General features: G+C 48.5%; 1 protein-coding gene across 2 annotated transcripts; it reads left to right on the top strand.

Annotated features, from left to right (window-relative positions):
- Positions 1 to 1,202: 1,202 nt before the first annotated feature.
- On the top strand, positions 1,203 to 55,545 carry slc6a7 (solute carrier family 6 member 7). Of its 2 annotated transcripts, none has more exons than XM_080197755.1 (15): positions 1,203 to 1,437; positions 22,782 to 23,016; positions 26,207 to 26,338; positions 28,555 to 28,703; positions 30,636 to 30,685; positions 31,401 to 31,539; positions 33,657 to 33,791; positions 34,570 to 34,673; positions 35,550 to 35,674; positions 41,552 to 41,664; positions 48,872 to 49,006; positions 49,321 to 49,420; positions 51,750 to 51,868; positions 53,308 to 53,481; positions 55,074 to 55,545. In XM_080197755.1, the coding sequence occupies exons 1-15, from the start codon at positions 1,354 to 1,356 to the stop codon at positions 55,206 to 55,208; spliced, it is 1,929 nt and encodes a 642-aa protein (XP_080053881.1). In that variant the 5' UTR covers positions 1,203 to 1,353; the 3' UTR covers positions 55,209 to 55,545. The 2 variants fall into 2 exon arrangements, with proteins under 2 accessions (XP_080053881.1, XP_080053882.1); XM_080197756.1 differs by lacking the exon at positions 1,203 to 1,437 and adding an exon at positions 18,353 to 18,478.
- The last annotated feature ends 5,403 nt before the right edge of the window (positions 55,546 to 60,948 follow it).

The raw sequence follows: 60,948 nt of genomic DNA, 5'->3' as shown, positions 1-60,948 counted from the left end.
ATGAGGAGAATTATTCTACGCAGTGAGTTGTGGTCTAGAATGTGCTGGCCAAAGGGACAATGCAAGCAGATACAATAATATAAAAGAGGAAATATTTGCAGGGCTATGGGGAAGGATCAGGGGAATGGAACTAATTAGATAGCTCTTTCAAAGAACCAGTACAGGCATGATGGGCCAAGAAGTCTCCCTCTATTCTGCCTTGCTTCCTGGACACTATTAAGAAATAAGGAAGAAAAAGGAATTCAATGAAATAATCTTGAAGTGGTGTCTGTTATGGAAGCATGACAGTAATTTGCACACCTCAAGATCCCATAAACACAACTCAGAGCAATGACCTGTTATAGGGATTTTGCTTAATTTCTCTGCCCCCTTCATCCTCACTTCATTCTATTCATTCCATGCCAATCACAGAAAAGTCTTTTCTTCCTTCTCCAGCATCATTACCTCCAGATACCCCAAGGATCTGTCCTTATGACCCATCATCCTCATCCACCTCATTCATGATTCATGTGTTTGCTGATAACTGTCAGCTGTGTCTCTGGAATATATCAATCCCTCTGCTATCTGCCATATCTCTCTCAGTCCCTCTGCTACCTCTTGTGCTGTCACACTGTTTGTCTTGGATGATCTGATTTCCTTCACTTGCCCCTCAGGAAGACTGAAGTCATTGTCTTTGCTCTCACCATTTCCTTGCCACTGATTCCATTCCACTCCCTGCCCACTCCATGGCAGCAGACAGTGTACAACCCGTCCCCACAGTAATATCAGCCACCCCCCCCGGGCCCTGCTCTCCCTCAAAACACTGGCCCAGGGTTAGGATGAGGAATCTTTCACATTGAGCTGAAAGTGCAGATAGAGTCTTGTTTTATCCAAAAAACTCCCACAATACAGCATTCTCTCAATATTGACCTACTGACAGTACGGCACTCCCTCAATACTGCGTACAAGCCTGGATGTTGTTCAAGATCTCTGGTGTATTCTCCAGCTTTCCTCTGGTGAATTCAGGGGACGTACTGTGTTGCTTGTGTTTTGTAACTTTGCCCTACCGCCACAGAATTAAAATGTTCCACTGACAACAAACACTTAGCTGATCTGGAAGAGTTGGCGTGCAAGTAGCTCCACCCTCTGTCGCTCTGGATTATTATACCTGTGATAAACACAGTGGCCTCCAGGTGTTTTGTTACTGTCTCCATGGAGATAGGTGAAGGATCGTCTTACAGGTGAGACACAGTTGTTACTCTTCAGTGTTTGTGGCTGTCCGCACCTTGCCTCTCACTGTGGACTTTGCCTTCACTCCAGCTCCGACTTATTTATCTCTTGATGTCAACCAGGAACAACTTAAACCAGTTCTAAATGAAACTTCTAGAAAAATGGGCCATTTACATGAAGAACACAGACAGCATCAGTCAGGAAATAAAGCCATCTGGAAACCAGCAGGTGAGGTGGGCTCGGGGAAGTGGAGGGAGAGAGAGGCCGGGGGCATTTGGTAAATCTACGTTGAACCCTTTCCACTCCCAACAACTTCCTATCATTTCATGGATCGCTTGAAAACATGTCAGGAAGATCGAGTGTAAACGTATCGACAGAAGGATATTGGAACAGAAATGCCTTTGGTGGGAAATGGGTTAGATTAGTCCAATGACGGAAAGGGTAAGTATTTCATTACCCTGCGGCTATGGGCAATGCAGAGAGCTCAGGAGAGGAGGAGGAGGTGGGGCTTTGACAGAACTTTACCCCAAGCATTAGCTATTGTGTTCTAGTTGGTAATTGTAAAACCAGAGAGAGCATTAACTAGCTGTCGGATGGGCAGAGAGGAACCATCTGATGTTCAACTGTGTGCAAAAATGACTAGTATTTTTGATGGATTTTGGGGTTGGGGGAGCAGTGTGTAGTGGTGATGTCACTAGTAATCCGAGGCCCCAGGCTAGCGCTCTGGAGGCATGGGTTCAAATCCCACCACGGCAGCTGGTGGAATTTAAATTCAGTCAAATAAACCTGGAATTGAAAACCAGTCTCAGTAATGATTACCTTGAAACTATCATCAACAAACCCATCTGATTCACTTGTTCTCTCTGTGTCTGCTTGGATTTCCTCTGGGTGATCAGGTTTGCTCCCACAACCAAAAGATGTGCTGGTTAGGTTCATTGGCCATGTTAAATTCTCCCTCAGTGTACCCGAACAGGCGCCGGAGTGTGGCGACTAGGGGATTTTCACAGTAACTTCATTGCAGTGTTAATGTAAGCCGACTTGTGACACTAATAAATAATCTTTTAGAAAAATTCCTTTAGGAAAGGAAATCTGTCATCCTTACCCGCTAGGCCGACATGTGACTCCAGAGCCACAGCAATGTGGTTTGCCCCTAACTGCGCTCTGAAATAGCTGAGCAAGACCAAGGTGACTCATTTTGGTAGGACAAGCTTGAATGCGGACTACAGGGTCAATGTTAGGGTTCTGAGGAATGTGGAGGAACAGAGAGATCTTGGGGTTCATATCCACAGATCTCTGAAGGCTGCCACTCAAGTGGATAGAGCCATGAAGAAGGCTTATAGTGTGTTAGCGTTTATTAACAGGGATTTGAGTTTAAGAGCCATGGAGTTATGTCACAACTATACAGGACCTTGGTGAGACCACATTTGGAATATTGTGTTCAGTTCTGGTCACCTCACTATAAGAAGGATGTGGAAGCATTGGAGAGAGTGCAGAGAAGATTTACCAGGATGCTGCCTGATTTGGAGGGTAGGTCTTATGAGGAAAGGTTGAGGGAACTGGGGCTTTTCTCTTTAAAGGGGAGGAGGATGAGAGGCATAAGATGATGAGGGAGATAGGTAGAGTGGTCGTTCAGAGACTATTTCCTTGGGTGGATGTAGCTGTTACTAGGGGGCATAACTATAAGGTTCATGGTGGGAGATGTAGGAGGGATGTCTGAGGTATGTTCTTTACTCAGAGAGTGGTTGGGGTGTGGAATGCACTGCCTGCTGTGATAGAGGAATAGGACACTTTAGGAACTTTCAAGCGGTTATTGGACAGGCACATGGAGCACACCAGAATGATAGGGAGTGGGATAGCTTGATGTGTGCAGTTTTGGGCGCCGTACTTACGCAAGGATATTTTGGCCCTGGAGGGAGTGCAAAGGAGGTTTACTAGGCTGATACCGGAGTTGAGGGGATTGAGCTATGAGGAGAGGCTGAATAAACTAGGCTTGTACTCGTTAGAGTTTAGAAGAATGAGGGGAGATCTCATTGAGACGTATAAGATGATGAATGGGATGGATAGGATAGAGGTGGAGAGACTCTTCCCGCTCAAAAAAGACAGTAGGACTAGGGGGCACAGCCTCAAGATAAAGGGGAGGCGGTTTAGAACGGAGTTGAGGAGGAACTTCTTCACTCAAAGGGTGGTGAATCTCTGGAATTCTCTGCCCGTTGAAGTGGTGGAGGCTGCCTCGCTAAATATTTTTAAGAAGCAGGTTGATGGGTTCTTGATAAGAGAGGGGATTAAGGGTTATGGGGAGAGGGCGGGAAAGTGGAACTGAGCCACGACAGATCAGCCATGATCTTATTGAATGGCGGGGCAGGCTCGAAGGGCTAGATGGCCTACTCCTGCTCCTATTTCTTATGTTCTTATGTTCTTATGATCTTGGGTTCGGACATAGATTGGTGCAGCATCGAGGGCTGAAGGGCCTGTGCTGTGCTGTACTGTTCTATGTTCTATAAGACACTTGGTTCAAGGGCAATTAGGGATGGGCAACAAATGTGACACCCACATCCCAAGAAAGAATATTTAAAAATCGCCTTGGGATGACCAGTGACTGTGAAAGGTGCTATATAAATGCAGTTCTTTCTGATGTCTTGCCTAACTGATTGCCAGAAGATTGAGGAACTCTTTGGAGAAGGCAACTTTTCTCTCTTTGGCAGCACATCACTGGAAATGACTCCCACATTCTCTCTGATGGTATGACTCTGAACAGGTCTGCTCACTGCCTCTAGTCGTGCCTGAGCTTGACCAAGCTGATTGAATAAAACAATTATCTAATTTTTGATTACAAGTAGGAGAAGGCAGGTGATCTCCCAGCCACATCAGCAGATGCCTATAACATTGCTCACAAAAGAAAGATAGCATGTGACAGCAGGAAAGGAGGCCATTCAGCCCATTGTGTCCATGCCAGCTCTTTGAAAGAGCTATCTAATTAATCTCACTCCCTTGCTCTTTCTCCATATCCCAGTAAATGTTTCTGTAAGTATTTATCCAATTATCTTGTGAACGTTATTATTGAATCTGCTTCCACCACCCTTCCAGGCAGTGCCTTCCAGGTCACAGCAATGTGCTGTTAAGAAAGACGAGCATTTCTGTAGCAACTTTCACAACCTCGGGACATTCCTGAACATGTTGCAGTCAATCAAGTACTTTTCTGAAATGTAGTCATTTGCTGAAACGTGGCAGCCAATTAGCACACTGCAAAGTTTCACAAAAAAGAACGCGTTAGTGACCAGATAATATTTCTTTTTCCTGATGAGTAATCGTAGAATCCCACCCAAGCCCTATCCCCGTAATCCCACCTGTTTGCCCTGCTAGTCCTCCGACACTAAGGGACAAACTCAGTGCAAACGCTACACAGACAATTACCCGAGGCTGGAATTGAACCCAGTTCACTGGCGCTGTGAAGCAGCCATGTTAACCACTGGGCTACTTTACTGCCCAGATGTTGGTTGGTGAATAAATGTCAGCTTGGCCAGAAAACCTAAAGAAAATCCTGTACTTACACAACCTCAGGATGTCGCAAAGCGTCTCATAACCAGTGAAATACTTTTGAAGCGAGTTCACTGCTGTAATGTAGGTTAGAGGGGAGCCAATTTACACATAGTACAGCAAGATCCCACAAACACCCATGTGATAATGACCAGACAGTGATGTGTTTGAGGGATCACCATTGGCCAGGATAGTCAGAGAAAGCTCCCTGTTATTCCTCAAAATAGTGGCCACGGAATCTTTGACACCCACCTGATGTGACCCTATACTGTTACACTGAGATGTCTTTCAGATGTGACCTGAAACCAAGGCTCCGGTTTCTTGAGTTTTCCTTTGAAAAATTTGCAACAATCAAATGGTCAAATCGTGGGGGAACATCCAGGGCTTGTGGATCTGTGAATAGTGCTTTCAGCAGGGAAATAAGAGAGTTTGTCATCACAAAGAATTTGGTCGGTCGCTAAAAGTGAGATACTGGTTGATTCTTCTAAAATTGAATTGCGTCCGGCTCACGTGTGTACTGAGGGCACGATGGCACAGGCAGTTAGCACTGCTGCCTCACAGCGCCAGGGACCCGGGTTCAATTCCCAACTTGGAACATTGCGGAGTCTGCATGTTCTCCCCCTATTTGCATGGGTTTCCTCCCTCAGTCCGAAAGACGTGCTAGATAGGTACATTGGCCACGCTAAATTCTTCCTCAGTGTACCTGAACAGGTGCCAGAGTGCGGCAACTAGGGGATTTTCACAGTAACTCATTGCAATGTTAATGTAAGCCTACTTGTGACACTAATAAATAAACTTAAGCTTTAAATATTTAGGGTGCTGGGGCTTTGTTTGTCTGTCAGTGTTAATGTGCTGTCAGACTGGCTCAGTTTGCTGCTCCTTATCCTGTGACCTAAGGAGTTACTGGTTGCTGTAGGAGCTGAGAATGTCACCTGTACAAAACAGATAGAATTCACTTGTGGGAAAGTGTGAAGTCACCCAAATAGCAAGTAGCTAGGAACTGTGGAGGAACAGAGAGATCCAGGGTTCAAAGTAGTGAAATTATTAAAAAAAACCGTGGGCGAGGATAGAAAATAACCAAAAAGTCCAGTGGGATTTTGGCCTTGACGTTGAGGTCTGGAATACAAAGGGCTGGAACTGATGTTTCAATGACATCAAGCCCTGTTTGGAGCCCTGCTATAACTGGGACCACAATTCTCCTGAACTGAGACTAAGTGCGCACACCAGCAGGAAACCGGGGGGCATAGCACATATTCACTAGAATTATACCGGAGGCAAAATTAATTCAGGTGGATAGAAACTATTTCCTCTGGTGGTAGGAGGTGATTTATTTTGATTTGCTTTATTATTGTCATATGTATTAACATACAGTGAAAAGTATTGTTTCTTGCACGCTATACAGACATAGCATACCGTACATAGGGAAGGAAAGGAGAGAGGGCAGAATCTTAAAATTCAAGCCAGACCATTCAGGAGGATGTCAGTACTTGCTCACACAATGGGGAGTGGAAATCTCCAAATCTCTCTGCACCACCCCCATCTCAACTATGGAAGATTGGAGGCCAATTGAACCTTCGAGACTCAAATTGCTCGATTTTTGTTAGGCAAAACAATTAAAGGTTACAGAACCAAGACGGGAATGTGGAGTTAGGTGGCAGATCATCCTAGTCCCATTGAATAGTGAAATGGGCCGGAAGGGCTAAATTCCAATTCCTGTGTACAACGGCAGCCAGGTAGAATTGTACAATACCACCGTGCTCAAAGTGGTCATTTGGCCCAGTTATCAAAAAAATGCAAATGTCAATCCTCCACTGCCACCCAACATCCCCACAAATCATTCTATATGAGTCACAGCACAGGTAAACATCCTCCAGCCCTTCCTGGTCAAGAGCTGCCATCATTTTCAACTTTTCCCAAGTCAGTTTTGAATGGACCGTCAATGTGGACTGGGACACAACAAACATTGCAGGAATAATGGGGAAGCAGGATACAGAGTGAATGAGGAATTTAATGAAATTGGTGTAAGTAAAGAAACAGTATTGGGGAAATTAATGGGAGAAAATCTGAAGACCTTCCCCGGCCCTGACCCCCTGGGTCCCAGGTTTGGAAAGAGGCAGTTGCAGAGATAGTGGATGCATTGGTTTTGATCTTCCAGAATTTCTTAGACGCTGGAGCAATTCCCAAGGATTGGAAGGTAGCGAACATAATCCCACTATTTAAGAAAGAAGGAAGAGGAATTACAGGACAGTTAGCTGAACATTAATTTTAGGCACAATGCGAGAATCTATTAGGGGCAAGGGAAACAGTGAGATAGAGGTGATGTTGCAGGACTAGCAATCCAGAGGCTCAGGTCTGAGATCATCAATTCTAATCCAATTAACACATTTGGAATATAAAGATAGTCTCAGTAATGGTGACCATGCCAACTATCATTGATTGTTGTAAAAACCCATCCGGTTCAATAATGTCCTTTTAGGGAAGGAAATCTGCCATTCTTACCCAGTGTGGCTTACATGTGACTCCAGACCCGCAGCAATGTGGTTGACTCTTAAATGCCCTTTGGACTGGCCTAGCAAGGTCAGTTAGGGATGGGCAACAAATGCTGCCCTTGGCAGCAATCCCATGAAAGAATAAAAAGAAACCCTGGCAATGCTTCAAAATCTATATGTTAAGCAGAGTTAACACAGATTTAAGAAAAGGAAATTGTGTTTGACAAGTTTTGTAATCAGTAGGAACAAATGAACGTGGACAGGATGTTACCCTCTGTGGAGGAATCCAGAACTGTTTAAAAATCAGGGGTTGCCCATTTAAAACGAAGGCGAGGTGACATTTTTTTGCTCAGAGGGTTGTAAGTCTCTGGAACACTCTTCCTGAAAAGGTGCTGGAAGCAGAGTCTTTCAATATTTCTAAGGTAATGGTGGGTAGATTCTTGGTAAGCGAGGAGGTGAAAGGTTATGGAGGTAGGGGGCACATGTGACATTATCATCAGATCAGCCATGATGTTATTAAATGGTGGAACAGGCTTGAGGGGTTGAATGGCCTCCTCCTGCTCCTTGTTCATGTGTTCATTACAAGAAGTTGAACTCACTGCAGCTTCAGTAAATGTCTGAGAAAGAAGGACTTGCCTTTGTAGACTCATAGCATTCTTCAACATAGGCCATTCAGCCCTTCAAACATGTGCCAACTCTTTGAAAAAGGTATCCAATTATTAAGCACATGTTACAGAGCACTTAGAAAACCTGAACATCATTAAGCAAAATCAACCTGGGATTATGAAAGAGAAAAGATGCAGGACAGATCTGTTTGAGTTTTTTGTAACCAGTACCTGGCATGAAACCATGGATGTTGTGTATTTGGATCTTCAAAAACCATTCAATTTGATGCCTCACAAGAGATTAGCATACGAAGTTAGGACTTATGTGATTGTGGTAATATATTAGCATGGATTGAGGATTGGTAACTGGACCGAAAACAGGTAGGAATAAACAGGACACTTTTGGGTTGACAGGTTGTAACTAGTTGGGTGCTGGAAGGACCAGCATTTGGGCCTCAGCTATTTATAATTTATATTAATGATATAGGTGAAGGGACTGCTTGTAAAACTTGCTGACAATACAAAATTAGGTGGGAAAGTAAGCAGTGAAAAGGAGTTAAAGAGGCTACAGAAGAATAGAGACAGCTTGGCTGATGGGCAACAACAGGACAGATGGAATACAATGCAATTTATTCAGAAAAGATTTACTGAATGCTACCGGGACTTGATGGTTTGAGTTATAAGGAGAGGCTGGATAGACTGGAACTTTTTTTCTCTGGAACATAGGAGGCTGAGGGGTGATCTTATAGACATCTATAAAATAATGAGGGGCACAGATTAGCTGGATAGTCAATATCTTTTCCCAAAGGTAGGAGAGTCTAAAACTAGAGGGCATAGGTTTAAGGTGAGAGGGGAGACTTACAAAAGGGCCCAGAGGGGCAATATTTTTACTCAGATGGTGGTGAGTGTCTGGAAATTAAGTTGTAATTCCAGCAATGGCAGGAAGATTAGAAACGTTCACTTCAAATAAAACACCATGGAGCTTAAAAGATTTAAGTACTCACTGTGCATTTTTGGGTTAATCCTCAGCAAGTGTGTGGAATGAGTTGCCAGACGCAGTAGTAGAGGCAGGTTCAATTTTGTCTTTTAAAAAGCATTTAGAGAGTTACATGAGGAAGATCGGTATAGAGGGATATGGGCCAAATGCGGGCAATTGGGATTAGCTTAGTGGTAAAAACTGGGCAGCATGGACAATTTGGTCTGAAGGCTGGGCCAGCGACAGTTTCCCATCCCTAATTGCCCTTGAACTGAGTGTCCCACTTGGCCATTTCAGAGGGCAGTTGAGAGTCAACCACATTGCTGTGGCTCTGCAGTCACGTGTAGGCCAGCCCAGAAAGGGCAGCAGATTTCCTTCCCTGAAGGGCATTAGTGAACCAGATGGGTTTTTGCAATCAATGATAGTTGCATGGTCACTATTCCTGAGACTAACTTTATATTCCAGTTTGTTTTCTTTATTTGAATTTAAGTTGCACTAGTTACCATGGTGGGATTTGAACCCTTGCTGCCCCAGAGCATTAGCCTGGGCCTTGGATCATTAGTTAAGTGATAATATCACTACACCACCATCTGCCCATAAAGTGTGAAGTTATCCACTTTGATCGGAAACATTTTTTAAAAAGCAGAATACTTTTTGAATGGTGAAGGACTGGAAAATGTTCATATTCAGAGGAATTTGAGTGTCCTTGTCCTCTTCCGTTGTTCATCTGTTGAGGTAAGGATGGCCCGAGTTCCCGTCTCATCTGGATAGAGTTCTGAAGGCTATGCTTGCTTTGGAAATTCTTGCATGTGTCTCGTCATCAATTTAGACAGTCAGTCTGTGCAGCTGGGGTAAGTGAACTTATCCACGGCTAGCAGGGCCTGACTATGGACTGAAACCTTGGGCTCGGGATAGGACTTTCCTGGGGCAGGATGTACATCACTGCAGCTTTCTTTATCCTGGCCAGGAGGCCAAAGTTGTCTTATGTATTGGAGGACAATTCCAAGCTATATTGCATGTTCAACTCTGAACTGGCTGCCAAAGCACCAAAATAGGCAAACAGGAATTTGCAAACCATGTCCTGGGTCTTTGCCTGGATTTGGTGCAGATTGAGCAGCTTTGTATCCAAACTTTGGCTGATTTTGATGCCAAGATCAGCATCATGGAAGGTATTGGAGAGCATGGCAGAAAAAAAAACACATTAGAATTTAACCATTTATTGTTTGGAGAAGCTTTGCCTCATTGCCTTCACTCCTATTTCCAATTATTTTTACATCCTTCAATCCTTCCACCAGCGGGAACAGTTTCTCTCTAGCTACACTGTCCAGACCCTTCATGAATATCTCTATCAAATCTCCTCTCAGCCTTCTCTTCTCCAAGGAGAACAGCCCTAACTTCTCCAATCTATCCACATAACTAAAGTTTCTCATCCCTGGAACCATTCTCGTGAACTTTTTCTGCACTGTCTCTCTAATGCCTTCATATCCTTCCTAAAGTGTGGCACCCAGAACTGAACACAATACTCCAGCTGAGGTTGAACTAGTGTCTTATACAAGATCAACATCATCTCTTTGCTCTTGTACGCTATGCCCCTATTAATAAAGTCTAGAATACTAGGATATTTTATTCACTACTCTTTCCAGCTGTCCTGTCACCTTCAATGATGTGTTCACCAGTTCCCTCTGCTGCACCCCCTTTAGAATTGCACCCATTATTATACTGTCTCCCCATGTTTTTACCAAATTGAATCACTTCACGTTTCTCCACATTTAATTTCATCTGCCACTAGTCTGCCCATTTCACCAACTTCTTCATGTTCTTTGAAGTTCCAAACTATCCTCTCACAGTGGTTAGCGCTGCTGCCTCACAGCACCAGGGACCTGGCCTCAATGCCAACCTTGGGTCACTGTCTATGCAGAGTTTGAGTTTTGATTTGATTTATTTTTGTCACATGTATCAGTATACAGTGAAAAGTATTGTTTCTTGCATGCTATGCAAAGCATACTGTACAGAGAGAACGAAACAAGAGAGTTAAGAATGTAGTGTTACCAGGGTGTGGAGAAAGATCAATTTAAGATTAACACAGTGTGAGGTAGGGCGATTCAAAAGTCTGATGGCAGCAGGGAAGAAGCTCGTTTGCATGTTGGTCTCCCAGCTTACAAGCAAAAACTGAAGCAGGAGAATCCATCAAAGAGAGTTGTGCAATGTTGGTCTGAGGATTTGGATGAACTCCTATGGGGCTTGGAGTCAGTGGACTGGTCAATATTTAAAAACTCTGTGACCAGCCTGAACGAGTACACCAGTACAGTAACTGACTTCATTAGTAAGTGTGTAGAAGACTGTGTGCCAAAGAAGCAAATCTGTGTGTTCCCCAGCCGGAAACCATGGATGAACAGGGAGAGATATCCATTACCTTCTGAAGTCCAGGTCTGAGGTGTTCACGTCAGGTGACACTATCCGTACAAGAAAGCCAGATATATTCTAAGGAGATCCATCAAAGATGCCAAAAGACAATCCTGGACCAAGTTAGAATCCCAGGCTAGCCACACAGACTCACGCTGACAATGGCAAGATCTGCAAGACATAACACATTCCAAGATGAAGGCATGTAAAATCACCGGCTCCAATGCACCCCTCCCCAATGAGCTCAAAGCATTTTATGCCCATTTTGAGAAGAGGTCAGCAAGAGCATGCCATCCACCCTGGAAGCCCTGGATGAACCTGTATCTGAGTTCACCATTGCAGGTGTCAGGGCAGCTTTCTCCAAGGTCAATCCACGGAAAGCAACTGGCCCGGATGGGATACCCGGACGTGCACTCAGATCCTGCATGGATCAGCTGGCGGGGGTATTCACAGCCATCTTCAACCTCTCTTTACAACAATCTGAGCTCCCTATCTGCTTCAAGAAGACAACCATCACCCCGGTACCTAAGAAAAACCAAGCAGTGTGCCTTAATGACTATCAGCCGGTGGCTCTGACATCCATCATTATGAAGTGCTTCGAAAGGCTAATCATAGCACGAATCAATTCCAGTCTCCTGGACTACCTGGATCCACTGCAGTTTGCCTACCACCACAACAGGTCCATAGCAGACGCATCTCCCTGGACCTGCGCTCAACCTTGGAACACCTAGATAACAAAGACACCTATGTCAGACTCCTATTTATTGACTACAGCTCAGCCTTCAACACCATTATTCCCACAAAATTCATCTCCAAACTCGGTGGCCTGGGCCTCAGCACCTCCCTCTGAGACTGGATCCTGAGCTTCCTAACTCACAGACCACAATCAGTAAGGATAGGCAACAACACCTCCTCCATCATCCTCAACACCGGTGCCCCACAAAGCTGTGTTCTCAGCCCCTTACTATACTCCTTATACACCTGTGACTGTGTGGTCAAATTCACCTCCAATTCGATTTTCAGGTTTTACTGACGACACTACCGTAGTGGGTCAGATCTCAAACAATGATGAGTCAGAGTACAGGAATGAGATAGAGAATCTGGTGAACTGGTGCGGCAACAATAATCTCTCTCTCAATGTCAACAAAACGAAGGAGATTGTCATCGACTTCAGGAAGCATAAAGAAGAACATATCCCTGTCTGCATCAATGGGGATGAAGTAGAAAGGGTTGAGAGCTTTTAGGTTCGAGTTTTTTAGGTTCCAGATCACCAGCTGGTCTGGTTCTGGTCCCCCAGTGCTGACACTATAGATAAGAAAGCCCACTAACCCTTCTACTTTCTCAGAAGACTAAGGAAATTTGGCATGTCAGCTGTGACTCTCACTAACTTTTACAGATGCACCATTGAAAGCATTTTTTCTAGTTGTGTCACAGCTTGGTATGGGCTCCTACTCTGCCCAAGGCCGCAAGGAACTACAAAACATCATGAATGTCGCCCAATCCATCATGCAAACCAGCCTCCCATCCATTGACTCTGTCTACACTTCCCACTGCCTCGGCAAAGCAGCCAGCATAATTAAGGATCCCATGCACCCCAGACATTCTCTCTCCCACCTTCTTCCATCGGGAAAAAGATTCAAAAGTCTGAGGTCACGACTTAAGAACAGCTTCTTCCCTGCTGCTGTCAGACATTTGAATGGATCTACCTTGCATTAAGTTGATCCTTCTCTACACCCTAGCTACGACTGTAACACTTCATACTGCTCTCATTTCCTTCTTATAAACGCTCTGTTTAGCATGCAGGAAACCATACTTTTCATGGTATGTGAATACATGTGACAATAATAAATCAAATCAAAAATGTTCTCCCTGTGTCTGTATGGATTTCCTCTGGGTGCTCCGGATTCTTCTCATAATGTGTAGGTTGGTGTGTTAACCATGGTGGACATGCAGAGTTGCAGGGAAAGGGTGAAGGAAAGGGCCTGGATAGGATGCTCTTTTGGAGAGTCAGTGCAGACTTGATGGGCCGAATGGCAGCCCTCACTGCACTGTAGGGATTCTGTGGTTCACAATGCTTCCAAATTTTGTATCATCCACAGATTCAGTAATTGTGCTCTGCCCCAGGATCCAGCTCATTAATATATATCCGAAAAGCAAGGGTCCCAACACTGAACCCTGGGTAACTACACTACACACTTTCCTCCATCAGTCACTATTCTCTCTTTGCTGTCACTCAGCCAATTCCACATCCACGTTGCTGCTGTCACTTTCATTCCATGAGTTAGAACTTTTCTCACAAGTCTGTTGTGTGACACTGTATCAAGTGCCTTTTGAAAGTCCACGTATACCACATCTAAAGCATTACCCTTATTGACCCTCTTTGTTACCTCCTCAAAAACTCCCAACAAATCAGTTAAATGTGATTTTCAGTTAATTAACTCAGATTTATCCATGCCACTATTAATTTTGCCCAGAATTATTCCTCTTCTTACCACCTTTTTATTATTTATATGCCTGTCAGAGACTTTGGAATTTAATTTTATGTTGGCTGCCATCTCTCTTCATATTTTCTTTGCTACTTGTATTTGTTTTTCACTTCCCCTTTGAACCCTTTATATTCAGCCTGGTTCTCCATTGTATGAACATACAAATTAGGAGCAGGGAATAGGCCACTCAGTCCCTCGAGCCTGTTCAGCCTTTCAATTGGATCATGGCTGATCTGATTGTAACCTCAACCCCACACACTGCCCGTACCCTGATGACCTTTCAGCCCTTTGGGCATCAAGACTCTATCTAATTCTGCCTTAAAAATATTCAAAGACTGCATTGCCTTTTCAGGAAGAGAGATACAGAGACTCGTGACCTTCAGAGAGAAAAGATTCTCCTCAACTTTATTATGAATGAGCGACTCCTTACTTTTACACAGTGACCCCTTGTTCTAGATTCTCCCACAAGAGGAACCATCCTCTCCACATCCACCCTGTCAATATCCCTCAGGATCTGAAAGATTTCAATCAAGTCTCCTCTTACTCTTCCAAACTCCAGTGGTTACAAGCCCAACCTCTTCAACCTTTCCTCATAAAACAATCGTCCATTCCTGGCTTTGACAAAGAGTCATTCAGGCTCCTTTCTCTCTCCAGGGATGCTGTCAGACTTGTTGAGTTTTTCCAGCATTTTAAGTCTCACTGGGGACTGTGATCTGGATGTCACACCTCACCCGCTCTCTATCAATGAGATCAGTTTCCTGTGTCTGTCGGGCGTGGTGTGCCCATGAGGGTGCAGACATTCCAATAGTGACCAGTGTCACCTCAGCACAAACTTGATGGGCCGTACTGTTCTTTGCACATAGATCACAGAATCCATACGGTGCAGAAGGAGGCCATTTGGCCCATAAAGTCTGCACCGGTCACAATCCCATCCAGACCCCACTCCCACATATTTATCCTGCTAATCCCCTGACTCTAGGATCAATGTAGCATGGCCAATCAATCTAACCTGCACATCTTTGGACTGTGGGAAGAAACCGGAGCACCCAGAGGAAATCCACGCAGACATGGGGAGAATGTGCAAACTCCACACAGACAGTAACCTGAGGTTGGAGTTGAACCTTGGTCCCTGGCACTGTGAGGCAGCAGTGCTAACCACTGTGCCACTGTGTTGCCGTTCATTGTTCTTTACTTACTTTTCTGAGACAAACCTGAGCCTGATGGCCTGGGAGGTGAAGCAGACAATGTTTAGGGCACCATTTCTAGCGCTTTCAATACTAAGAAGGTGAGCAGTATGGACCTGAAAGGGCTGCTTTGTCATCCAGGGGCCATCAAGTTCCAATTCTGCATCAATCCAGTGAAAGGCAACCCTATCCTGAGCTGCCTGTGTGGAGGATGACTAGTGGTGACTAGTGGAGTGCCCCAGGGGTCGGTGCTGGGGCCTCAGCTATTTACCATTCATATAGATGATCTGGAGGAGGGAACCGAGTGTATGGTGTCAAAATTTGCTGATGACACCAAGATTGGTGGAACGGCAAATTGCGCGGAGGGTGTGGAAAGTCTGCAGAAGGATCTAGATAGGCTGGGCGAATGGGCCAGGAACTGGCAAATGGAATTTAATGTTGGCAAATGTGAGGTGGCCCACTTTGGTAGGAATAATGGTAGGAAGGACTATTACTTACATGGCGAAAAACTGCAGCATGCGACGGTGCAGAGGAACCTGGGGGTCCTTGTGCATGAGTCGCAAAAACCCAGCCTGCAGGTGCAGCAGGTGGTCAGGAAGGCGAATGGGATGCTGGCCTTCATAGCGAGGGGGATTGAATATAAAAGTAGGGAGGTCTTGCTGCAGCTGTATAGGGCACTGGTGAGGCCGCAGCTGGAGTACTATGTGCAGTTTTGGTCGCCGCACTTACGCAAGGATATTTTGGCCTTGGAGGGAGTGCAGAGGAGGTTTACTAGGCTGATACCGGAGTTGAGGGGGTTGAACTGTGAGGAGAGGCTGAATAAACTAGGCTTGTACTCGTTAGAGTTTAGAAGAATGAGAGGAGATCTCATTGAGACATATAAGATGATGAATGGGATGGATAGGATAGAGGTGGAGAGGCTCTTCCCGCTCAGAAAGGACAGTAGGACTAGAGGGCACAGCCTCAAGATAAAGGGGGGGGCGGTTTAGAACGGAGTTGAGGAGGAACTTCTTCACTCAAAGGGTGGTGAATCTCTGGAATTCTCTGCCCATTGAAGTGGTGGAGGCTGCCTCGCTAAATATTTTTAAGACGTGGGTTGATGGGTTTTTGATAAGAGAGGGGATTAAGGGTTATGGGGAAAGGGCGGGAATGTGGAACTGAGACACGACAGATCAGCCATGATTTTATTGAATGGCGGGGCAGGCTCGAGGGGCTAGATGGCCTACTCCTGCTCCTATTTCTTATGTTCTTATGTTTCCATCATACCGAACAGAATGTGCTTTCCATCGGCTTCCCCCGGAGCGGACTGGGGGTCTGGGGGGGGGGGGGGGGGGGGGGCGGGTGGTGGTGCTGTGTGTCAGACATTATCCCTGAAGGTACATTTCATTCCTGAATTATCCCATCTCCAGTCCACCCACTGTCAGGCATTTCATATACAAACAACCTGCCACAGAGCAATAAACCTTTCATCCAGCGTGGGTGCTGCACTGCAATCAATATCACCCACCAGGTGAGATATTTACATCACAGCCCCTGCTCAGTGCAGAGCTTCTCGAACATTCCTCCCTTCACCATTCCGATTAAATGTACAGTCATCTTGTTATTCCCAGCAGTACTGCTGCTGACTGTATCTAAATATAGTTCATTATAGTCAATATGTTACAACGTTCCTGTTAACGTCACAAACAGCAGTCCGGACTGCTTTTGTCCCTGACTGTCTTCATTCCAGTCAGTGTAACCAGTCAAAGAATCTTCTTTCATCATTTATGTATCTCTGTGGGTGGCATTATCACCACCAGTGTCATAGGTTCAAGTCCCACTCAGTAACTCACATCAGCACATTCAGAATTGCACTGAGGGAGTGCCGCACTGTCAGTGGGTCAGTGCTGAGGGAGCGCCGCACTGTCAGAGGGTCAGTGCTGAGGGAGTGCCGCATTGTCAGAGGGTCAGTGCTGAGGGAGCGCCGCACTGTCAGAGGGTCAGTGCTGAGGGAGTGCCGCACTGTCAGAGGGTCAGTGCTGAGGGAGTGTCGCACTGTCAGAGGGTCAGTGCTGAGGGAGTGCCGCACTGTCAGAGGGTCGGTGTTGAGGGAGTGCTGCACTGTCAGAGGGTCGGTGCTGAGGGAGTGCCGCACTGTCAGAGGGTCAGTGCTGAGGGAGTGCCACACTGTCAGAGGGCCAGTGCTGAGGGAGTGCCACACTGTCAGAGGGTCAGTGCTGAGGGAGTGCTGCACTGTGAGGGTCAGTACTGAGGGAGTGCCGCACTGTCAGAGGGTCAGTACTGAGGGGGTGCTGCATTGTCAGAGGGTCAGTGCTGAGGGAGTGCTGCATTGTCAGTGGGTCAGTGCTGAGGGAGTGCCGCACTGTCAGAGGGTCAGTGCTGAGGGAGTGCCGCACTGTCAGAGGGTCAGTGCTGAGGGAGTGCCGCACTGTCAGAGGGTCAGTGCTGAGGGAGTGCCGCACTGTCAGAGGGTCGGTGCTGAGGGAGTGCCGCACTGTCAGAGGGTCAGTGCTGAGGGAGTGCCGCACTGTCAGAGGGTCAGTGCTGAGGGAGTGCCGCACTGTCAGAGGGTCGGTGCTGAGGGAGTGCCGCACTGTCAGAGGGTCGGTGCTGAGGGAGTGCTGCATTGTCAGAGGGTCAGTGCTGAGGGAGTGCCGCACTGTCAGAGGGTCAGTGCTGAGGGAGTGCCGCACTGTCAGAGGGTCAGTACTGAGGGTGTGCCGCACTGTCAGAGGGTCAGTACTGAGGGATTGCCGCACTGTCAGAGGGTCAGTACTGAGGGTGTGCCGCACTGTCAGAGGGTCAGTGCTGAGGGAGTGCTGCACTGTCAGAGGGTCAGTGCTGAGGGAGTGCCGCACTGTCAGAGGGTCAGTGCTGAGGGAGTGCCGCACTGTCAGAGGGTCAGTACTGAGGGTGTGCCGCACTGTCAGAGGGTCAGTACTGAGGGAGTGCCGCACTGTCAGAGGGTCAGTACTGAGGGAGTGCCGCACTGTCAGAGGGTCAGTACTGAGGGAGTGCCGCACTGTCAGAGGGTCAGTGCTGAGGGAGTGCCGCACTGTCAGAGGTCAGTGCTGAGGGAATGCTGCACTGTCAGAGGATCAGTGCTGAGGGAGTGCCGCACTGTCAGAGGGTCAGTACTGAGGGAGTGCCACATTGTCAGGGGTGAGCAACTCCTGTGACGTGAGGATGTGATTGGATTACTGGAGCTCTCCACGGAGCTTTCTGTAAAGCAATCACAGTTGTTTGCGTGCAGTCCAGTTTGCTGCCACCAGGAATGTCTGTAGTACACACTTAAAGAAAACACACAAGAGTTTCAGTTATATTTAGCAGAGGAACTATAATGATGTAAAAAGACACACCCCATGACGTAAGAACACTGAATCTCAAGAGAGGGTGGGGCTGATTGAATCATGAGATCAACTAGGTGGATGAGGAAGAAGGAATTTAAGTATGCACCATTGTTCACCTTACTCCTCTTCCACTGGTACTGATCGGCACTCTATTACAGTGCCATACGTCTCCACTGACCTTCCAAACCCTCAAACAAAGGACAAGCAAGACTCTTGGTAGAAAGTTTTGGCAGAATATCCTGGTATGGCTCCCGGTGTGACTGTGATAACCTTGTAGTTCATGTTTGGCTGCAACCCCAGAGTTCAGAAGTCCAATTCCCTCCGAGGCAGTTTGTGAAACTGAATTCGATCCCCAGAAGACTGGCCACAAAAGCTGATGGTTTTGTGCAAAAACCCAACTAGTTCCTTTCTTTAACAACTGTACTGTTGCAGGATATCTGTTTTAAAGTTTAAGGGGTGGCACAGTGGTTAGCACTGCTGCCTCACAGCACCAGGGATCTGGGTTTGATTCCCGGCTTGGGTCACTGTCTGTGTGGAGTCTGTATGTTCTCCCCGTGTCTGCGCGTGTCTCACTCGGCCATTTAAAGGGCAGTTCAGAATCAACCACATTGCTGTGGCTGTGGAGTCACATGTAGGCCAGACCGGGTAAGGACAGCAGATTATGTAGGCCAGAGCAGGTAAGATTTCCTTCTCAAAAGAAATTGGTGAACCAGATGGGTTTCTAACAACAATCGATGATAGTTTCATGGCACCATCACTGAGACTAGCTTTATATTCCAGATTTATTAATTGAAACAATTTAAATTCTTCCAGCTGCCATTGTGGGATTTGAAGTTCTGTTCCAGTACATTATCCTGGGCCTCAGGATTATACATCCAGTGATGTTACATTACTGACTTGTGCCTTGTAGATGGTGGATAGACTTTACTCACTTTAGGATTCCCAGCTTCTGACCTGCTCTGGTAGTCACTTTATTTGGCTACAGCACGGGGTTAGATACAGAGTAAAGCTCCCTCTACACTGTCCCCCATCAAACACTCCCAGGACAGGTACAGCACGGGGTTGGATACAGAGTAAAGCTCCCTCTATCCACTCCCCTCCAAAGGGGAGGCAATGGCCTAGTGATATTATCACTAGACTATTAATCCAGAAACTCAGCTAATGCTTTGGAGACATGGGTTTGAATGCCACCGTGGCAGATGGTGGAATTTGAATTCAGTAAAAAATATCTGGAATTAAGAATCTACTGACTGTGAAACCATTGTGGATTGTCGGAAAAACCCCTCTGTTTCACTAATGTCCTTTAGGGAAGGAAATCTGCTGTCCTTACCTGGTCTGGCCTACATGTGATTTCAGAGCCACAGCAATGTGATTGACACTCAACTACCCTCCAAGGGCAACTAGGGATGGGCAATAAATGCTGGACAGCCAGCGACGCCCATGTCCCATGAATAAATTTTAAAAATTCCAGTTATTTTCCAGACGTCGCTGGATTCTGGGGAAATGCCGGAAGATTGGAAAGCGGCTAATGTTACGCCGTTGTTTAAGAAGGGTGCCAGGCAAAAGGCGGGGAATTATAGGCCAGTTAGTTTAACGTCTGTTGTAGGTAAAATGTTAGAATCCGTCATCAAGGAGGAAATAGCGAGACATCTTGAGGGGAATTGCTTGATAGAGCAGACGCAGCACGGTTTCGTTAAGGGGAAGTCGTGTCTGACAAATTTACTTGAGTTCTATGAGGATGTGCCTAGGGCGGTGGATAGAGGAGAGCCGGTGGATGTGGTCTTTCTTGATTTTCAGAAGGCGTTTGACAAGGTACCTCACAAGAGGTTATTGCAGAAGGTCAGGGGACATGGAGTTGGGGGTAGGGTGTTAGCGTGGATAGAGGACTGGTTGTCAAATAGGAGGCAGAGAGTGGAGGTCAATGGGTGCTATTCGGATTGGCGGACGGTGACTAGTGGAGTGCCCCAGGGGTCGGTGCTGGGGCCTCAGCTATTTACCATTTATATAGATGATCTGGAGGAGGGAACCGAGTGTATGGTGTCTAAATTTGCTGATGACACCAAGATTGGTGGAAAGGCAAATTGTGCGGAGGGTGGGGAGAGTCTGCAGAAGGATCTAGATAGGCTGGGCGAATGGGCCAGGAACTGGCAAATGGAATTTAATGTTGGCAAGTGCGAGGTGGTCCACTTTGGTAGGAATAATGGTAGGAAGGATTATTACTTACATGGAGAAAAATTGCAGCAGGCGACGGTGCAGAGGGACCTCGGGGTCCTTGTGCATGAGTCGCAAAAACCCAGCTTGCAGGTGCAGCAGGTGGTCAGGAAGGCGAATGGGATGCTGGCCTTCATAGTGAGGGGGATTGAATATAAAAGTAGGGAGGTCTTGCTGCGGCTGTATAGGGCATTGGTGAGGCCGCAGCTGGAGTATTGTGTGCAGTTTTGGGCGCCGTACTTACGCAAGGATATTTTGGCCTTGGAGGGAGTGCAGAGGAGGTTTACTAGGCTGATGCCGGAGTTGAGGGGGTTGAGCTATGAGGAGAGGCTGAATAAACTAGGCTTGTACTCATTAGAGTTTAGAAGAATGAGGGAAGATCTCATTGAGACGTATAAGATGATGAATGGGATGGATAGGATAGAGGTGGAGAGACTCTTCCCGCTCAGAAAGGACAGTAGGACTAGGGGGCACAGCCTCAAGATAAAGGGGGGGGCGGTTTAGAACGGAGTTGAGGAAGAACTTCTTCACTCAAAGGGTGGTGAATCTCTGGAATTCTCTGCCCGTTGAAGTGGTGGAGGCTGCCTCGCTAAATATATTTAAGAAGAGGGTTGATGGGTTTTTGATAAGAGAGGGGATTAAGGGTTATGGGGAGAGGGCGGGAATGTGGAACTGAGCCACGACAGATCAGCCATGATCTTATTGAATGGCGGGGCAGGCTCGAAGGGCCAGATGGCCTACTCCTGCTCCTATTTCTTATGTTCTTATGGGAAGCAGGAGTAAAACACTCCACAGAAGGAACTGAAGGTGAGCAGATAGTCTTCCCAGAGTTATAGAAAACATTCAAACCAGACTGTGTGATCAAACCCACTGGTTTCCGTGTGTTGTTTGTGGGCTCCTGCTGTACAATCTGGCTGCAGCATTTACTAATTAACACAGAGATTACATTTCAAAGGTAATCTCTCAGCTAATACGGACTTTAGTAAGTGATGAGGATGTAATGCCGTATTAGTTGTTGCTTTACCCAGAGAGTGGTTTGAATGTGGAACTCGATATCACTGGCAGCTCTGTTTTTGAGACCAATGGTACATTCATCTGAGATTGAGGGGAAGTTTGATGGAACTGGTCAGAACTGTTAGTGCACTGAGAGTGGCCAGGGAAAAAGTATTTCCAGATAATTGACAAGAAGGTTGATGAGAATGTTTTTACACAGTGAGATGTCGCGATCTGGAGTACCCTGCCGCAAAGGGCAGGGATGGCCAATTCAATTAAATAAACGCTGGAAGGCAAAGTGTTGCAAGGGGATGGGGAAGGAGCAGGGGAAATGGAAATAATTGGATAATTCTCTCATAAAGCCGGCACGGACACAATAAGCCAAATGGATTTCCTTTGTGCTATACAGGAACAGCCTGTTCCACCATTCACTTCGATCATTGCTGATTGTTATCCTAATTCCATCTCTTCTCCTTGTACCTGCTGAACGACGCTTTCGCAATCTCCATGTTAAAATTCGCCTTCAACTTCAGCAGGTTTCTTCTGTTTAGGAGAGAGTTCCAGTTTTTCATTATCCTTTGTGTGAAACATTCCTTCCTGATATCACCCCTGAAAGGACAAGCTCTAATCTAAAGTTTATTTATTAGTATCACAAGTAAGGCTTACATTAACACTACAATGAAGTTACTGTGAAAATCCCCCAGTCACCACACTCCGGCGCCTGTTTTGGTACACTGAGAGAGAATTTAGCATGGCCAATCCACCTAACCAGCACATCTTTCAGACTGTGGGAGGAAACTGTAGCAACCGGAGGAAACCCACGCAGACACAGGGAGAACGTGCAGTCTCCACATAGAAGTGACCCAAGCCGGGAATCGAACCCGGGTCCCTGGTGCTGTGAGGCAGCAGTGTTAACTACTGTGCCACGGTGCTGCCCAGTGTGCCACTGTTAACCTGGTTCTCATAATTTAACCCTTTTAGAGAGAGGGTCATTCTGATGAAATCATCGCTCCAAGGCCAGTCTATTCTTCCTGTGTGGAGTTACCCAGAACCCAGTGACTCCTGTAGGGTGTCTGCAAAGCCCTGTTCAATTCCGCCTTCATAGCCCAACTCCACTGAGGTAACGGCCAGCATTCTACAGAATGATTTACAGAATTGTCAGTGCAGATGTATCGAAGGGGAGACTATTACTGAGAGATGGAGAATTTGATGGAGTTAAGTGAGGAAGGATGGAGAAGAATAACTGTCATCATGGATTGGTTGGGCTAAATGGCCTGTTTCTGTGGAAAATTTCAACCCATGCCTACATTGCTAATATCCATCTGTCTCTTCTTCACACAGATTTCAATGACTCTAAGCAGCGGGAATTTGGAGAACCACGTGAGGACCCAGGAGGCTATTGAACCCCAGCCCCAGCCTCAGCCCCCCGCTGAGAGCTCAGAGCCTGCTCCTCAGGCACAGCCATCCCGAGGAACCTGGGGTGGGAAGCATGAGTTCTTGCTGTCCTGTATCGGATACTGTGTGGGACTGGGCAACGTGTGGAGATTCCCCTATCTCTGTTATCGCAATGGAGGAGGTAGGAAACAATGTTCCATCGGAATGATGCTAGCCACGCTTTTCATTCTGTCTAACTTTCCTTTCTGCTGAGTATCTAATGATTTCCCCCTCCCCGTTTTCACATTGAGGATACCACCCCCTCCCCATTGTGTCGTGTGGCACTATCATCTCGCTGAATGGGATAGAGCCGTAATGCTATGAAGCCATTCGCCATCCTGTCTTGGAAATATATCGCCATTCCTTCACTGTCACTGGGTCAAACACTGGAACTGCTTCCTTAACAGTGCTTTGGGTGTGCTGTTCAAGAAGGCAGCTCACCACCACCTTCTCAAGGGCAATTAGGGATGGGCAATAAATGCTGGCCAGCCAGTGATGTCCACGTCCCGTAACTGAATATAACAGAACAAAAAGGTGCTATTATACTAGCTATTTTAACCTAGCTTTTGATCATCTGACGTAACATACGGCCTGGAATATAGAATCATAGAATTTGCAGTGCAGGAGGGGCCATTTGGCCCATCGAGTCTTCACAGACCACAATCCCTCCCAGGCCTTATCCTCACAACCCCTCATATTTACCCTGCTAATCCTCCTGACACCAGGGGCAAATTTACCATGAACAATCAACCTAATCACACATCTTTCGGACTGTGGGAGGAAACCAGAGCACCCGGATGAAACCCACACAGACACGGGGAGAATGTACAAACTCCACACAGACAGTGACCTAAGGCTGAGAATCAAACCCAGGTCCCTGGCACTGTGAGGCAGCAGTGCTAACCCACTGCGCCACCGTGCTCCTGTGAAGTGCCTTGGGATGTTTTATTGTGTTAAAGGTGTTACATCAAGTTGATGTAGCATGGACATCAGTAGCATGGTGAGGATGTAGAAAGAAGCCAGCACAGATCCTGTTGTGTTCCTGACCCTGAGCATCCCCTAAGCTGGAGGGGCAGCGGGGTGAGGGCCCAGAGCGGGAAGAAATTCTGGTCAAGAGCAAAGAAAAATACAGCACAGGAACAGGCCCTTCGGCCCTCCAAGCCCGTGCCAATCATGATGGCCTAACGAAAGTAAAAAAACCCTTCTGCCCTTATTTGGTCCATATCCCTCTGTTCCCTCCCTATTCATGTACCCACCCAGATGCCTCTTCAATGTTGCTCATGTACCTGCTTCCGCAACCTCCTCTGGTAGTGCTTTCCAGGCACCCACCACTCTCTGTGTGAAAAACTTCCCCCACACATCTCCTTTGAACTCTCCCCATCTCACCTTGAGCCTGTGCCCCCTTGTAATTGACACTTCCACCCAAGGAAAAAGCCTCTGACTGTCCATCCTGTCTATGCCTCTCAGTTTTATAAACCTCTATCATGTCTCCCCTGACATCCTGGAACTTGTGGTGAAATCCTGACACCTCTGGGATAGTTTGGACTTTTCAAAGGGACAGCATGCAGGGGAGGTGGGAGGAGGCCGGAAGCTGCTCAGAGTCAGTGAACAGCCTGTAATGCTATTGGTTCAGGGGCATGTCCACTCGGGAAGGCAATTTTCAATGTCGTTTCAGGCAAGCCTGAACCATAGGACATAGAACGTTACATTCCAGCGCAGGACAGGCCCTTCAGCCCTCGATGCTGTGCCGACCTGTGAAACCAATCTAAAGCCCATCTAACCTACACTATTCCAATATCATCCATATGTTTATCCAATGACCATTTAACTGCCCTTAATGTTGGCTTTGAAGGTGATGGCCTACTGGTATTATGGTTAGACTATTTATCCAGAAACTCAGCTGATGTTCTGGGAACCTGGGTTCAAACCCTGCCATGGCAGATGATGGAATTTGAACCATCTTTTGTACATTGATGACTAGCTGTCAGGATCCACGTGGGCCCAAGTAAGATTTGTCATGGTTGATATTTATTCCCAACCACTGCCTGCTTTCAAACCTTTTTCTCCATGTTCGCTTTCTGCCACATTCATCCTCCGAGCTTCCTGAGGGACTTGTCTCAACCTGACTGCAAAGCAGCAGCCCGGCACATGCTGCCGCCTGCCGTTGCTGCTGATGCCAAGCTGGCAGCTCCACTCCTAACAGTACTCAGAGCCATTAACTGGGAGCTGATCTAGAACCCTGCACTGATCTAGAACCCTGCACTTGTATTTCTCATGATGTGCTCCTGATCTTGTACTCTGTCTCTCTAATACAGATGTATTCCTGATCTGGTATTCTGTCTCTCTTTATTTTAGGTGTGTTCTTGATCCAATACTCACTCTGTCTCTATTCGAGATGTGTTCCTAATCCTAAGGCCATAAGACATAGGAACAGAATTAGGCCACTCGGCCCATCGAGTCTGCTCCACCTTTCAATCACGGCTGATATTTTCCTCATCCCCATTCTCCAGCCTTTTCCCCATAACCCCTGATCCCCTTATTAATCAAGAGCTATCTATCTTGGTTTCAAAGACACTCAGTGACCTGGCCCTCCACAGCCTTCTGTGGCAAACAGTTCCACAGATTCACCACTCTCCTGCTGAAGAAATTCCTCCTCATCTCTGTTTTAAAAGATCGTCCCTTCAGCCTGAGGTTGTACCCTCTGGTTCAAGCTTTTCCTACTTGTGGAAACATCCTCTCTATGTCCACTCTATCCAGGCCTCCAGTATCCTATAAGTTTCAATAAGATCCCCTCCTCATCCTTCTAAATTCCAACGAGTACAGACCCAGAGTCCTCAACCGTTCCTCATATGATAAGCTCTTCATCCCAGGGATCCAGGCACTCACCTGATGAAGGGGCAGCACTCCGAAAGCTCATGCTACCAAATAAACCTGTTGAACTTTAATCTGGTGTTGTGAGAATTCTTACTGTTCCAGGGATCATTCTTGGGAACCTCCTCTGGACCCTTTCCAAAGCCAGCACATCCTTCCTCAGATACGGGGCCCAAAACTGCTCACAATACTCCAAATGGGGTCTGAGCAGAGCCTCATACAGCCTCAGAAGTACATCCCTGCTCTTGTATTCTAGCCCTCTCGACATGAATGCTAACATTGCATTTGCCTTCCCAACTGCCAACTGAACCTGCACATGAACCTTAAGAGAATCTTGAACAGTGACTCTCAAGTCCCTTTGTGTTTCTGATTCCCTAAGCGCTTTCCCATTTAGAAAATAGTCTGTCAGTCTCTATTCCGGATGTGTTCCTGATCCTGTGCTCTCTCTGTTGCTGCTCTAGGTGTCTTCCTGATTCCATACTGCATCATGATGCTGTTTACGGGGCTGCCCCTCTTCCTGATGGAGTTGAGTCTGGGACAGTATGGAGGAGCTGGACCAATACAAGTGTGGAAATGCTGCCCTCTGCTGAAAGGTTCAAATTATTGCAATCTGTCAGTCTTCATTCCCATGTGGCTCTTGGCTTTCAGAGGGTGGATTGTTGCACTGTTGATGATGCCAGCGGGATATTCCGGTACTGTTGCAGTGAGCGGAGATTTGGGTCAGCACCTAATTCTCCATCCTTGTTTGCAGCTTCAGCGCGGCGTGAACAGTTGGCAAGATCGCACCCGTATTTTATTGTGAAGGAGCTGGTTCCTTCTGGGAACAACTACACAGCTCAGAGGACAACTCTTTCCAGCAGTGACAGGGGCAGCAGCACCTCAGGTTCACTCCAGTGCCCTAAATGTTTAACCGGGACGGACATTACGCCTGTTAGACTGAGGGAGCGCCGCACTGTCAGAGGGTCAGTGCTGAGCGAGCGCCGCACTGTCAGAGGGTCAGTGCTGAGGGAGTGCCGCACTGTCAGAGGGTCAGTGCTGAGGGAGTGCCGCACTGTCAGAGGGTCAGTGCTGAGCGAGCGCCGCACTGTCAGAGGATCAGTGCTGAGGGAGTGCCGCACTGTCAGAGGGTCAGTGCTGAGCGAGCGCCGCACTGTCAGAGGGTCAGTGCTGAGCGAGCGCCGCACTGTCAGAGGGTCAGTACTGAGGGAGTGCCGCACTGTCAGAGGGTCAGTGCTGAGGGAGTGCCGCACTGTCAGAGGGTCAGTACTGAGGGAGTGCCGCACTGTCAGAGGGTCAGTGCTGAGCGAGCGCCGCACTGTCAGAGGGTCAGTGCTGAGCGAGCGCCGCACTGTCAGAGGGTCAGTACTGAGGGAGTGCCGCACTGTCAGAGGGTCAGTACTGAGGGAGCGCCGCACTGTCAGAGGGTCAGTGCTGAGGGAGTGCCGCACTGTCAGAGGGTCAGTACTGAGGGAATGCCGCACTGTCAGAGGGTCAGTGCTGAGGGAGTGCCGCACTGTCAGAGGGTCAGTGCTGAGGGAATGCTGCACTGTCAGAGGGTCAGTACTGAGGGAGCGCCGCACTGTCAGAGGGTCAGTGCTGAGGGAGTGCCGCACTGTCAGAGGGTCAGTACTGAGGGAGTGCCGCACTGTCAGAGGGTCAGTGCTGAGGGAGTGCCGCACTGTCAGAGGGTCAGTGCTGAGGGAGTGCCGCACTGTCAGAGGGTCAGTGCTGAGGGAGTGCCGCACTGTCAGAGGGTCAGTGCTGAGGGAGCGCCGCACTGTCAGAGGGTCAGTGCTGAGGGAGCGCCGCACTGTCAGAGGGTCAGTGCTGAGGGAGTGCCGCACTGTCAGAGGGTCAGTGCTGAGGGAGTGCCGCACTGTCAGAGGGTCAGTGCTGAGGGAGTGCCGCACTGTCAGAGGGTCAGTGCTGAGGGAGCGCCGCACTGTCAGAGGGTCAGTACTGAGGGAGTGCCGCACTGTCAGAGGGTCAGTACTGAGGGAGTGCCGCACTGTCAGAGGGTCAGTACTGAGGGAGTGCCGCACTGTCAGAGGGTCAGTACTGAGGGAGTGCCGCACTGTCAGAGGGTCAGTACTGAGGGAGTGCCGCACTGTCAGAGGGTCAGTACTGAGGGAGTGCCGCACTGTCAGAGGGCTATTTGAGGAATTTATAAAAGAGGGTTGTTTTATTTCTGTAATGTAACCTGCTAGCCTATAGGAGGCACTCATTCACTCCTCAGTGTGTTTCAGTATTCCTTTAGTTTGGGATGATTTGTATCTGAACTCCATCTACCCGAGCTTTAGTGCCATTACCCAAGAGTACCTAAGCTTAAGTTTATTTATTAGTCACGTGTAGTCTTATATTAACACCGCAATGAAGCTACTGTGAAAATCCTCTAGCTGCCACACTCTGGTGCCTGTTTGGGTCAATCCACCTAACCACCATGTCTTTCAGACCGTGGGAGGAAATCGGAGCACCTGGAGGAAACCCACACAGATACAGGGAGAATGTGCAAACTCCACACAGACAGTGACCCAAGCTGGGAATTGAACCCAGGTCCCTGGCGCTGTGAGGCAGCAGTGTTAATCACTGTGCTGCCCCAGTATCTGTAAATCCCGGTCTCGGAAATCTGAATATCCCTGCTGTATTTCGAGCTTTTGGCAGGAGTAAGTTCCCAATCTCATTCCTGTAGCTTCACACACAGCCAGTCTCTGCAGGACTGTCTTTGACAGAACCATGGCTTGCTCATCACCAACTATCCTCACAGGAGCATGGTATCCAGTGAAGTTTGATGTTATTCCTACTTTCCCAGGGATCGGAATTGGAATGCTGGTCGTTGCCTCTTTGGTCTCTCTTTACTACAACGTGATTATTGCCTGGACATTCTTCTATCTGGGAAACTCCTTCCAGAGCCCTCTGCCTTGGTCCTGTGAGGCCCCAGCAAACTTTCACCTGTGTCAGGTAAGGAGGACTCACTGTCTATTGACTCCAGGTGGGAGGGGATGTCTCTGAATGTGGGGGTGCAATGGGAACCAGACAGAATGTGAGTCCATAGAGACAGCCTCCTCCATCCCACCACCCCTCACACACAGCGATGACAGCAATGACTGCTGAACTTGCTGAAGGAGAAATGTTAACCCGGATACTGAGAGAGGCCCCCTGTACAGCTCTGGGATTGTTAACAACCAAGCTGGGATTACTGTTTAACATCTTATCAATGGCACATCCAGCAGCACTGGGTCACAGTGCAGGATAGGGCCAAGGGTCACAGTGTAGGATAGGGCCAGGGGTCACAGTGTAGGATAGGGCCAAGGGTCACAGTGTAGGATAGAGCCAGGGGTCATAGTGTAGGATAGGGCCAGGGGTCACAGTGTAGGATAGGGCCAGGGGGTCACAGTGTAGGATAGAGCCAGGGGTCACAGTGTAGGACAGAGCCAGGGGTCACAGTGCAGAATAGGGCCAGGGGTCACAGTGTAGGATAGAGCCAAGGGTCACAGTGTAGGATAGGGCCAGGGGTCACAGTGTAGGATAGGGCCAGGGGTCACAGTGCAGAATAGGGCCAGGGGGTCACAGTGTAGGATAGAGCCAGGGGTCACAGTGTAGGATAGAGCCAGGGGTCACAGTGCAGAATAGGGCCAGGGGTCACAGTGTAGGATAGAGCCAAGGGTCACAGTGTAGGATAGGGCCAGGGGTCACAGTGTAGGATAGAGCCAGGGTCACAGTGTAGGATAGGGCCAGGGGTCACAGTGTAGGATAGGGCCAGGGGTCATAGTGTAGGATAGGGCCAGGGGTCACAGTGTAGGATAGGGCCAGGGGTCACAGTGCAGAATAGAGCCAGGGGTCACAGTGCAGAATAGAGCCAGGGGTCACAGTGCAGAATAGGGCCAGGGGTCACAGTGCAGAATAGGGCTAACCTCAAGCTCTGAAAGGATTTGAAGTGATATCTTTTTTAGGTGACAGTGATTGTATTTTATTCAGCGTAAGCAAGTGCTGGCCCTAGTGTCAGTCAATGCGACACGCTAAACCTCAACAGTTTCTGTCCTCTGCCCCCCCTCCTTTACACAGCAAAGCCACTGGGAACCAATTTAACCCAATCATCACCTTGCTATCATTTGAATTGTCTAATTACAAAAGATCTTATTAACCTATCTGCCTGCCCGGGTCTGCTCACATCTTAATTTCCCACAACTGGACCCACATCAGAGCATAAACATCCCAATCCCGAGATGAACAAAAGCAACCTTGTGATGTTGGAATGCAGCAATTTCTCTCAGTCCCAGCCCCGCCTGGGTCTCAGAGATTCTGCTCAGGTGGGTTTTAGTTTTCACTCAGCAGTTGGAGTGGTTTCAGCTTGGGCAGCTTTCTGCTAAAGTGAAACCTTTTACCTTTTGGTCACCAATCAAGTCAGCTCTCAGCCACGCCAGAGCGTATCCTTAAACATAGACATAGAAACATGGACAATAGGAGCAGGAGGTGGCCATTCATCTCTTTGAGCCTGCCCCACCATGCATTACGATCATGGCTGATCATCCACCTCAATAGCCTAATCCTACCCTTCCCCCCACATCCTTTAATCCCCTTCGCCCCAAGAGCTATAAACAGGATTGAAGAAATAGAGAAATAAAACATGTAGTCAGCCATTGTATTTCTGCTAATGTTTAATAATTAGGGAGAAAACCTGACAGAGAACTCCCAAGATTTTTAGAACTGGGAAGAATGAAATTGTTGGGGTGAACCTGATCACTGACAATAAGCTCAGGATGTTAAGCGAAGCTGTTTCTCCATCACCGCCTGGCCAGAATATTTGAACCCTCTCCCTCCCAGCATTGCAGAGAGACCTTCACACACACATACACTGCTGATTTTAACTGTTCTCTCTCTCATTCCCTGCAGAATCTAACTGCTAACCGCACTCATCAGAGCGCCAGTGAAGTCTTCTGGAAGTAAGTGGTTCCTTTCCCTCTCTTTTGCTCCAGTTTTATTCCTAATGGTGTTATAGAGTCACAGATTTAAAGAGTCATACAACACAGAAAAGGCCCTTCAGCCCATCGAATCTATGCCGACAATGACTACCATTACAGTCGCACCAATCCCATTTTCCAGCACTTGTATTCTTGAATGTTATATTTCAGTGCTTGTTCAAATATCTTTTTAAGGCTGTACAGTTTCCAGCCTCCACTGCCTTCCCAGGCAGCGCATTCCAGGTCCCCACCACTCTCTGGGTGAAAAAATGTTTTCTCAAATCCCCTCTGAATCTGCTGCCCCTCACCCTAAAACTCTGCCCCCTTGTGATTGACCCCTCAACCAAGGGGAACAGCTGCTTCCTACTCACCCTGTCCCTTCCACTTATAATCTTATACACCAGTTCCTGTTGCATTATTAAACAGATAGAAGGCTGAGCATGATACAACACTTTACACATCGCAGCAACATCTTAGATCAATAAGAATGACATTGAGTCCTCAGTGACAATCTCAGACATTCAGCTAAACAGCTCAATACTTTGTCCCACTAGTGTCTCAGTTAATATGTGTACAGGATGTTGAAACTGTGATGATCTTGCTCTAGTGATTCCCTGTAAACACTGGGATTCTTTGCCATTCTGTGCTGTGGCGTCCTGGCACATGTGTTTAATGGAGTGGGTTCCTTCTTTTGCAGTGAGCGTACACTGGGAATGTCAAGGAGTTCAGGCCTAAATGACCCAGGCCCTGTGCGGTGGGAGCTGGCCATTTGCCTCCTGGCTGCCTGGGTCATCATCTTCCTGTGCTGTCTGAAAGGGATTCGCAGCTCCGGCAAGGTGAGCCGGCCGCCGAGACTACCTACTTCCTGTAATTAACACTGTCAAGAATATCTGATGAGAAAAGATCGTTTGGATCATCAGCTATTAACCCTCCCATCAAACCCCAATCCCACATTAACCTTCCCATCAAACCCCAATCCTACATTAACCCTCCCATCAAACCCCAATCCCACATTAACCCTCCCATCAAACCCCAGTCCCACATTAACCTTCCCATCAAACCCCAATCCTACATTAACCCTCCCATCAAACCCCAATCCCACATTAACCCTCCAATCAAACCCCAATCCCACATTAACCCTCCCATCAAACCCCAATCCTACATTAACCTTCCCATCAAACCCCAATCCTACATTAACCCTCCAATCAAACCCCAATCCCACATTAACCCTCCCATCAAACCCCAGTCCCACATTAACCTTCCCATCAAACCCCAATCCTACATTAACCCTCCCATCAAACCCCAATCCCACATTAACCCTCCAATCAAACCCCAATCCCACATTAACCCTCCCATCAAACCCCAGTCCCACATTAACCTTCCCATCAAACCCCAATCCTACATTAACCCTCCAATCAAACCCCAATCCCACATTAACCCTCCCATCAAACCCCAGTCCCACATTAACCTTCCCATCAAACCCCAATCCTACATTAACCCTCCCAACAAACCCCAATCCCACATTAACCCTCCAATCAAACCCCAATCCCACATTAACCCTCCAATCAAACCCCAATCCCACATTAACCCTTCAATCAAACCCCAATCCTACATTAACCTTCCCATCAAACCCCAATCCCACATTAACCCTTCAATCAAACCCCAATCCCACATTAACACTTCACTCAAACCCCAATCCCACATTAACCCTCCACTCAAACCCCAATCCCACATTAACCCTCCAATCAAACCCCAATCCCACATTAACCTTCCCATCAAACCCCAATCCCACATTAACACTTCACTCAAACCCCAATCCCACATTAACCCTCCAATCAAACCCCAATCCCACATTAACCCTCCAATCAAACCCCAATCCCACATTAACCTTCCCATCAAACCCCAATCCCACATTAACCTTCCCATCAAAACCCAATCCCACATTAACCCTCCAATCAAACCCCAATCCCACATTAACCCTCCAATCAAACCCCAATCCCACATTAACCCTCCCATCAAACCCCAATCCCACATTAACCTTCCCATCAAACCCCAATCCCACATTAACACTCCCATCAAACCCCAATCCCACATTAACCCTCCCATCAAACCCCAATCCCACATTAACCCTCCCATCAAACCCCAATCCCACATTAACCCTCCAATCAAACCCCAATCCCACATTAACCCTCCCATCAAACCCCAGTCCCACATTAACCTTCCCATCAAACCCCAATCCCACATTAACCCTTCAATCAAACCCCAATCCCACATTAACCCTCCCATCAAACCCCAATCCCACAGTAACCCTTCAATCAAACCCCAATCCCACATTAACACTCCCATCAAACCCCAATCCCACATTAACCCTCCCATCAAACCCCAATCCCACATTAACCCTCCCATCAAACCCCAATCCTACATTAACCCCTTCACTCAAACCCCAATCCCACATTAGCCCCTTCACTCAAACCCCAATCCCACATTAACCCTTTCATCACAATCTGTGCCTCTAGTTATCAACCCCCTGACACCCACAACCTCCAACCTTGCAAAGCAGTCAGCTGCTGTTTTTAGTCAATGTCCACCCGCTCCCCTCTCCCTCCCCCTCACTCCCTGAGGCGAACCTCACAACTCGACATTGCAGCTGTACCAATGAGATTGTCAACGTGGTGTCAGTTGGAGTTGGATTGTGCTGTGGGATGGAGCTCGATAGGAATTGGTTTGGGATTGTCATAAACAGATTCCATAAAGAGCTCTCACAGATAGATTGCAGAAGTACAAGACATTTATTCCATTAGGGCGAGCTGGCTTGATCCAAACATGGCAAGCTCAGTCTGTGGCCCACATTGTTAATTGAGGGATTAATCAGCTAGACTCCCTCTCAATGGCAATGTCAGACTTTCCCATGTCGCTTTATCCTGACATCTTCCTATTTTTCTGTTCTTTTCAGATTGTTTACGTGACTGCGACATTTCCCTACCTGGTCCTGATTGTGCTGATTATCCGGGGTGCCACTCTCAAAGGCTCCTTACAGGGAGTGCAGTTCTACCTCAGCACCAACTGGAAGCGTCTGGGCAGTGCTCAGGTGCGAAGTGGATCATGTATTCACACATTCTTTCTCCTTCCCAACAGCCTCACACTTTCGTTTACTCAGATTCTTTCTGTAATAGATCCTGAGAGCTCTGCCTGCTCTTCCTACTGACTGTTAGAAGCTAGTTCACCAACTTTCTGCTTCCCTTTGTCTTCGCACCTACTTTATCAAAGTACCTGTTGGTGCATTGGTACTTTCACTGGGCTAGTAATCCAGAGACCCAGGTTCGAATCCCATCACAGCAGATGGTGAAATTTGAATTCAGTAACTACATTGTAAAAACCCTGGTTCACTAATGTCCTTTAGAGAAAGAAATCAGCTGTCCTTACCCTGTCTGGCCCAAATGTGACTCCAGATCCACAAATGCCCTCTGACTTGGTTTATCAAGGCATTCAGTTTGAGGGCAATTAGGGATAGGCAGCAAATGCTGGCCCAGCCAGAAATACCCACTTTCCATGAGTGAATTGTTAAAAATAACAGCATGGTGAGAGACCTGGAGTACTGGTGGATCAGAGGGATTTGAGGATGCAAGTATCTCAATTGTTAGAATGTACTGTCTGAGAGTGTGGTGGAGACAGATTCACACAGTGAGTGGTTAGGATCTGGAATGTACTGTCTGAGAGTGTGGTGGAGACAGATTCACACAGTGAGTGGTTCGGATCTGGTCTGAAAAGCCTCCTTCTCTGGTGCAACAATTCTAGAAGTTGACACAGTCTTCAAAGCTAGTATTATAGCAGCAATTCTATCATAATTATTTCACTATTTATCCTAGGTGTGGAACGACGCTGCCTCCCAGATTTTCTACTCCCTGGGGATCGGTTTTGGGGGCTTGCTTTCAATGGCATCTTACAACAAGTTCGACAACAACGTTGTCAGGTAATACAGAGTGAGGATGGTACAGGCTGGGGGAACACAGTTACTGAAAGTTACAGGGGCAGATACAGAGTAAAATTCCCTCAACACTCCCTCAGTACTGACCCTCTGACAGTGCGGCACTCCCTCAGTACTGACCCTCTGACCGTGCGGTACTCCCTCAGCACTGACCCTCTGACAGTGCGGCACTCCCTCAGCACTGACCCTCTGACAGTACGGCACTCCCTCAGTACTGACCCTCTGACAGTGCGGCACTCCCTCAGTACTGACCCTCTGACAGTGCGGCACTCCCTCAGCACTGACCCTCTGACAGTGCGGCACTCCCTCAGCACCGACCCTCTGACAGTGCGGCACTCCCTCAGTACTGACCCTCTGACAGGGTAGCACTACACTGTTACACTGAGGTTCTGTCTGCTCTGTCTAGTGTAGGTAGATGATTCAGTAACCACTCTTGTATGATAGGGGTCTCCTGGGGTAATATTTTCAAATATTACAAAAGCCAAATCTCTGGTCCTGATCATTTTGCTGATTGTTGGATCGTGCTATGCACCCCTTGGCTGGTGCTTTTCCTTCACTATCCAGTAGACACTGGGACCTTTGGAATTTGTGAAAGTGTGATATCATTCCAACATAAGCTAAACTCTCAACTGGAACATTTCAATTACTTTTAAAAATTTAACAACATATGCCCAGGTTTATTGTGCTTCAACAGTGAAATGGTGAGAACGCAACAGCGATTGAGAGGATTGGAGATAACTAGGGTAATAACTTTGTGCGGCTTGGTTTGTGAGAGGCCCTGTGCAATACACTGAGGGCAGAGGACGTTTCTCACACTGTGAGCGAGCTTTAAGCAGCAGTAACCGAGCTTCTCTCTCTTAGGGACACTCTGATCATTGTGACTGGCAACTGCATCACCAGCTTCTTCGCTGGATTCGCCATCTTTTCCATCCTGGGTCACATGGCATGGAAGAAGGGTGTAGCCGTGGAAGATGTCGCAGACTCGGGTGAGGCCACTGCCCGGCAATTATCTTAAATCATCTCAGCACTGTACTGGGGGGATTCCTCTCGAGAGCTTTCCACTTAAAAACTCTGTACAACAAGATTTCCTCAGGTCAAGAATGGTCCCATCAAACACTCCCAGGACAGGTACAGCACAGGGTTAGATACAGAGTAAAGCTCCCTCTACACTGTCCCCCCATCAAACACTCCCAGGACAGGTACTGCACGGGGTTAGATACAGAGTAAAGCTCCCTCTACACTGTCCCCCCATCAAACACTCCCAGGACAGGTACAGCACGGGGTTAGATACAGAGTAAAGCTCCCTCTACACTGCCCCCGTCAAACACTCCCAGGACAGGTACAGCACGGGGTTAGATACAGAGTAAAGCTCCCTCTATGCTGACCCCATCAAACACTCCCAGGACAGGTACAGCACGGGGTTAGATACAGAGTAAAGCTCCCTCTACACTGTCCCCATCAAACACTCCCAGGACAGGTACAGCACGGGGTTAGATACAGAGTAAAGCTCCCTCTACACTGTCCCCTATCAAACACTCCCAGGACAGGTACAGCACAGGATTAGATACAGAGTAAAGCTCCCTCTACACTGTCCCCTATCAAACACTCCCAGGACAGGGACAGCACGGGGTTAGATACAGAGTAAAGCTCCCTCTACACTGTCCCCATCAAATACTCCCAGGACAGGTACAGCACGGGGTTAGATACAGAGTAAAGCTCCCTCTACACTGTCCCCATCAAACACTCCCAGGACATGTACAGCACGGGGTTAGATACAGAGTAAAGCTCCCTCTACACTGTTCGCGTCAAACACTCCCAGGACAGGTACAGCACGGGGTTAGATACAGAGTAACGCTCCCTCTACACTGTTCCCCATCAAACACTCCCAGGACAAGTACAGCATGGGGTTAGATACAGAGTAAAACTCCCTCTACACTGACCCCCATCAAACATTCCCAGGACAGGTACAGCACGGGGTTAGATACAGAGGTTTTTCTAGTCCAGTGATGGTAACCCAATGTACCACCACGTTCATAAGTATTAAAGTAGCCATTTTGTGTCCAGGACTATTATTTTACTAACCCCAAAGTGAAGCAACCCAACTAGCGTACTGGGAGGTGATAATGGCAAATATTTAAATAATTGCAATGAGTATTGATTCCCTTAAGAAATAAAAATATCACAGGTAAACATAGCTGCCAAAGGACAAAGAGAATTATAGCACAGGAACAGGCCCTTCAGCCCTTCAAGCCCGCGCCGACCGTGTTGCCGGACTTAATTAAACCCCCTATCCTTAGAACATAGAACATAGAACACTACAGCACAAACAGGCCCTTCGGCCCACGAGTTGCACCGATCACATCAACACCTACCAATCTGTAGACCTATCTATAACCCCCAATCCCATTAAACCCCATATACTCATCCAGAAGTCTTTTAAAAGACCCCAGCGAGTTCGCCTCCACCACCACTGACGGCAGCCGATTCCATTCACTCACCACCCTCTGAGTGAAAAACTTACCCCTAACATCACTTCTGTACTTTCCTCCCCGCACCTTAAATCTGTGTCCTCTCGCAGCGACCATTTCAACCCGGGGAAATAGCCTCTGAGAATCCACCCTATCTATTCCTCTCAACATTTTATAAACTTCTATCAGGTCGCCTCTCAACCTTCGTCTCTCCAGGGAGAAGAGTCCCAGCTCCCTCAACCTAACTTCATAAGGCATGCCTCCCAGTCCAGGCAACATCCTTGTAAATCTCCTCTGTACCCTTTCAATAGCTTCTACGTCTTTCCTATAGTGAGGCGACCAGAACTGCGCACAGTACTCCAAATGAGGCCTGACAAGGGTCTTATAAAGTTGCAGCATTACCTCCCGATTCCTAAACTCAATCCCTCGATTAATGAAGGCCAGTACACCATACTGGCCTTCATCATGGTCCTTCTGGGGACCATATCCCTCTATTCTCATCCTATCCATGTATCTGTCCAGACACCCCTTAAAAGTCACTATCGTATCCACTTCCACTATCTCCCCCGGCAGCGAGTTCCAGGCACCCACTACCCTCTGTGTAAAAAACTTGCCTCGTACATCTCCTTTAAACCTTGCCCCTCACACCTTAAACCTGTGCCCCCCTAGTAATTGACTCTTCCACCCAGGGAAAAAGCTTCTGACTATCCACTCTGTCCTTGCCCCTCATAATCTTGTAGACTTCTATCAGGTCTCCCCTCAACCTCCATCATTCCAGTGAGAACAAACCAAGTTTCTCCAACCTCTCCTCATAGCAAATGCCCTCCATATCAGGCAACATCCTGGTAAATCTTTTCTGTACCCTCTCCAAAGCCTCCACATCCTTCTGGTAGTGTGGTGACCAGAATTGAACACTATATTCCAAGTGCGGCCTAACTAAGGTTCTATAAAGCTGCAACATGACTTGCCAATTTTTAAGCTCAGTACCCCGGCCGATGAAGGCAAGCATGCCGTATGCCTTCTTGACTACCTTCTGCACCTGCGTTGCCACCTTCAGTGACCTGTGTACCTGTACACCCAGATCCCTCTGCCTATCAATACTCTTAAGGGTTCTGCCATTTACTGTGTATTTCCTATCTGTATTAGACCTTCCAAAATGCATTACCTCACATTTGTAGTGAAAAATAGTAGGAGATCCGAGGAAGTTTAGTTCATTGCTGAAAACAATAATAAAACCTGAAGAGTGGGGGGGGATTTTAGAAGGCAACAAAAAAAACAAGAAATGAATAAAGAAAGGGTAAAGAGAATAAACTAAATAAAGGAAGAAGAGAGAGGATTAATGAATCTGACATCAGCACTCAGAGAAAGACTGGAATATCGAATCTTACAATGTGTGTGTATGGAGTCAACACGGATTTATGGAAGGGAAATAGTTTGGGAAATCTCCCTGAGTTTTTGAGGATGTAACTAATCGGATGGATAAGGGGGGGTCTAGTGGATGTGATGTAAATGGAGTTTCAAAATACATTTGACATCTTGCTGCACCGTGGTTTGTTAATGGACAGAAACAGAGAGTAGGAATAAATGTGCCTCAGCTATCTTTTATTAGTGTTAGTGACTTACTGCCATGGAGCAAAACTGTTGACGCAAGGTAAGGTGGGAAAGTAAGAACACAAAGAGGCTACAAAGGGTCATGGCTGGGTTAAATGAACAGGTAAAACAAAGCAGCCGGAATGTAATGTGGAGAAATGTGAAGTTATTCACTTTTGTGAGAAAAATCAAAACCACAATGTTTTTGGATGGTTGTGGATGGAAATAGTGAAATTCAGAGGGGCATAGAATCATGGAATCCCTACAGTGCAGAAGGAGGCCATTCGGCCCATCGAGTCTGCACCCACCGTCCAACAGAGCATTTTACCCAGGTCCATCGCCTGTCCTTTCCCTGTAACTCCATGCAATTACCCCGCTAATCCCTATAACCTACACATATTGGGACACTAAGGGACAATTTAGCATAGCCAATCCACCTAACACGCACAAATTTGAAGCATGGGAGGAAACCGGTGCATCCAGGGAGAATGTACAAACTCCACACAGTCACCCAAGGCTGGAGTTGAACTCGGATCCCTGGTGCTAGTGCTATGATTGGGTGTCAAATAGGAGGCAGAGAGTGGGTGTCAATGGGTGCTATTCAGATTGGCAGTTGGTGACTAGTGGAGTGCCCCAGGGGTCGGTGCTGGGGCCTCAGCTATTTACCATTTATATAGATGATCTGGAGGAGGGAACCGAGTGTAAGGTGTCGAAATTTGCTGATGACACCAAGATTGGTGGAAAAGTAAATTATGCGGAGGGTGTGGAAAGTCTGCAGAGGGATCTAGATAGGCTGAGTGAGTGGGCGAGGACCTGGCAGATGGAATACAATGTTGGCAAGTGTGAGGTTATCCACTTTGTCAGGAATAATAGTAGGAAGGACTACTACTTACAGGGCGAAAAGCTGCAGCATGCTACGGTGCAGAGGGACCTGGGGGTCCTTGTGTATGAGTCATAAAAACCCAGCCTACAGGTGCAGCAGGTGGTCAGGAAGGCAAATGGGATGCTGGCCTTCATAGCGAGGGGGATTGAATATAAAAGCAGGAGGTCTTGCTGCAACTGTACAGGGCACTGGTGAGGCCGCAGCTCGAGTACTGTGTGCAGTTTTGGTCGCCGCACTTGCGCAAGAATATTTTGGCCTTGGAGGGAGTGAAGAGGAGGTTCACTAAGCTGATACTGGAGTTGAGGGGGTTGAGCTATGAAGAGAGGCTGAATAGACTGGGCTTGTACTCATTAGAGTTTAGAAGAATGAGGGGGGATCTTATTGAGAGGTATAAGATGATGAAAGGGATGGATAGGGTAGAGGTGGAGAGGTTCTTCCCGCTCAGAAAGGACAGCAGGACTAGAGGGCACAGCCTCAAGATAAAGGGGGGGCAGTTTAGAACAGAGTTAAGGAGGAACTTCTTCACTCAAAGGGTGGTGAATCTCTGGAATTCTCTGCCCATTGAAGTGGTGGAGGCTGCCTCGCTAAATATATTTGAGACGCGGGTAGATAGGTTTTTGGTAGGCAAGGGAATTAAGAGTTATGGGGAGAATGCAGGAAAGTGGAACTGAGCCACTTCAGATCAGCCATGATCTTATTGAATGGCGGGGCAGGCTCGAAGGGCTAGATGGCCTACTCCTGCTCCTATTTCTTATGTTCTTATGAGACAGCAGTGCTAACCACTGTGCCACCATGCCTCCCCACCTGGGTGATTTTAAATCCAAGTCTTGGAAAGTTAACACGCAAGAACAGCAAACAGTTCAGAAGGTTAATGGTATGTTAGGTGTTGTTATATAAAAGATTGGAGTATAAAAGTAAAGGGGTCTTACTGCAATTGGACATGGCTTTAGTGAGGCCAGATCTAGAGTACTGTGTCTGGTTTTGGTTTTCACATTTAAGGAAGGATATACTTGCCCCAGAGGAACAAAGGTTCTCCAGACTGATTCCCAACCTGGGGCATTGTCCTGTAAGGAGAGATTGGGTTGAGCAGGACTATAGTCCCTCCAGATTAGAAGAATGAGAAGAGATCTCATTGAAACATTTTGAAGAGGTTTAGTCTGGTAGATGCCGGGAGGATGTTTCCTATAGCTGGGGAGTCACTGAGTCACAGATAAGAATACACGTTCAGATTAGCTTCAGGACTGAGATGGGGTGAAATGTCATCACTGTGAGGGCTGTGGAGTTTTGATATTCTCTCCATCAGGGCTGTGAATGTTCCATCATTGAGTTCAGGACAGAGACCAATAGATGTTTTGGATTGAACAGGATTAAGGAATTTGGGGGCAGTGCAGGAGATAAAGTAGTGGATTTGTGTTATTGAATAGGATTGAAGGGCCAAATGACCTCGCTCCATTTTCTTACATTCTTGATCTAAATCCTTTCGCTCTCCTATGCTCTCTTTTGACACTGGGTCTGAGATGAAGAGACAGAGTTGGACCTGCATCACTCAGTTAAAAACAAATTACTGTAGATGCTGGAATCTGAAACCAAAAGAGAAAACATTGGAAAATCTGAGCAGGTCTGGCAGCAGCTGTAAGGAGAGAAAAGAGCTGATGTTTCAAAGCTTTGACAAAGGGTTATCTGGACTCAAAACATCAGCTCTTTTCTCTCCATACAGATGCTGCCAGACTTGCTGAGATCTTCCAGCATTTTCTCATTTGGTTTCTGCATCACCCCGATCCTGTGTTGGATATGCTGATAGGATGATGAAATGGACTGGGGAGAAGATGGTTGTGGAGTATAAACACCAGTATGAGCAGTTGGGCTCAGTCACCTCTTCCTGTGCTGTAGACTCGATTTGACTCTCTGTCTGTTCACTGTAGGTCCCGGGTTGGCATTTGTTGCTTACCCAGAAGCTCTTGCACTGCTGCCTGGCTCGTGGTTTTGGTCGATCCTATTTTTCCTGATGCTCTTCACTCTGGGGATCGATACACTGGTAACTATGGCCCTCGGCACTAGTTGAGGGGATGCCCCTACTCCCCATTGCCAATAGCAGGCTGCAGTCTGCCCACCCAATCACAGCTTCTGCATCTGGGGGAGCCGTGGTGATTGGTGGGATGGTCTAGGGGTCATGGTGATTGGTGGGATGGTCTAGGATCCATGGTGATTGGTGGGATGGTCTAGGATCCATGGTGATTGGTGGGATGGTCTAGGATCCATGGTGATTGGTGGGATGGTCTAGGATCCATGGTGATTGGTGGGATGGTCTAGGATCCATGGTGATTGGTGGGATGGTCTAGGATCCATGGTGATTGGTGGGATGGTCTAGGATCCATGGTGATTGGTGGAATGGTCTAGGAGTCATGGTGATTGGTGGAATGGTCTAGGAGTCATGGTGGCTGTATGTCACCAATCTGATCATTGTTCAATACTGGAACGTGCGGGGGTGGGTGGGTCCGCAGTAACAGCACTGTTTCAAACTAATTCTGCAAACCCCTGCCTTTCCGGCTGGGTAACAGATAGACATGAGGAGCAAAAACTGAGCAGAAGAACTGGAGCTTTGGCACAAAATCAAAGTCTGACACGCTCCTTTGATCTCAATGTCTTGACTAGGGGTTATTGAAATGTCTCCAGGTTTTAATATCTTGGAGTGAGCCGGTATGTCTACCTGTGAGGCCTGCTGTCAGTGGCCAATACAAGGACCACACACCTTGACAGTCCAAGTAAACTCACCTTCAGAGTCTCACAGGCAGCCTCCATAGAATAGGAACACGAGGAGGAGGCCATTCAGCCCCTCTGGCTCCTACCACCATTCAGTTAAATCAAGGCTGATCTGGATCTTCAGCCCATCTACCCACTCTTCCTCCACACTCCGCGGCATCCTTACCTGACAAAAATCTATTGGAAATTCCAAATGACTCCCAGTATGCAAAGCTGTTTTAAAAGTCTAAAAGTTAAATGTTTATTTTAGAAGTATGTTTATTGGTGTCACAAGTAGGCTTACCTTAACACTGCAATGAAGTTACTGTGAAAATCCCCTAGTCACCACACTCCGGCGCCTGTTCGGGTACACTGAGGCAGAATTTAGCATGGTCAATGCACCCTAACCAGCACGTCTTTCCGACTGTGGGAGGAAACCGGAGCACCCGGAGGAAACCCACGCAGATATGGGGAGAACAGAGCCCACACAGACAGTGACCCAAGCTGGGAATCAAACTCGGATCATGTGAGGAACCAGAGGAGAAGGTTCCAGATTCCCACTCCCCTTTGTGTGAGTTAGTGTTTCCTGACATACCCCCTGGCTCCAATTTTAAGGTTCTACTCCCTTATTCTGAATGTCCCCCATCAAAGGAAATAGGTTCAGTCTGTCAACCCTACTGAATCCTTTAATCCTTTTCAGCACCTCGATTAGATCATCCCTAAACCTCCTTCAAGGGAATATTAATCTAGTCTGTGCAACAGATATAAGTGATGTAAGTGACTGGCTGATTTGGCAGGGGACTAATCTTCACCAGACTGATTCAAGAGATAAAAGTATGATTTCAGCTTAACAGTAAGTTCCCCAGTTTCCTCAGTGGTAAGTGGTGTGCTGCAATACTGGCTTTGACCTTCAGGTGTCAGCAAAGCTCCCCATTCAGCCTATAGTTTGGTGAATTAAAGTTTTAAAGTTTATTTATTAGACTTACATTAACACTGCAATGAAGTTACTGTGAAAATCTCCTAGCCACCACACTCCAGCACCTGTTTGGGTACACTGAGGGTGGATTTAGCACGGCCAATACACCTAACCTGCACGGCTTTGGGAGGAAACCAGAGCACCCGGAGGAAACCCACACAGACATGGGGAGAACACGCAGACTCCACACAGACAGTGACCCAAGGTGGGAATCGAAACCCGGGTCCCTGGTGCTGTGAGGCAGCAGCGCTGACCACTGTGCTGCTGTGCTGCCCCAAGAAGGAGGAGAAGGAAGCTTGCAATGATTGAAAGTTTCAGCAATGAAAGGGTCAGAGGAGAACTGTGTAGAGTGAGGATCTGCACTCTTATCGAAAGGCTTCTGTCTGCAGCGGGGCTGGGTGAGTGAGGAGAATAAGCCCCTCACTCCCTCTGTCTGGGAATGCCTGATCTGGACTGTGAGTGAGGAAAGACAGGGAGGCGAGGTGGGAGAAACTGGTTTACTTGGTTGCAAACAGCCTAGGGAATATGGGTTAGAACGTGGATTCTGCACTGTCCCTCAATCAGCAGCTGGGTCAGTACCTGACTGCAAATACAACCTCACCTCATCGGGAAATGGAGCAAGCAGTCTGATCTGATAGAGTCCAACACACAGAGGGACATTCCTGAGGGAGAGGAGAGGGGATACTGAATGAATGCCCTGGTGATTTACTCAGTTACCTTTAAGGATCAATTACCAGAAGGTATAGGAGCCATTCGGCCCATCGAGTCTGCTCCGCCATTCAATGAAATCATGACTGATCTGATCATCCTCAACTCCACTTTCCTGCTTTATCCCCATACCCTGAATTCCCTTCCTGATTAAAACTCTCTCTATCTCAGCCTTGAACATACTGGACAACCCAGCCTCTACAGCCCTTTGTGGTAAAGAATTCCACAGATTTATTACCCTCAGAGAAGAAATTCCTCCTCATCTCTGTCTGAAATGGGTGACCCCCCCCCCCTTACTCTGAGATTCTGCCCTCTGACCGTAGACTCTCCCACACGGAGAAACAACCTCTCAGCATCTACCCTGTCCAACCCCCGAGAACCGGATATGTCTCAATGAGGTCAACTCTCATTCCTCTAAACTCCAGTGAGTACAGGCCCAGCCTACTCAATCTCTCCTCATAAGAAAATCCCCAAACCCAGGATCAACCTAGTGAACCTTCTCTGGACTCCCTCCAATGCTGGGATATCTTTCCTTAGATAAAGGGACCAAAACTGTCCACAGTATTCCAACTGTGGGGTCTAACGAATGTCTTGTATAGTTTTAGGAGGAATTACTTATTTTAGAACACATAGGAATGGGGGTAGAGTCAGTGATAGGGGAGAGTGTACATGGGGGTGTGGGAGGGGGAATGGGGGGGAGAGTCAGTGATGGGGGAGAGTGTACATGGGGGTGTGGGAGGGGGAATGGGGGGGAGAGTCAGTGATAGGGGAGAGTGTACATGGGGGTGTGGGAGAGGGAATGGGGGGAGAGTCAGTGATGGGGGAGAGTGTACATGGGGGTGTGGGAGGGGGAATGGGGGGAGAGTCAGTGATGGGGGAGAGTGTACATGGGGGTGTGGGAGGGGGAATGGGGGGAGAGTCAGTGATGGGGGAGAGTGTACATGGGGGTGTGGGAGGGGGAATGGGGGGAGAGTCAGTGATGGGGGAGAGTGTACATGGGGGTGTGGGAGGGGGAATGGGGGGAGAGTCAGTGATGGGGGAGAGTGTACATGGGGGTGTGGGAGGGGGAATGGGGGGAGAGTCAGTGATGGGGGAGAGTGTACATGGGGGTGTGGGAGGGGAATGGGGGGAGAGTGTACATGGGGGTGTGGGAGGGGGAATGGGGGGGAGAGTCTGTGATGGGGGAGAGTGTACATGGGGATGTGGGAGGGGGAATGGGGGTAGAGTCAGTGATAGGGGAGAGTGTACATGGGGGTGTGGGAGAGGGAATGGGGGGGAGAGTCAGTGATGGGGGAGAGTGTACATGGGGATGTGGGAGGGGGAATGGGGGTAGAGTCAGTGATAGGGGAGAGTGTACATGGGGGTGTGGGAGGGGGAATGGGGGTAGAGTCAGTGATAGGGGAGAGTGTACATGGGGGTGTGGGAGAGGGAATGGGGGGGAGAGTCAGTGATGGGGGAGAGTGTACATGGGGGTGTGGGAGGGGGAATGGGGGGGCAGGGTCAGTGATAGGATAAAAATGGAAAGGGACGAGTGCCGGCCAAACGGGAGTGTGCTGAACTGGGGAAAGGCGAACTATGACAGGATTAGGAGGGAGCTGCAGGACACTGATTGGGAGGGACTGTTAGCTGGCAAGTCCACCGTTGGCAAGTGGGAGGCTTTTAAGGGCAAAATGAAATGGTTGCAGGGGAGGTATGTTCCGGTTAAGCGGAAGGATGGGAAAGGTAGGATTAGAGAGCCATGGATTACAGGGGGTATTGAAGACTTGGTCAGGAAGAAGAGGGAGGCGTATGTTAGGTCGAAACGACTGGGTACGGAGAGTGCGCTGGAGGAATAGAGAGAGAGTAGGAGGGAGCTAAAAAGGGGAATTAGAAGGGCGAAGAGAGGGCATGAAATGGCTTTGGCTGGTAGGATTAAGGAAAATCCGAAGGCATTTTATTCCTATATTAGGAGCAAGAGAGTAGTTAGAGGGAAAATTGGTCCTCTTAGGGACAAAAGTGGGGAGATATGTATTGAGTCGGAGGGAATGGGGGAGCTCCTGAATGAATACTTTGCGTCGGTATTCACGAAGGAGAGGGGTTTGGAATCGTGCGGTCTGTTAGAGGGAGCTGAGGATCAGCTGCAGGAAATATCTATTACGAGGGAGGAAGTGCTAGGGCTTTTAGGTAGTGTAAGGACGGATAAAGCTCCGGGGCCTGATGGTATTTATCCCAGGCTGCTTAGGGAGGTGAAAGATGAGATTGCTGGGCCTCTGGCGCAAATCTTTGTCTCTTCTTTGGACACAGGTGAGGTCCCAGAAGACTGGAGGGTAGCAAATGTGGTACCGCTGTTCAAAAAAGGTAGCAGGGATAACCCTGGAAATTATAGGCCGGTGAGTTTGACATCGGTGGTAGGGAAATTAATGGAAAAAGTACTTAGGGGTAGGATGTATGAGCGTTTGGAGCGTTGCGGTCTGATTGGGGATACGCAACATGGCTTTGTTAGAGGGAGGTCTTGCCTTACGAATCTGGTGGAATTCTTTGAGGAGGTGACAAAAACAGTTGACGATGGGAGATCCGTTGATGTCATCTATATGGATTTCAGTAAGGCGTTTGACAAAGTCCCTCATGGTAGGCTGGTAGAAAAGGTTAAGGCGCATGGGATACGAGGTCAGGTAGCTAGGTGGATTGAGAACTGGCTGGGTAATAGGAGACAGAGGGTAGTAGTGGAGGGGACTTTGTCCGGCTGGAGGCCAGTGACCAGTGGTGTGCCGCAGGGCTCGGTACTGGGACCTCTCCTCTTTGTAGTCTACATAAATGACTTGGAAGAGAGCGTAGGTGGTGTGATCAGCAAGTTTCCTGATGACACCAAGATGGCAGGGTTGGCGGGTACCGAAGTGGAGTGTGAGGTGATACAACAGGATATAGATAGGTTGGTGCATTGGGCAGATAGGTGGCAGATGGAATTTAATCCTGACAAATGCGAGGTGATGCATTTTGGAAGGAATAATGTAGAGAGGAGCTATGAGATTAAAGGTAGACAAATTAGGAGTATAGAAACACAGAGGGACCTGGGAGTGCAGGTTCACAAATCCATGAAGGTTGCAACACAAGTGGAGAATGTTGTCAGGAAGGCTTATGGAATGCTAGCCTTTATAGGAAGGGGTATAGAGCTTAAAAGCTGCCGTCTAATGCTTCAGTTGTATAGAACGTTGGTTAGACCGCATTTGGAGTACTGCGTCCAGTTCTGGTCACCTTACTACCGGAAGGACGTGGAGGCTCTGGAAAGGGTGCAGAGGAGGTTTACCAGTATGTTGCCTGGCACGGAGGGGCTGGGGTACGAGGAAAGGTTGGAGAAACTGGGACTGTTCTCCTTGGAAAGACGGAGATTGAGGGGGGACATGATAGAGGTATATAAGATACTGAAGGGAATAGACAGAGTCAATAGTGAGAGACTGCTCCCTAGATTGGTTACAAATACGAGAGGTCATGATTTAAGGGTGAGGGGGGAGAGATATAATTTGGATATGAGAGGAAGGTTCTTTACGCAGAGAGTTGTAGGGGTATGGAACGCGCTACCGAGTAGGGTGGTGGAGGCAGGAACGTTGGACTCGTTTAAGGTTCAGTTAGATAGGCACATGAGTGAAACGAGGATGGAGGGTTATGGTAGGGGTATTAAATAAGGGTTAGAACCTCGGGAGACACCGGAAAGGCAGGCTTGTGATTAACGTTTTTGTCTTTTATTCAGCAGGTGGAGGTCCACCTCGTTGTCAAACGAGGGGCATGCACACGGTGGGTCGTGCGTGGGCTACTCTTGGAGGTTCCGGGAGTGGCCTAGTACTTCGTGTCGGTGTGTGTGCTTGATCCTGGACCGGTAGACGGGCGCCGCAACAGCTCGGTGACTAGCACTGCTGGCTGTGCAGATACATGGATTTGGGCCTGTGTCTGTGGGAGTTTGTGCATTCTCCCTGTGGTTGCGTGGGTTTCCTCCGGGCGCTCCGGTTTCCTCCCACACCCCAAAGATGTGCTCTTAGGCTGATTGGTTTTACCAAATTGACACTATTCTCCCCTGAATCTGGCTAAGTCAGGGGTTCCATTCGTAGACACGCAGGGTAGAATAGGTGTAGGGTGATGCGGCGGCGCGGGCTCGTTGGGCCGAAGGGCCTGTTTCCCGTGCTGGGTTGTTCTTTGTTCTTTGTTCTTTGATAGGGGAGAGTGTACATGGGGGAGTGGGAGAGGGAATGGGGGGGAGAGTCAGTGATAGGGGAGAGTGTACATGGGGGTGTAGGAGGGGGAATGGGGGGGAGAGTCAGTGATGGGGGAGAGTGTACATGGGGGTGTGGAAGGGGGGAATGGGGGGAGAGTCAGTGATAGGGGAGAGTGTACATGGGGGTGTGGAAGGGGGGAATGGGGGGAGAGTCAGTGATAGGGGAGAGTGTACGTGGGGGTGTGGGAGGGGGGAATGGGGGGAGAGTCAGTGATAGGGGAGAGTGTACATGGGGGTGTGGGAGGGGGAATGGGGGGTAGAGTCAGTGATAGGGGAGAGTGTACATGGGGGTGTGGGAGGGGGAATGGGGGGTAGAGTCAGTGTTGGGGGGGATGGTTGTGGGAAGTGTACATGGGGTTGGCAATTCACATTAGACCTGTCGATGGCTGGAATTTTACTCCCACAGCAATCGGAGCGGGCGAGGGGCAGAGAATGGAAAGATCTGCTATCCTTAGGCAGGATTTTCCAGTCTCAGGTCGAGTGAGGCCATGTAATCCCACCTGATGAGTGAGTCAGTATCCAGTAAGAAGCTTCTAGACTATTGCTGATTTATTGTGGACTGTGTTGTTTCTGCAGTTTGGCAACATGGAAGGAATCAGCACGGCGTTCCTTGACGAGTTCCCAGTGTTACGCAATGGCAAGTGGAAGGTGATGTTCCTGGCTGCACTCTGCTTCGCCTTCTATCTACTGGGCTTGCTGCTTATCACCGAGGTACGGCACAGAATGATCCCACAAGCCAGCCTCAGGGCCAATTCCAATGTAGGAACCAATAGGAACGCAGGGTCAAACCCAACATAATGTCCAGTGGGAACGGGAACGAGAGTTAGTCTGAAATCAAGGTAACTTCGAAAGGGGATCAGCATAAACACAACTGCCCTCAGAAATACAGGGCTGTTTCCAACAAGTAAAGAGGCTGATTCCACCGTCGATCTAATGGGAGGCTGACTCTCGGCCTGAGACTGAGTGTGTCAATGTGTTTGTCCAGACCACCCTGATCAGCTGTGTCCATTGATCTATTCACACAGGGTGGCATCTACTGGTTCACTCTCATCGATTCGTACAGCACCAGCTTTGGCCTCATCATCATCACTCTCTTCATGTGCCTGGGGATCGCATTCTTCTATGGTAAGCCCTGCACTCGAGCTTCTGGAAGGGGAGAGCACCAGTATGGACTAACTGAGGTTTAGGGAAGGCTGTGCACAAAGACCGTATTTTAATCAAATTTTCCTTCAGTCCAATGTAACCCTTGTGCCTGTCTGGTGAAAGATGTCAATGAGGGGGGAAGAAAACCCTTTGTTGTGTGCTGGAAGGCGTTGCCTGTAATGCAGTGGATGCAAATTCAATAATAACCCCCAGAAGAAGTTATTTGGAAGGGAAAACTTCTCCGGCCCTGGGGAAATACAAAGGAATGAGACAGGGGATGCGATGGCCGAGGGTTATCGTCGCTAGACTATTAATCAGAAACTCAGCTAATGTTCTGGTACCCGGGTTTGAATCTGCCATGACAGATAGTGGAATTTGAATTCAATAAGAAATACCTGAAATTAAGAATCTACTGATGACCATGAAACCATTGTCAATTGTCGGAAAAATCCATCTGGTTCACTAATGTCCTTTCGGGAGGGAAATCTGCCGTCCTTACCCGGTCTGGCCTACATATGACTCCAGAGCCACAGCAATGTGGTTGACTCTCAACTGCCCTCGGACAATGGGCAATAAATGCCTAACCAGCCAGCAATTTCCACATCCCACAAATGAATAGAAGAAAAGATTAAGGAGAGAATTCCAGGCCTTGGGGTCTGGGAGCTGAAGGCACAGCCTCCAATGGTGCAAGAGGAATTGGAGGAGTAGGATTTGGAGGAGGACAGTGGAGTTTGTTGGGAACAGGGAATGGCCTAGGGAGGGGGATGATGAGATTTAAATACAAGGATGAGAATTTTGAGGGAGAGACTGCTCGGTCAGTGAACACAGGATGGGGGGTGGTGGGGGGGGGAATGCAGCTGATGGATGGTCTTAGTGGATGTTTAGGTGGGAGCGACAGAGTTTCAGGTGATCGCAATTGATGGAAGGTAGATAGTGCGAGGATAGTGATTATACTGCAGCGTTTCCCTCGAAGGGCCTTCCTTGGCACGTTGTAGCACAATCACTACTGGGTCTGCAGGCTGTGGGCTCAAGCCCCACTCTTGAGCAGAAAATCTAAGCTGACATTCTAAGTGTGGTGCTGAGGAATGTGGCAATGTGGAGATTGCTGTTAAATCAGGGCCCTGTCTGCCATCCCAGGTGGAGAGAGCGGGACAGTTCAGCCGTGTTCTGGGGACAGTATTTCTCCCTGAAAGTCGGCACCCAGGTTGGTAAGGTTGTTAAGAAGGTGTACGGTGTGTTAGCTTTTATTGGTAGAGGGATTGAATTTTGGAGCCGTGAGGTCTTGTTACAACTGTACAAAACTCTGGTGCGGCCGCACTTGGAGTATTGCGTACAGTTCTGGTCGCCACAGTATAAGAAAGATGTGGACGCATTGGAAAGGGTGCAGAGGAGGTTTACCAGGATGTTGCCTGGTATGGTGGAAAGGTCTTCACTCAAAGGGTGGTGAATCTCTGGAATTCTCTGCCCGTTGAAGTGGTGAAGGCTACCTCGCTAAATATATTTAAGACGCGGGTAGATAGGTTTTTGGTAGGCAAGGGGATTAAGGGTTATGGGGAGAAAGCGGGAAAGTGGAACTGAGCCACTTCAGATCAGCCATGATCTTATTGAATGGCGGGGCAGGCTCGAGGGGCTAGATGGCCTACTCCTGCTCCTATTTCTTATGTTCTTATGTCTTATGAGGAAAGGCTGAGGAACTTGAGATTATTTTCATTAGACAGAACAAGGTTACGAGGTGAGCTAATTGAGGCATACAAGATGATCAAAGGATTGGATAGGGTGGACAGTGAGAGCCTTTTTCCTCGGATGGTGATGGCTAACACGAGGGACATAGCTTTAAATTAAGGGGTGGTAATTATAGGACGGATGTCAGAGGTAGGTTCTTTACTCAGAGGGTAGTAAGGGCGTGGAATGCCCTGCCTGCAGCAGTTGTGGACTCGCCAACTTTAAGGGCATTCAAATGGTCAGTGGATAGGCATATGGATAACATTGGAATGGTTTAGGTTAGAGGGTCATTAGATTGGTTCCACTGGTCGGCGCAACATCGAGGGCCGAAGGGCCTGTACTGCGCTGGAATGTTCTATGTTCTATTTATCCCACAACTGAGAACAATGCTTTAACTGGTCATTTATCACATTGCTGGTTGTGGGATCTTGCTGTGGGCAAGTTGGCTGCTGTACTTCCTACAACAGTGACAACACTTTGAAAGGTATTTAATTGGTAGTGAAGCACTCAGTGACATGCTGAGATGGTGAAAGGCCTGGTAGAAATGAGCGATTTTCAAACTCCTTATCCTGCTGTCTCTTGTCCACAGGTGTGAACCAGTTCTGTAATGACATTATTGACATGATTCGTCTCTGTCCACCTTGGTGCAGCAAGGTGTTACTCTATTTCAAGGCGTGTTGGGCCCTCTTTACTCCATTGCTGCTCTTGGTAAGTGAACAAAATCACACACACATGTTAATTTGATTCAATGCCTTTCGCCCCCTCCTTCATTCCTCCTCCATCCCTAAGAACCTCCACTGGGTCCCATCCTAATGACACCAACCCTCTCGCTCTCCTCCGCCTTGAACAAGTAGCCATTGTCAGTGCACAGACCCAGTCAACCAGTGTCTGCAGTGTATCCTCTGAGTGTCACTCCAACACATTGCCACCAATGCTGGCAGCTCTGGGCTGGAACCCAGTCTGATTTTTACACTCTTGTGACCCCTGTGTACTGAGAGCAAGTTAATACAGGCGCAGTGATGCAGCAGCTGGGGTTTTGGAGCAAAAGTAAAGTTTATTTATTAGTCACACGTAGACTTACATTAAGATTGCAATGAAATTACTGTGAAAATCCCCTGGGTCGCCACACTCCGGCGCCTGTTTGGATACACTGAGGGAGAATTTAGCATGGCAAATGCACCCTAACCAGCATGTTTCTAGATGTAGGAAGAAACCGGAACACCCAGAGGAAACCCATGCAGACATGGGGAGAACGTGCAAACTCCACACAGACAGTGACCCGACTGGGAATCAAATCCAGGTCCCTGGCACTGAGAGAGCCACTGTGCTGCCCTGCAAACTGGAGGTGGTGAGTTCAAATCCGGGAGAAGCCTCATGGAACCTCAGCTGGTTCGGGGAAGTTTTTGGTTGGACGGACCATCCTTACACAGTCTGGACCAACACAGGACTCCAGGATCCTGCCTGTGCAGTTCTCTTACCCTTCAGACATGGTGAGCAAACTGCTCACGGACGGACAATCACTGTTCACACTCGAAGGACAGATTTTAACAAAACAGCTCCCCTCTACCCCTGCCCCCACTCAGACCCTGTTAATTCAGCAGCATCGAGTGCTAGATAAACATTGGATTGCCCCTTGCCTCGCTCACTCCTTCACACAGCCTCAAGCGTCTGGGCCATGCAGAAAGAGACATCACTGGTCATCCCCTAATGATCCCTCACCTGGAAAGTTTTGCTTTAATCCATTACTGCAGCCTAAGCGCATCCTGCGCTTTTCAGAGACCCTTACTATTCAGAGAGAGGCCATTCAGCCCTTCAGCCCTCTGCCAGACCTTTGAAAAATAATTATTCCTCTTGTCCCAGTCCCAGCTCTTTCTCCCTGAGCCCTACAATCTTTTTCTGCAGCCAAACAGCTTTTTAAAGTTACTGTAGAAACTGCTTCCACCACCATGGCTGTGTGAATAAACAATCCACATCTCCTCCTCTGGTTCCTTTCCCAATTCTCTTCAATCTGCGTCCCTCTGGTTACCCAGCCTCCTGCCACTGGAAACACTTTCTCCGGATTTAATCTGTGTGTGTGTGCTGGTGTGGGGGACATGTCCTGTCAATGATATCGCATTCCCTTTCATACCCTGTCTTTGTTTTTGCAGTTCATCCTGATGTACGTATTTATTGAGATGTATAACACCCCCCTGCACTATGGCCTCTATGAGTTCCCGCTGTGGGGGAAGGCACTGGGAGTGTGTCTCGGGGTGCTCTGTTGTATCCAGATCCCATTCTGGGCTGTCGTCGCTGTAATGAAGGAGTCTGGGACGTGGCGAGATGTAAGTGCCTCTTCTCATGCCTGCATGTGACTTCACATAGTTTCATTGAGAGTAATCAGCCCCTAGCTCTGTCAGCAAGGTGTTAATAGAGTGCTTTACCACTTTGGAACATCTCGTATACAATCCATTATTACAAGAGGCAGTGACTCGTCGTGTTAAGAAAATGCCAGATAATCTTTAAAAAAAAGTTTAAAAGTTTATTTATTAATCAGAAGGCTTACATTAACACTGCAATGAAGTTACTGTGAAATTCCCCAAGTTGCCACACGCTGCAGCACTCCCTCAGCACTGACCCTCTGACAGTGCGGCACTCCCTCAGCACTGACCCTCTGACAGTGCAGCACTCCCTCAGCACCGACCCTTTGACGGTGCGGCACTCCCTCAGTACTGACCCTCTGACAGCGGCACTCCCTCAGCACTGACCCTCTGACAGTGCAGCACTCCTTCAGCACTGACCCTCTGACAGTGCGGCACTCCCTCAGTACTGACCCTCTGACAGTGCTGCACTCCCTCAGCACTGACCCTCTGACAGTGCGGTACTCCCTTAGTACTGACCCTCTGACAGTGTAGTACTACCCATCAATCCAGAATCCCAGTGTCTCTCTAGGAACTTAAGTAAACAATGGCCCTAATTTTACCAGCACCCCCGCCCCAAAACTGGGGTGAGCAGGGCGCTCAGAGTGGCAATTCTCCATTAGTCTCGGGCAGGCATTGCCGGTAAAATTCCAACCAAAGTCATTCACCTGAGTATCAGAGAGATAACAATAACAGGCTGTTCTGGACCAGGCCTCTGTTACATCTCTCACTACACATCCCTCCTCCCCAGATTTCACCTCCAAATCTTTCCAATGGGTCAGTTCCTGATGGAGACCAATCTCACATCCATCCCAACATCATCTCCCACTGGATAGTGACCTGGGACTGTCTACAGTTTCCTGCAGTGATCAACTTCCCCCTACCCACTGGGACCAGAGAAGGTCCTTCATTCACAGTGCCTGAGGCTGGACTTGTCCTCTAAGGGTGAACGGTCAGGCTCTTTCCGCCTGACCCTCCCTGCTCTGGATCTCTGTAACCTGCTGAAACACAGCCACCCGCCATCACCATCAGCTCAAAGGTTAACCTGTTTGAGGTAACCTCCCATTTTAACAGAAACACTAACACATTCACAACACACTTAAGGACAGTGAAGTTGAAACAGGGGTAGACCACTCAGCCCCTCGAGCCTGCTCTGCTGTTCAATATCGTCATAGCTGATAAATTGCCTGAACCTCGGTTTTATGTCCCCACCCCACATCTCTGAGAGATCAGAAATCTGCCGTGCTGTGGTTTGAGGATAGCACAGTAAGAAGTCTCACAGCACCAGGTTAAAGCCCAACAGGTTTATTTTGGAATCATGAGCTTTCGGAGCACTGCTCCTTCATCAGGTGAGTGGAGGTAGGTTCGCAAACAGGGCATATCTTGGCAAAGACACAATTGCAAGATAATTACACAGGATAGCAGAGAGAAGGAACCGGTGTGTAACGTTCTGTGCTGGTGGTGGATGATGGTACTGGATCCAGCTGACAGTTTTATGTATTCCTGTTCATCTCCAGCGGTTTCGGAAAGCCATCCGACCTCTGAACTCCTGGAAGGTCACGGGGGGTGATCGGACGTTCACCCACCAGACGGTCGATGTGCCATTCTCGGTGACACTGACTGACCACGAAATCAGCGAGATGCCAGCCTGAGAGGCCAAACTGGGCCAGCAAGAGTGACAGGCGCCACGCTGGGGAAGGGGGGAGATGGCAGCTGGGGTTCCTGCACAGAGCGACCCTGAAAGACGGAGACAGACTATACACCGGCAAGAGATTCTCCATCCCTCCCTCCCTTCCCCATGGCCGCATCTCTGTACAGAGACTGGACAAAATGCGACAGCGATGGTGCTGCCACTGAGTGGGCTTTACCTGGACTGAGAACTAACACCCCTCCATCCTTCCCTCCCTCACTCTCTCCCACACCCCTCCATCCCTCCCTCACTCACTCCCCCTCCCTCCCTCACTCCCTCCCTCATCCCCTCCCTCACTCCCTCCCCTCACTTTCTCACCCCCTCCCTCACTCACTCCCTCCCCTCACTCCCTCTCTCATTCCCTTCCTCCCTCCCTCCTTCACCCCATCCCTCATTCACTCCCTCCTTCACTCATTCCCTCACTCCCTCCCCTCACTGCCTCACCCCCTCCCTCACTCCCTCCATCACTCTCCTACCTCACTCCCAACTCCCAGGTTCCTGGAGATCCTTGTACCTTGAAGGCAATGCTCTGTCATCAACCCCTTCGCTCTCTCGGGGGAACTAAAGGAATGGCTGCGAACCTGGTGGGCTCAGAAGGAAATCTTGCCATCACCACGCCAATAGCAGACACCCAACCCTCTCTCATCGTACTGGACTTCACTGAAACAAATGTTCCTTTGCTCTGCACGCAGACTGTCAGCTCCTCTTACAGCTTTCTCTGGGTGCTGGCGGTGTGCTTTACCGGGTCTACATGGTGCCCAGTGACCCCTCTCCTGAAGACACTGACTACTGTAACATTGAAAAAACACAGCTGTACAAAAAAAAATTTGTACACAGCAAGATCCCACAAACAACAAAATAAATGACCAGATAATCATGATTTTGTTCTGATGTGGGCGCAGTAAGAAGTCTCACAACACCAGGTTAAAGTCCAGCAGGTTTATTTGGCATCACAAGTTTTTGGAGCACTGCTCCTTCATCAGGTTGTACTGATGCTGAGTGAGGAATTGGTCCAGCACCGCCATGGGAACACGGCTGCTTTCCTTTCAGCAGTTGTCATGGGATCATGTACAGGCACAGAGAGGAAATACAGAGTTCATTTCTCATCCAAATGTAGGCACTTCCAACACTGCAGCACTCCCTCAGTACTGACCCTCTGACAGTGCGGCACTCCCTCAGCACTGACCCTCTGACAGTGCGGCACTCCCCCAGTACTGACCCTCTGACAGTGCGGCACTCCCTCAGCACTGACCCTCTGACAGTGCGGCACTCCCTCAGCACTGACCCTCTGACAGTGCGGCACTCCCTCAGCACTGACCCTCTGATAGTGCGGCACTCCCTCAGCACTGACCCTCTGACAGTGCGGCGCTCCCTCAGCACTGACCCTCTGACAGTGCGGCACTCCCTCAGTACTGACCCTCTGACAGTGCGGCACTCCCTCAGTACTGACCCTCTGACAGTGCGGCACTCCCTCAGTACTGACCCTCTGACAGTGCGGCACTCCCTCAGCACTGACCCTCTGACAGTGCGGCACTCCCTCAGCACTGACCCTCTGACAGTTCTATTCTCAGCGGAGCTGTCTAATTATTCCTGATGGATGATTATCAGTGCTCTGGCAGCAGCCAGCCCTGCAGATCCTCACCAGGACCCCAACTCCCATGGACATTTCCGGAGTAGCTGGCACAGGTTACTGAGGGACCTTTCTCAAGACCATCTCGACATTGTCTTCTTCCATTGCATTGATGTGAAATCCTGGCGTTTTGTGTTGGCTTTCCAGGATTATGGCTCTTCACCTGTTAGCTCTGACTTACAAACTGGGAATTCTGCCGGCCAGTAGCCAATCAGGAGTGATCCCTTGCATCATTCTCCCTACAGTGGGGCACATTCGCTCTGTGCACAGATGTGGTCAGTCACAGAGCTCCTCATGTAGAGTTCGGCCAGCCTGGGATCCCTCATTCTGCCCCTCTCCTTCCTCTCTCAGGCAAGCAAATTCCCATCAGGAAGCCTACGGGTTCCAGTGATGGTGCTGGAGACATCATAATTAGCCAATGGACAAAAAGGAAACTGATCAAATCAGCAGAGGTGTTCAATCTTTTAAGTTTGTTTATTATTGTCACGAGTAGGCTAACATTAACACTGCAATGAAGTTAGTGTGATAATCCCCAAGTCACCACACTCCGGCGCCTGTTCGGCTACACTGAGGAAGAATTTAGCACGGCCAATCCACCTAACCAGCACATCTTTCGGACTGTAGGAGGGAACCAGAGCACCCGGAGGAAACCCACGCAGACACAGGGAGAACGTGCAGACTCCACACAGACAGTGACCCAAGCCGGGAATCGAACCCGGCTCCCTGGCGCTGTGAGGCTGCAGTGCTAACCACTGTGACACCGTGCTGCCCCCAGGTGTTGAAAAGCCAGTTCAGGAATGGATGCAAGATCTTCTCTGACAGTTTACCAATGTGTAAGTTTGAAAGGATATTCAGAAGTCGCAGGGTTAATCTGCATCGTTTAATTTCACCGGTAAAGCACTTATTGCAGTTCACAGCTGACGATGTTCGTTTACTTTGAATATGTTGAGTATCTGCACACATGCAGATTGAGAGGGTCGAACCTGCCTGCAGCTGTATAGGGCATTGGTGAGGCCGCAGCTGGAGTACTGTGTGCAGTTTTGGGCGCCGCACCTGCGCAAAGATATTTTGGCCTTGGAGGGAGTGCAGAGAAGGTTTACTAGGCTGATACCGGAGTTGAGGGGGTTGAGCTATGAGGAGAGGCTGAATAAACTAGGCTTGTACTCGTTAAAGTTTAGAAGAATGAGGGGAGATCTCATTGAGACGTATAAGATGATGAATAGGATGGATAGGATAGAGGTGGAGAGACTCTTCCCGCTCAGAAAGGACAGTAGGACTAGGGGGCACAGCCTCAAGATAAAGGGGGGGGCGGTTTAGAACGGAGTTGAGGAGGAACTTCTTCACTCAAAGGGTGGTGAATCTCTGGAATTCTCTGCCCGTTGAAGTGGTGGAGGCTGCCTCGCTAAATATTTTTAAGACGCGGGTTGATGGGCTTTTGATAAGAGAGGGGATTAAGGGTTATGGGGAGAGGGCGGGAATGTGGAACTGAGCCACGACAGATCAGCCATGATCTTATTGAATGGTGGGGCAGGCTCGAAGGGCTAGATGGCCTACTCCTGCTCCTATTTCTTATGTTCTTATACTCTCCCTGGTGAGAAATATACTGAGCATCAGCCAGCAGTGAGAAACCCTGTCACACTGACAAGTTTACACTGTTAATTTGCTCATGGGATGTGAGTGTCACTGACTAGGCCAGCATTTATTCCACTTCAGGTGGTGCTGGTGAGCTGCCTTCTTGAACCACTGCAGTCCTTGTGGTGTAGGTACACCCACCGTGCTGTTGGGAAGATTGTCCTATGATGACCTTGTCATTACCACGAAGAATGATGTGTTACATGCACAAACCCTGAATTAATGTCTCCATTATGTCACCTGATGGAAAAGGTGGATTTTATTGTCCCCAGGGCTTTAGGAAACCAGATGTGAGGATGGATGGATGTGGGAATCCCTCCATCCTCACATCCCTCCATCCTCACATTCCTCCATCCCCACATTCCTCCATCCTCACATCCCTCCATCCTCACATTCCTCCATCCCCACATTCCTCCATCCCCACATTCCTCCATCCCCACATTCCTCCATCCCCACATTCCTCCATCCCCACATTCCTCCATCCCCACATTCCTCCATCCTCACATTCCTCCATCCTCACATCCCTCCATCCTCACATTCCTCCATCCCCACATTCCTCCATCCCCACATTCCTCCATCCCCACATTCCTCCATCCCCACATTCCTCCATCCTCACATTCCTCCATCCTCACATCCCTCCATCCTCACATTCCTCCATCCCCACATCCCTCCATCCCCACATTCCTCCATCCCCACATTCCTCCATCCCCACATTCCTCCATCCCCAATGCCAGAGTAAACTTGATCGATTCTTTACAACTCAGTTCGATAATCCCCGACAGCCAGTCTAACACCCAGTGGTCAGTGTTCCTGTGGCTGAGAATGGACGTACTCCAAGGAACTGTAAGGAGATTTGATCACCTTGTCCCGAGGAGTTAATTCCTGGAGACTCCTGGCTGTCCTAAAGGCTTAGCCAGACAGGAGGGGTGTGAAGGTGATATCCCCCTGCTTGCACCTTGAAAATATTGAGGAGATGGGGGCAGGGGTTTGTTATGAGTTTAAATAGGATGTGGTGTAGGACCCCATGCTCTCCGGAACCTGTTCCTACACACCACAGGAATTGACCTTCTCTTTGGCCCTTTGGGTGTGGTCTCAGTACATCTCACTATCAGCAGCCTGTACAAACAGCTGGATCTCTGCACACACAGCTGGCTAATAGACTTTCTGTAATCCAGCCTCTTCCAACTGCACACAAAACCGGTGAGCTCAACACACGAAAACAGATTGTATTTATACACCATCGAGGATTGCAAGGTGCTGTATCAGTCACATTGTGAAGCAAAGTTTGACACTCAGTTACATCAGGAGATATTAGGGCAGATGGCTAAAGTTTTGCTTTTGTGTCACAAGTAAGGTTTATATTAACACTGCAATGAAGTTACTATGTAAATCCCCTAGTCGCCACACTCCAGTGCCTGTTCAGGTACACTGAGGGAGAATCTAGCACGGCCAATGCACCTTTCAGGTTGTGGGAGGAAACCAGAGCACCCAGACGAAACCCACACAGACACGGGGAGAACATGCAAACTCTGCACAGACAGTGACCCAAGCCGGGAATTGAACCTGGGTCCCTGGCGCTGTGAGGCAGCAGTGCTAATCACTGTGCCACCGTGCCACCATGCTGCCATAGTCTTAAAGGTAATTTTCTACAGAATGTCTTAAAGAAAAGTGAGGTACTGAGGCTGAGAGGTTTAGAGAGGGAATTCATGAGCTTGGGGCTCAGGCTGCTAAAGGCATGACCGCCAATGGAACAATTAAAATTCGGGGTGCTTGACAAACCAAAACCAAATGAGTGCCGAGGTCTCGGAGATTGTGGGGGCTGAAGGAGGTTACAGAGCGAGGGAGGAGTGTGGGGGCTGGAGGAGGTTACAGACTGAGGGAGGAGTGAGGGGGCTGGAGGAGATTACAGAGCGAGGGAGGAGTGTGGGGACTGGAGGAGGTTACAGACTGAGGGAGGAGTGAGGAGGCTGGAGGAGATTACAGAGCGAGGGAGGAGTGTGGGGACTGGAGGAGGTTACAGACTGAGGGAGGAGTGAGGGGGCTGGAGGAGATTACAGAGCGAGGGAGGAGTGTGGGGGCTGGAGGAGGTTACAGACTGAGGGAGGAGTGAGGAGGCTGGAGGAGATTACAGAGCGAGGGAGGAGTGTGGGGACTGGAGGAGGTTACAGAGTGAGGGAGGAGTGTCGGGGCTGGAGGAGGTTACAGAGCGAGGGAGGAGTGTGGGGACTGGAGGAGGTTACAGAGCAAGGGAGGAGTGTGGGGACTGGAGGAGGTTACAGAGCAAGGGAGGAGTGTGGGGGCTGGAGGAGGTTACAGAGTGAGGGAGGAGTGTGGGGACTGGAGGAGGTTACAGAGCGAGGGAGGAGTGAGGGGGCTGGAGGAGATTACAGAGCGAGGGAGGAGTGTGGGGACTGGAGGAGGTTACAGAGCGAGGGAGGAG

Source organism: Carcharhinus amblyrhynchos, chromosome 10 (assembly GCF_965287045.1).
Source record: "Carcharhinus amblyrhynchos chromosome 10, sCarAmb.v2.hapA, whole genome shotgun sequence".
In the NCBI taxonomy this organism is placed as follows: domain Eukaryota; kingdom Metazoa; phylum Chordata; class Chondrichthyes; order Carcharhiniformes; family Carcharhinidae; genus Carcharhinus; species Carcharhinus amblyrhynchos.
Note: the sequence above shows the minus strand (reverse complement) of the source record. Positions and strands in the feature narration are given on the sequence as shown.

Coding starts and splice junctions, on each gene's coding strand:
- slc6a7 (XM_080197755.1), top strand. CDS start 1,354: ATGAAACTTCTAGAAAAATGGGCCATTTACATGAAGAACACAGACAGC. Junction 26,339..28,554: donor ATGCTGCCCTCTGCTGAAAG/GTTCAAATTATT, acceptor CTACTTTCCCAG/GGATCGGAATTGGAATGCTG. Junction 49,007..49,320: donor GCTTGCTGCTTATCACCGAG/GTACGGCACAGA, acceptor CTATTCACACAG/GGTGGCATCTACTGGTTCAC.